Source organism: Helianthus annuus, chromosome 12 (genome assembly GCF_002127325.2).
Source record: "Helianthus annuus cultivar XRQ/B chromosome 12, HanXRQr2.0-SUNRISE, whole genome shotgun sequence".
NCBI classification, from domain to species: Eukaryota; Viridiplantae; Streptophyta; class Magnoliopsida; order Asterales; family Asteraceae; genus Helianthus; species Helianthus annuus.
Window position 1 is genome coordinate 162362434 of NC_035444.2, and position 72089 is coordinate 162434522.

General features: G+C 39.3%; 1 protein-coding gene across 1 annotated transcript; it reads right to left on the bottom strand.

Annotated features, from left to right (window-relative positions):
- Positions 1–32548: 32548 nt before the first annotated feature.
- LOC110893633 lies at positions 32549–32953 on the bottom strand. Its single transcript, XM_022140718.1, has 2 exons — positions 32870–32953; positions 32549–32824 (listed from the first exon to the last, which is right to left on the bottom strand). Exons 1-2 carry the CDS (start codon positions 32951–32953, stop codon positions 32549–32551), a joined length of 360 nt encoding a protein of 119 aa, XP_021996410.1.
- Between the last annotated feature and the right edge of the window lie 39136 nt (positions 32954–72089).

Genomic DNA, 72089 nt, shown 5'->3' on the forward strand with positions numbered 1-72089 from the left:
GATTGGGGAGTCAAACAAGAGGAAGCGTTTCTGACTTTGAAACAAAAGCTTTGGGACGCGCCTGTCCTAACATTGCCTAAGGGCAATGATGATTTCGTCGTTTATTGCGATGCATCTAAATTGGGTCTTGGCTGCGTCCTGATGCAAAGAAACAAAGTCATAGCATACGCATCAAGGCAGTTGAAGATACATGAGAAAAACTACACCACTCATGATCTTGAGTTAGGTGCAGTTGTCTTCGCTCTTAAGATCTGGAGACACTATTTGTACGGTACAAAATGTGTGGTTTTCACTGACCACAAAAGTCTTCAACATATCTTCAATCAAAAGGAACTCAACATGAGGCAAAGACGTTGGGTTGAACTTCTAAACGACTATGACTGCGAAATTCGCTACCATCCTGGTAAGGCGAATGTCGTAGCCGATGCATTGAGTCGCAAGGAACGTACTAAGCTTCATTGTGTACGTGACCAATCTGTTATTCAAACCGATATCCAAGCCCGTATATCTCAGGCTCAACAAGCTTGTGTTTCAAAAGGTTTGATGGATAAGGAATTTCCTTATCACATAACACCTGCTCTTGAACTGAAGGACAATGGATCATATTACTTCATGGACCGTTTGTGGGTCCCGAGCCAAGATAATCTTCGTACCTTGCTTATGGATGAAGCCCATAAGTCTCATTATTCTATTCATCCTGGCTCAGATAAGATGTATAAGGATCTTCGTATTCAGTATTGGTGGCCTGGTATGAAGAAAGACATTGCCTTATACGTATCCAAATGCCTTACTTGTCTTAAGGTTAAGGCTGAACATCAGCGTCCTTCTGGTTTATTGGAGCAACCAGAGATCCCAGTTTGGAAATGGGAAAACATTACTATGGATCTCATTACCAAACTCCCGCGCACAAAGAAAGGTCACGATGCCATCTGGGTAGTCGTTGATCGTCTTACAAAGTCAGCGCATTTCTTGCCAATCCGTGAGGATTTTTCTGCTGACAAACTTGCTCAAATTTACGTAGATGAAATTGTAGCTCGACATGTTGTTCCTTTAAACATCATTTCTGACAGAGATGCTCGTTTCACTTCTCATTTTTGGAGAACCATGCAATCTGCTATGGGGTCCCAACTTAATCTGAGCACAGCTTATCATCCGCAAACGGATGGTCAATCTGAAAGAACAATCCAGACACTGGAGGATATGCTTAGAGCTTGTGTGATCGATTTTGGTGGTAGTTGGGATTCACATCTTCCGTTGATTGAATTCTCCTACAACAACAGTTATCACTCCAGCATCAACATGGCTCCTTTCGAGGCTCTCTATGGTCGAAAATGTCGTTCACCAGTCTGCTGGAATAAGATTGGCGAGGCTCAACTTACTGGACCTGCCCTCATTTTAGAGACAACAGATAAGGTAAAGAAAGTTCGTGATAACCTTCAGGCAGCTAGAAGCCGTCAGAAGAATTATGCAGACTTAAAACGCAAGCCCTTGGATTTTCAAGTCGGTGATCGTGTATTACTTAAGGTCTCACCTTGGAAAGGTGTGATCAGATTCGGAAAGAAAGGAAAACTTGCACCTAGATACGTTGGACCATTCAAGATCGTCGAAAGAATCGGTAAGGTAGCCTACAGACTTGAGTTACCTCCTGAACTTGGAAATGTTCATCCAACTTTTCACGTGTCCAATCTCAAGAGGTGTTTAGCTGATGAGAACCTCCACATACCGCTTGACGAAATTCGTGTTGATAAAACTCTGAAATTTGTCGAGAAACCAGTGGAAATCATGGAACGTGAAGTCAAGTGGCTCAAACGCAAGCGCATTCCTTTGGTCAAGGTTCGCTGGGAATCTAAATGTGGACCCGAGTTTACTTGGGAACGTGAAGATCAAATGAAGGCAAAATATACGCATCTTTTTCCACGAGTTTCCTCTAAATAAATTTCGGGACGAAATTTCCACAAGTAGGGGAGACTATAACATTTGTGCTTGTAATCGTCATGAACAGTTCTATTATCAATAAAACAATGTTATTTGATCCCAACTGCTATAACTCAGAAGAACAAGCCATTTGATTGGGGAGTCAAACAAGAGGAAGCGTTTCTGACTTTGAAACAAAAGCTTTGGGACGCGCCTGTCCTAACATTGCCTAAGGGCAATGATGATTTCGTCGTTTATTGCGATGCATCTAAATTGGGTCTTGGCTGCGTCCTGATGCAAAGAAACAAAGTCATAGCATACGCATCAAGGCAGTTGAAGATACATGAGAAAAACTACACCACTCATGATCTTGAGTTAGGTGCAGTTGTCTTCGCTCTTAAGATCTGGAGACACTATTTGTACGGTACAAAATGTGTGGTTTTCACTGACCACAAAAGTCTTCAACATATCTTCAATCAAAAGGAACTCAACATGAGGCAAAGACGTTGGGTTGAACTTCTAAACGACTATGACTGCGAAATTCGCTACCATCCTGGTAAGGCGAATGTCGTAGCCGATGCATTGAGTCGCAAGGAACGTACTAAGCTTCATTGTGTACGTGACCAATCTGTTATTCAAACCGATATCCAAGCCCGTATATCTCAGGCTCAACAAGCTTGTGTTTCAAAAGGTTTGATGGATAAGGAATTTCCTTATCACATAACACCTGCTCTTGAACTGAAGGACAATGGATCATATTACTTCATGGACCGTTTGTGGGTCCCGAGCCAAGATAATCTTCGTACCTTGCTTATGGATGAAGCCCATAAGTCTCATTATTCTATTCATCCTGGCTCAGATAAGATGTATAAGGATCTTCGTATTCAGTATTGGTGGCCTGGTATGAAGAAAGACATTGCCTTATACGTATCCAAATGCCTTACTTGTCTTAAGGTTAAGGCTGAACATCAGCGTCCTTCTGGTTTATTGGAGCAACCAGAGATCCCAGTTTGGAAATGGGAAAACATTACTATGGATCTCATTACCAAACTCCCGCGCACAAAGAAAGGTCACGATGCCATCTGGGTAGTCGTTGATCGTCTTACAAAGTCAGCGCATTTCTTGCCAATCCGTGAGGATTTTTCTGCTGACAAACTTGCTCAAATTTACGTAGATGAAATTGTAGCTCGACATGTTGTTCCTTTAAACATCATTTCTGACAGAGATGCTCGTTTCACTTCTCATTTTTGGAGAACCATGCAATCTGCTATGGGGTCCCAACTTAATCTGAGCACAGCTTATCATCCGCAAACGGATGGTCAATCTGAAAGAACAATCCAGACACTGGAGGATATGCTTAGAGCTTGTGTGATCGATTTTGGTGGTAGTTGGGATTCACATCTTCCGTTGATTGAATTCTCCTACAACAACAGTTATCACTCCAGCATCAACATGGCTCCTTTCGAGGCTCTCTATGGTCGAAAATGTCGTTCACCAGTCTGCTGGAATGAGATTGGCGAGGCTCAACTTACTGGACCTGCCCTCATTTTAGAGACAACAGATAAGGTAAAGAAAGTTTGTGATAACCTTCAGGCAGCTAGAAGCCGTCAGAAGAATTATGCAGACTTAAAACGCAAGCCCTTGGATTTTCAAGTCGGTGATCGTGTATTACTTAAGGTCTCACCTTGGAAAGGTGTGATCAGATTCGGAAAGAAAGGAAAACTTGCACCTAGATACGTTGGACCATTCAAGATCGTCGAAAGAATCGGTAAGGTAGCCTACAGACTTGAGTTACCTCCTGAACTTGGAAATGTTCATCCAACTTTTCACGTGTCCAATCTCAAGAGGTGTTTAGCTGATGAGAACCTCCACATACCGCTTGACGAAATTCGTGTTGATAAAACTCTGAAATTTGTCGAGAAACCAGTGGAAATCATGGAACGTGAAGTCAAGTGGCTCAAACGCAAGCGCATTCCTTTGGTCAAGGTTCGCTGGGAATCTAAATGTGGACCCGAGTTTACTTGGGAACGTGAAGATCAAATGAAGGCAAAATATACGCATCTTTTTCCACGAGTTTCCTCTAAATAAATTTCGGGACGAAATTTCCACAAGTAGGGGAGACTATAACATTTGTGCTTGTGTTTTACAATTTTCATGTTTTAACTTTTGTTCAATTTCAAACTCTACATCGCTTTCTGGAGCATTATACGCAAACTGGTGCGTAAACGTACTCAGTTTAATGCGACAAATACTCCGGAACATCAACATATACTCAACATACCTTAAATAACCTTTACATAACTTAGAAATAAGTTTTGAAGGCTTTGGTATGGCAAAAACAAGTTAATTCGCTTACAGGGACTAAACTTGACAAACTGCGAAAGTATGCCAATTTGAACTGTAACGAACATTCTGGAACATGTCCATAATTTAAACATACCATAAATATCCTTTACATAGCTTAGAAATAGGCTTTTAGGGGTTTGGTATGCTAAAACAAACTTTTGGATCATTCAGGGGCTAAAAGTGTCAAAAAGTGCACAAGTTTGCACTTTTGCGCATAACTTACGTTCTGAATACATTCGGACATCCAAAAATTTATGTAAACACCCTAATATTATGCCTTAGTGTTTGGCATAAGAAAAATCCATTCGTCGCGTCATTGGATCATCTTTCGCGCTTATGCGCATTCCGTCGTAATTAACCGAACATCACGATCGTACGGCCAAACGAACCAACATCCGGAACATTTTTGAGCATGTTTCATGTCCACAATGTTTAGACATCATTTTAGGGCCTTAAAGATGGCTTTACGGGCCTTAGAAGTGTCGGAAATGGCTTAAATACGCAACAGGGACCAAAACTGCCAATTCTGAAAATATGTGCAGATCAGACGGGGCCAGGCGGCCCGCGTGAGTTTGGCCTGCATATTGAGGCGGGCCGCGTCAGACTAACAGATCAGCTAAGATCGTTAGTCAGCGAATCTCAGCAGATTAAACCACAACCACATATTTTAAACTTGCCCTTTCAGCTCTCTAAGGGGTATTTTCAGTAACCACAAGTTTTCGACAAGTGTACGCACGAGATTCGATCACGTTTTTCAAGAAACGATCCTAACGGTTCGGGAAATCCTATAAATACCCCCTCCCCCTTTTTGGTTAAAACCCACAAGAATCTGATCTAAGCTCTAAGTTGGAACCTTTGTTTCATACCTGAGCTATTTGATCTAGATTAGCACTCGGGGACCCTCCGTAAGTCTTCTTTCGCTCTTTTGTTCGCTTTTCGAGTCCGAAAGTCAACGTTTTGTTGACTTTCTGCATTTACCAGCTTATGGTCGATGCGAAGTTCATGGAACTTCATAACGTGAGCGTGATCACGATGGTTATAGTCCGTAGTGACTATACCTACTGATCACCACGTTATCTAGGCTCAGTGACGAGTCGTAGTTTCGGCCAAAATGTGCATTCTTGCATATTTTGGTAACCAAACTACTCGTGGGCATCAAAGCCGTTTGTTTTGATGTCAAACCTGTTTTCAAACTTAGTTAAGCATGTCCTAACATGCTTAGCTCGTCACTTTTAGTTTAGTGCTTGTATAGGGTCGTAAGGTAAGCGATCTAAACCATCGCCTATGCTTTCGAACCCGACCCATTTGGTCGATCATTAGGATCCGACCAAACACTTTAGGTGACCATAGTTGTAACCTTCCGGGGTTATACCTAGTGGTCACGATGTTAGGCGTTCCGAACGCGTTCTACGCGAACGACGCGTAAGGTAGCATAATGTCACGGGGTTAGTTTTCGACCCCCGTGTGGCGTCCCCAAGTCCCCGGGGACAAGCCAATCCATCCCGCTTCTTTGTGTGGGTCACTGGTTTCGTCCTGCCTTGGACTCATCAGGAGAGCGGCGCCAGCTCTCGACCAGTGGTGCGTTCGTCGTTTGCACGACTAGGCACGTACACCTCTTCATTGACACTGACTTCGTCCCCCGATAAAGTCCAGGACTAGCCAGTAACCCAAGCGTTCAAGCGCAGCCCACAGCATTGCGACCTTCAAATATTTGGCCCGTGACACTCTCCCACCACCATTTCATGCACGTCCTCGTGCATGCTCGCCGTCCCATACCAGCTCGCATACTTGACAATGCATGATCCCCTTATGTTGAGCATGATTCACTTTGGGAGGGTAGGACACCCGGAAGCACAGCAACAATGATCTTCTGTCGTGCATGTTCAATAAGTACGTCAGTTTTGGTTTTAAGTGGCGCTGACGTCCGCCGCATCGGATTAGGTGCCGATGTTTCACCTTGTTTCAGGAATATGGGAAACCTGAATAATTGTAGCAGCTTTCACAAAACTTCCCTTTTTACGGCGCTGCTTGGACCGTAGATTTTTGAACATAACACGGAGGGCTTCACTGCAACTATACTTGAGCGGCTCTCACGATCCCATACTCGCGGAGTACAAAGACCTTTGCCGAAGCAAACCCATATTTGGTCTTCTCCCACCACCATTGCGCAACCATACTCTAAATGTTAAGCTCATTTGGTCAAGAGTCACGTTCCAACGTATCCGAGAATCGTTCTGCTCTGATACCACGTTGTCACGGGGTTAGTTTCCGACCCCCGTGTGGCGTCCCCAAGTCCCCGGGGACAAGCCAATCCATCCCGCTTCTTTGTGTGGGTCACTGGTTTCGTCCTGCCTTGGACTCATCAGGAGAGCGGCGCCAGCTCTCGACCAGTGGTGCGTTCGTCGTTTGCACGACTAGGCACGTACACCTCTTCATTGAAACTGACTCCGTCCCCCGATAAAGTCCAGGACTAGCCAGTAACCCAAGCGTTCAAGCGCAGCCCACAGCATTGCGACCTTCAAATATTTGGCCCGTGACAATAAGCTACCTAAACGGGTCGTGATGGACCGTAAGCACTTAGGTTAAGTTTCATTTTAGTATGTAGGCTTTGTTAAACCATATTACACGAGTCTCCATACTCGTTTGGTTTACGAACCCGCGTACTATCCGATCCTTCCGATTTGGTCCGGTATATTAACATAGCTACCTATTAGGTGCCGTTTGATATCCCGTGATCTTTAGCATTATCTGGTTATTATACAAGAACTCCAAAGCAATCTCAGGTGAGTACATTGAACCCCTCTTTTACTGTTTTCCAAACTATTTTGGGGTGAAACACATGTGCCTATCTGTTACATTCATGCTTTCCATGTTTTCACATCATATGCCTGCTATGTTGTTAGTACATTATAGTACACGATTTTATTACATTTTATGCTATGTATGCCCATTGTGTGCGTACTTAGTGCATTGATTTACATGAACATTACTGCTGCATATGTTTACTCAGCATATGGGCACATTGATTTACATGAACATTTCTGCTGCATATGTTTACTCAGCATATGGGCACATTGATTTACATGAACATTTCTGCTGCATATGTTTACTCAGCATATGGGCACATTGATTTACATGAACATTTCTGCTTCGTATGTTTACTTAGCATACTTAGTACAATTGTTTACATCACATGCCTTCATTTTGTTATGACATTTGGTTTGTTTAACATGGGACAATACATTCATTAACATTAGCTACGCCGTTCGTTAGTAGGTAGTGGTACCATAGGAATTGACAACTCCCATTCCTGAAGTCCTGGGTTTGATAGGACTGGAAGGAGTGACCGAATTCGATATACATAACTTAGATGAACCTTTAATTTGTTTAAGGGTTTATCGCCGCAGTCTCAAGGCTTGGATGTATGCATAGTTTACAATACCGCATAAATGTTAATATCAATAGAGCATGCATTTTTCCACAGAACATAACGTTGATTTAAACCACGTGTTACTTCAACGACTTGTTTTGTGCAGTTTACATAAGGTTTAAGTTGATACATTTCGCTTACCATACATGATACATTTTGGGATACACATTACATGATTTACATTGAACATAAACACGTTGACATTGACATACACATTGGTGGTTTACATTTGAACATAAACATTTGACATGGTTTACACAATAACACTTGACATTTGGTTTATACATGAACAATTTACATGGTGGATTGGTTTGGGTAAATGGTTGGAGTAACGTGCCGTATGTAATATGATACAAACATGGTGGATACGCCGCTGGTACTTCCTATATATAAATGTTTGTATAATATTACATATCTTAGCGTTATCTAAATCATTTCAGTTTAGACATATAACATTTTATACAAATAACATACTTTTCATAAAACATTGTCTTACAAAACCACTTATTATATTCGACTCATTTTACTTGGTTACTCGTTTAACCTTGCACTTATCTATACATATCATTTGATGTTATCGTTTTTCAAATGGTTTACAAAGCAAGACAAATTACAAGGTTCATGACTGACTGTTATTAAACATTCTTTAAACTCAAGTCATGAATCCCATTTTCACAAAACCTATGTATCTCACAGGCATTTTTATGCTGACGTACCTACTTTCACATGTGTTTTCAGGAGCTGTTCCATAGGATGTTGATCACGATACTAGGGCGGACCTGTGCCTTAGAGACTAAAAAGCTGAAGATAGAACTAGAATAACTGTGTTTTGAATTTTGTACTTCCTTTTAAGACAATGTAACACCCTTGTTAATAAATAAAAATGTAACTTTAATTTCCATGGTTCTATAACAATTAATTCTGTCCACAACACTCCCCGGCGTTTCCGCCGTGGTTGCATGTTATACGCGGCCGGGGTGTGACAAAAAAAACCTAACCCCACCCACCCCCCCCCAAAAAAAAACCTAAACCCCCCTCCCCACCCCCCAAAAACCTAAACCCCCCCAACCCCCCCCCCCCCCAAGCTAAAATGCTAAAAACTAAACCCCCAAAAAACCTAAAAAAATCTAAAAATTTTTTTTTGAATTTTTTAATATTTTTTATGTTAAAATCGCTACTTTTAGAAGCCAAAAAAAATTTAAAAAAAAATAATTTTTTTTGGCTTCGAAAAGTAGCGATTTTTTTATAAAAAAATTAAAAAATTCAAAAAAAAAATTTTTGTGTGACTTTTAGCTATTTTTAGGCATTTTTGGTGTGTTCACATTGGTTCTCGCGGTTCTCACAATAAGAGGTGGTTCTCGCATGATCTTCTCCCTATATATATATATATATATATATAGGGGATAGATCATGAGAAAACTAGTTTTAATAAGAAAACTCAAAAACTAAAAAACAACCATCGATCAAACATGATCAATGGCTGATATAATTCAGTATATAAATCACGGACACTTAACTTTAATTTATACACGGGAGGGTAGTTTGGGAAATATGCAAGTAAAAAAATTAGATCGCCTATCCTCACTAACATTCGTTCAGACCTTAGAAAAAAAGGAACTCTCCATCTCTCTCGGCGACATCCTAGGGTTTCATACCAACGGATATCGCTGCACAATCAGTCCATCAAATTGGCAAAAATATTGAAGATCTACTAGGTACGAACTCGTATCACGTTAATTTTCTTAAAAATCATCACACATTTTGATGTATCACTCACACAACACATCGATTATAACTATGTTCGCACCGATCACTGTCAGTATATACAAAATTGATAAAATCGTCACACATTTCATGTTTAAGTCGTTAATTGTGGATGATAATTGACGTTTGTCATCTGTAATATACTGATATTGATTTAGACACATATAATCGCCCGAATATGTGATATATGTGTGAGATTCATGATTACAATGTTGAATGATAGTTAGGATGAGTGAAATGTGTTTCACATGTGTGATACTCGTGTATACGGTTCACATGTGTAGTACACTGTTGAATGATATTTAGGATGCGTGTAATGTGTGTATCACATACGTGATACTCGTGTATGCGGTTCACATGTGCAATATAATGTTGACTGATAGTTAGGATGCGCGTAACGTGTCACACATGTATGATACTCATGTATATGGTTCACATGTGTAAATATAATGTTAAACGATAGTTAGGATGCGTGTAACGTGTATCACATATGTGATACTTGTGTATACGGTTCACACGTGTAGTACACTGTTGAACGATATTTAGGATGCGTGTAATGTGTATCACACATGTGATACTCGTGTATATGGTTCACATGTGTAGTACACTGTTGAATGATATTTAGGATGCGTGTAATGTGTATCACATATGTGATACTCGTGTATACGGTTCACATATGTAGTACACTGTTGAATGATATTTAGGATACGTGTAATGTGTATCACATATGTGATACCCGCGTATACGGTTCACATGTGCAATATAATGTTGACTGATAGTTAGGATGCGCATAACGTGTCACGCATGTATGATACTCATGTATATGGTTCACATGTGCAAATATAACGTTAAATGATAGTTATGATGCATGTAATGTGTCTCACATGTGTAATACTCGTGTATACGGTTCACATGTGTAGTACACTGTTGAATGATATTTAGGATGCGTGTAATGTGTATCACATATGTGATACTCGTGTATACAGTTCACATGTGCAATATAATGTTGAATGATAGTTAGGATGCGTGTAATGTGTCACACATATATTATACTCGTTTATGTTGTAACACCTCGTAAAATCACGTCCAATGATGTATTGACACGTGTAATAAACCCTAATAAAGGCAAACATGGAATTTAAGGGACTAATTTTTTGAAAAATCGAAAACTTTGATTGTGAAAGGACTGGAAGTGTTAGCATACCTAAAATAAGTTTCTAAATAACCTCTCACGATGATTATGTTCACAAATGAGCCACTTGTCAATCGAGTATAGCTGTTTGTGTAATAAATTGAAAGTTTGCGCAATATAGGGTTAAAAGCGTCAACATGTTAATTCTTACCTCTGAGTGACCTTTTAACAAACCGGGAGCTTCATGATATTTTATTATACTCTCGGGAATGCCAAATAATGGCCGGCTAAGGTTTTTATGCCTATAAGTAAAGTTACGCGCAACTTTGCAACGTTAGAGGGACTAAAAGTGTCAATATGTTTAATTATACCTCTGAATGACCTTTTAGCGAACCCGAAGCATCGTGATGTTTAATAATACTTTCAAGAATGCCTATTATGGATTAGATGAGGCTTCAATGCTATTAAATGATGAGATGCACAAGTTTGCGTAATAGAGGGACCTAAAGCGTCAACTTTTGAATCTACGCCCTTTGGTGACCTGTTAGGTGAACGGGAGCGTAGTAATATTTAAACATATGCTTGGGAATTCCTATTATGGGCCATGGAAGGCTTGGATGTCATTAAACGACATTCCACGCTACTTTGCGCAATTAAAGGACTAATTGCGTTAAACTGCAAAAGTAGGTCGATTCGTATGGTAACGGACTTCCAGGATATGACCATGAGTTAATCATACCCTATTTATTCTTTATATAGCTTAGATATAGGCTTAGAGGTGTTTGGTGCGCAATCATGCAGGGACTAAAAGTGTCAAAAAGTGCACAAGTTTGCATTTTCGCGCATATCTTGCATTCTGAATATCCCCGGACACCGAAAAACTTACGTAAGCACTAAAATACTTTATTTTAGTGTTTCGCTTGATAAAATTCCATTCGTCGCGTAATTTGGATCGTTTTTAGCGTCCGTCCGTGTTTCGTCGTAATTAGCCGAACAACGGGACCGTACGACCAAACGAACCGACATCCGGCATATTTTTGAGCATGTTTCATGTTCCCTATGCTTAGGCATCATTGTAGAGCCTTAAAAATGGTTTAACGGGCCTTAGATGTATCGGAAATGGCAATTAACAAGTGCAAGGGCCTAATATGTAAATAAGTGAAACTTTGCTGTGCTGTGCAGGTCCCTTACGGACCGTATACTGGACCATATGGTCCGTATACTAATTCCCAACAGCAGAATGTTGAAAACCAGCTTTGGTTTTGCACTTGTCTCTCATTTCTTGAATCTAGGGGCTACCCATTGTTTTGTAAACCATGGGTAATAGGTGTATGGCTCAGATTTGATCACGGTTTACGAGAAACGATCCTAATGGTTCTCAAAATCCTATAAATACCCACCTTGATCTTGCCCCATTTCACACCTTGATCTTGAATTCTCTAAGTTGGGGACTTTGCTCCTCATACCTGAGAAATTAGGATCAACCCTCCTTGCTTGGACCCTTTGTAAGTCCCCTTTCATGCTTAGTTTAAATTTAGCGGTTATAACCGAAAGTTAAGCGTTTTCGATAAGCCCTTTGACTTTTAATCGGTTTAGTCATTGTTCACAACGAACATGGCTACGTGACCGTAACTAGGTAGGTAATTAACCCTCAAAAGGGCGCCTCCTAATTACCACGTTTACTTAGTTAAATTGTCGGGTCAAATGAAAGTCAAACGGGTTAGTTTTAAATAAAATGCATAACTGTTAAATTAAAAGTCATAAAATCAGTTTTGCTACAATAATAACTTGGCAAGTATTAGTTGAACATGCCTAAGGATGATTCAACCCGACAATTCTAAGTATAGGCTCGGTTCGGAACCGAAAGTCGCAAAAGTTGACTTTTGCTTTGACTTTCAGTTCTGACCCGATTTAGCTTAGTTTAGATATGCCTTAGGATTCCATTAGGACCATATTATAAGTTAGTATAACCCTCCAAGGTTATACAACTTGGTTCCATAGAAATCCTAGTTCATGCATGTTTCCGTTAAATGCCTAAATGTTGACCGCTATGCCTTTTGACCCTAAAACGCGAAATTTGAAAATGTGAGAGGACAATAATCTTTATTACTGATTTATAAACTTGTCCCTAAAATTTGACATCAGGTGGAGGTCTAGATTAGAAGTTATGCTCATTAGCGTAAATGAAAAGCTTTTATGAATTAAACGGCGTAATTAGCATATAGCCTATCTAAACCCAATTTTTGATATCAAACTTTATACCTACTGATATAAAATAATATTTTTGGATTTTTGAAGATTTTTATTTATTTTTAGGCTGAGCATAACATAGGGTTCTAAGCTTGATTCGGTAATTGCCGGTTTTGCCCTTTTGGCTTATAAATTGAGTTTTACAAAACATTTTGACCTCAAACCTTTTTTTTACTGATCTAATATGATAAATAAATTATTTTGAGCCTTCTGGAATAGTAAAAATATCAGCTTTCCTTTGAAAATCCGGAAATGGCTCCAAATCGCCTTTTTAAGCATTTTTAACGCATAGTATGTAATAAAACTATTTTAAACTCATAAGGTTTGATGCCTACTGATATATTCAGTAAATTTTTATATTTTAACAGTAAGGAAAAGTTTTAAACTCAGGTTTTCAGTTTTGACCTTTTAAGCTTATGTGAAATTACCAAAATGTCCCTTCGGTGCATAGTATGGTTATAATTAATAAATTTCACACACACACACACACACACACACACATATATATATATATATATATATATATATATATATATATATATATATATATATATATATATATATATATATATATATATATATATATATGATACCCTACTTTTATAACTTATTAAATTAAGTATATTTACTGATTAAATCAGACCTGTAACTCAGAATAGTATTTAATCTCTTTTATAACCTCTAAAAATGACCAAAATACCCCTACGGGGCATAAATTGGTCTTAAACTCGTTTTGGGCATAATGGAAGGTATCCTACTGATATCACAACATATTTAAGGCATATTAACTTAGGAAACTTGTTCATGACTCTTGTGGTCACCCGTTACGCACTTTTCGCGTTCGGATCGGCGTATGTTACTAGTTTTCATAAATTAGCCGAAACGGGTCAAACCTTATCATTTTTATCTAAATCCAGAATGTGTTTAGTTTACCCTTATTATAAAAGTATACAAGCTTGTCGGGTCTAAACCACATTCTAATCCGGTTCTCGCTTAATCATGCGTTTTGAACTATATCATCCTTTAAAACTAACCGGTCTAAGTATAGGCTTAATTAAAGACCCGTTAGGAATCTAATAGGTTATTAAAAACTTTCTTCCAGATTTAGGAGCCCAGTAAAAGCTATCTGTACTTGCTTGGTGGTATACGGCTGGGATAAATTGTATAAATTTGCTCAGGTAAATACTTTTAACTTATTTTCCCTTATACGGGCTTGGGGTACGGCATATAAAATACCGCTTGGTCGGGCAATTGACCTTAACTCATTAGTAGTTGAGTATTATCAATGTGACCCGTTTAAAAATTTGTTTTGTTTGTTTTACGCCTTTGGGAGTTTAATGACCATGTCCTGGATATCCTTGGCATCATTCATAAAATGGCCACGACCTTGACACGCGGGTGTAGGCGTACACCCGACAGTGTGTCCATAATTATTAAGGTATACCCGCTGGTTTCCTGCCGCAGGTTTATACTATGTGGTGTGTCTATTAATCTTAAACCCGGCACGAACCGGGCGACTAAACGCATAACAAACATGTAATTCTTTTACAAGTTTAAATTTGATTAATTATCCCAAGTTATAAAAAGTTTTGTGCCATGTGCATTCAAATCAATTTTTAAAACATTTTCAAAATGAGTCAGTTAAATTGTATTTACTAGTGAAAACTGACGTATTTTCCAAAAAGGCTAAGTGCAGGTACTAATCGGAATAGGCTGGCTACTCCTAGCATCAATAAAAAGTCTCGCAAGCTTAGATGCCTAAAGTCTGTTGAACAATGTTTCATTTATCTTTTGATTTGCCTGTGGATCCTTTACTTTCCGTTTGTAATACTTTGATATTACTTGATATCGGGTTGTAATATATTTATCTTTTGCTTCCGTTGTGCATTTAAATTGTGTTGTTTGACTATGACAATATCAACTACGTCACGATACTCCCCACCGGTAATACGTGGAAATATCAGGGTGTGACAGGTTGGTATCAGAGCCAACATTGAGTGAATTACACACTAGCCTTTCGTGTTTAATCTCAATGACACAGTAGCACATTCCTTAACCTTCTGAGTCTAGACTTAACATAGGAATACTCCCATCTCTATTTGGAGAATTATTGTTTTCAATTCTATATTTTTTGATATGTCGCCAAGCAAAGAAGCCGTAATGGAAATTCTCCCCATTAGAAGCCTAGGAAAGGCCGAGCTTCGTACTGCGACTAGGATTAACGTGCAACCAAGGAGGAGACATTCAGGAACAAAATGAAGAAGAAACTCCTTTTGTTGTAGATCGTTTCCTTAGTAGTCCTTTCAAGGACATATTTATCTTTCAGTCCTTTCGAGGACATCATTATTCCTTAGAAGTCCCGTTTAGGGAAACCATGTACCTGTTTAAATTTTAATGGAACGGTTAGATTTAAAATAACGTTCCTATTATAAGATCTACCATTATTACAAAATGGCAAAATCTAAAAAGGGACAGGACCTAGCCATGTGTCATCTGAAGACAAGGCCAAGATGGTATCTCCATAATTAGATTCAGATCCATAATTAACATCTCAATTTAGGATTGATCTGCATTTAATATTAAAGGAGAATCTTAGGGGTAAAACCTAGCCACGTGTCATTGTAGACATGGCCAAGACGGTAGAACCTGTCTAAAAGATTCCAAAAATTTTGTTAACATATGTAAGTATGTTAGCATGTTGGGCAAATTGTGATGCAGTAAAAATCACACAGGCCATCTATAAAAATTGGGTTAATGTAAATTCCCTGTAATTGTATAACCATCCCTTATGGATGAAGTGCCTACGGGCAATAATTAACGTCCTCTGGGACTAAAGACAGTGGTAGCCTACAACTCCCTATCAAGAAAAGGTAATGAACTTGGATTCAGACCCTAATACCTCGATTCTGTGAGAATCCTGGTTATAAATTAAACTTGTCTACGTGACTAGGCCTTTTGTGCCAATATTAAACTGTAATATAGGATTATAATAAAAATCCTGAATAAAATAAATATCATTCCTTTTCTGCCAGTATTATATTAAAAAGAGTCTCAAAGGGTATGACCTAGCTTGAATGTCATCAAGGACATGGCTACGATGGTAAGACCTGTTTTAAGAGATTCAGATCCTTGTTAAACACCTGAAAACGTGTTAACACTCCTGACAATGGGTGATGCGATGAAATCACACTTGTCATCCTTATATTAGAAATCTTCCAAACCCCTCATGTAGCCTAAATGATCAGTAGGAATCAAGGCTAATAATCATCGAACATGATGTATATGTCAAAACATCCTTTTAAGATGTATGCCTACAGGCAAGGATGTATTCATGATAAAGATAGTTATTCATAACTTCCTGTCAAAAGGTAATGAATTATGAAATCTTCCGATCCAAAGGAATCATTGATTATGTTTTAGATTGTCCTTGTGACAAGGCTTTGTGCCATCTAAAGAATCCTTTGAAACAAGCCTTTGTGCTGTATAAAGTGTCTATATGACATTGACAGTTGTGACTTATATCCCCTGTCTAATAAGAAGGATTAGATTCTGTGTAAACGCCAAAGATGGTTTATTTAAAAACCTAGGCAAAACAAAATCGAATAACTTATACTATCTATTGGCCTATATGGTTTGTTCGCATCATGGCTATTTAATTATCAAGTTCGTCCATTCCCTATATAATTAAATAAATTATTAATGCTTGGTTTGTAGCCTGCAAAGCTTCATCATGGCCGACTCCTCTGAAGCTCACAATCGTCCCGTTGATTAGAATAAGGATGCAAGACTGAATTTAACAAGCACTGAGTTACAGGCTATGATAGATACAGCCGTAAACAATGCCGTGGACCATGCGTTAAAGGATCATAAGCGAAAGTGTGATGACACCCCAAATAAGGGTTATGAAAAGGGTAAGACTGGTTCAAACTATAGCCAGTTCAAGCCAAAGGAGGCAAAACCCGAATGTAAAACCTTCGGGAAGAAGCACTTCAGAAGATGTTTCTATGAGCAGACCAGGGGATGTGTCATTTGTAAAGAGGTGGATCACGAGACCCACGAATGCAAGGACTCGAAAGACAACCAGCGGTTAGGTAAAAAAGACCAGATGCAAAACCTGTAGGAAGTACCACCTCGGGAAATGCAGATTTGAATCCTAGCCTTTACATTGTGGAATCTGCAAGTCCAAGGGGCATAAGACCTTGGATTGCAAGAAGTTGGGAGGCGCAACCTGCTATGGTTGCAATGATATAGGGCACATCAAAACTAATTGCCCAAATAAAACCAAGAAGCCTGGAGAGACTAAGAAGACCAACGCTGGAAACTCTCAAATGGATGCTCAAGAAGCTATTCAGGATGACAATGTCACAACAGGTACTTTCTTTATCGATAACGCTCATGCTAGAGTATTACTTAATTCAGGTTCAAATAAGTCTTTCGTAGACAATGGATTTTGTAAATCTTTAAATCTGCCTGTTAAAAACTCTAAGCGTTAAGTATAAAGTAGGATTGGCCAATGGTACCTCAGAGACTGATTCAGCAATATTAGATGGATGTTATATATCCATTAGGGCCCATTCTTTTCCACTGTCCTTGTTTCCATTAAAATAGGGGGACTCGATATAATAATAGTAATGAATTGGTCGTCCTGTATCCAAGCCCATATTGTGGGTAATAAGAAGCAAGTAGTTAACAAGACTCCTTATGGTGAGCCTTTGACAATTCAAGGAGACACTTGGTATGGATTGCCATGTATCTGCTAAATTTGGTAATTAATACCAAAGCTTCGAGTATGGAAACTCAGAAAAGGCAAACAGCAGACGCAATGCTAGAAAGGCGGCAAATGTTAATGGTACATCAAATGTGAACCTCAATGTTAATGGAGTTAATCTCCAAATCGGTAATTAACGCAGCTGTCGGAAAGGCTATGAGAAAAGTCATAAAAAGGTTCAAGAAGTTGAATGCTGTTTGCTCTAAAACACATGTCGCTGCTCATGAGAAGAACTTTATTCGTACTTCAAATACGAAGAATAAACCCAACAAAAGCATATATGGTAAGGAGCCCCATTCCTTTTAGGATGTAATTAAAAGTACTTCGTCTCTTGTAAGTCAAGAGACTTCAATAGTAAAAAGGGGCCATCAATTGCAGGAAATTGTTGGGCGAAGTAGAAACCATTAGGTGTGTCAGCGGCTACGCTGAAAAGAACGCGGTGAGATATGCATCACAGCCATTCGATGGCAACACCCTTAATTAGTGAGGACATTAATGAAGTCCACAAGAAAGATCCTCTTATACATTGAGGGATGGACCTTATTAGAAAGACCTATTATTCGCATCGAAATGAAAAAAGATGGAATAAAATTTTTCTGACCCTCACTATAGAAGTTCTAAACTGTCGACTGTATGTCACAAATTTTAATTCATTGGCTGAGATAATACCCTATTCCAATTACCCAAAACCTAAGCTTAAAGCAATAATTATTGGTGGTTAGTAACGACATTAAGCGGGCACATTAAGGTTTCAAAGCCTGCTCATTATAAATCCATTATGGATCTACCTCAGCTGCTCGCGTTTTATAGATTAAGAAATAACTAGTCAACGCTGTGACCGCCCAAAAATTTGTCAAAGATTTTATAGCTAAGTTTAAAAGGATTAAGAATGGAGGCGTTTAACCCTCCTGATGAATGATTAGAGGTAGTTCACCTTAATAATGACACCAGATAAATCCCTTATGGTGATTTTATGACTAGGAGTTACGTTTGGTTTCAGGTGCTACTAAGTCTCTCATAAGACCATAAGTTTAGCAAACTTTTAAGAAATTCTCCCGTAAGAACCCTAGATATTAAGTGTAAGGTAAAACTTATGGGCGAAATCATAAGAACCATTTATTCTGTTCCTGTCAGAAACCTTTAGTCGTAAAATTTTAGAAGTATCCTCTCTCTAAGAGGAAGTGCGTCAGCATGCATAGTTGATATCTCTTTGATCTCTATCGATTACGAATACCAGACAGTATGATAAAAGCGCCATATGAGGATTGATGTATCTTAATAAGTTCCATAGATTACTTCCATGCCTGATCAGTATGGAGGTTTAATGCATGGAACCAAAAAGATATCCCGATGGTCATATGGTACTAAAGTCAACTAATGGTATTCAAAGAAGATATCCAGAATGGAAATTGTCCAAGTAAATGTTCCCGATTAAGAAATTTGTGGACTAGTATCATAAACATGTCACTTATTTGACACAAGCAATAATAGATGAACTGGAGCCTGAGATTCGGAAAATCTCTGCAACCTCCTTGTATCTTGATTATCTTCTCCTAAGATTACCCTATTCACCTCCTAAGAGGCAAGTAGAGTTAGGATTTATATCCTATTTAGGGCTGTTCTATTATGAAATCTCCAAGGCGGCTAGTACCATCATTGGAAGAATCGAAACCCTGATTAAGTAAGTTTTAAAATAGAGGATTCATATAGCCTAACTCGATATTCTGAGAATTCAATATAGTTAATTAAGAAAGACGGTTCATTTTGCTTATGCATCGATTGCCGCAACCCTAATTAGGCTACAATTAAGAATCGCCATCAGCTGCCCAGGATCGTCGTTTTGTTCGACTAGCTGTAAGGATTAGCTATTCCTTAAGATTAGCTTTAAGCAGTGGTTGGAATAACCATCTCACCTTATGATAAGCTTTTCTATAATAGTTGATATAAGTATTAAGGCTACTCCTTGGGAGACCTTGTATGGATGGATTGTTAAGCATCTATTGTTAGACAGAAGATTGGTAAGTCCAATCATCAGGATCTGAAAGTTGCCTTGGAAACAACGAATAAGATTAAAATCTATAATCACCTGTAAGTTGCCACTATTTGGTAGAAAAATCAAGATTAATGGATATAGCAAACCTCCTAAGTTCTTATTAAGGAATAAGGTTCAACAAAAGATATCACCCTGAAAAGGTTTGCCAGTTTGTTAATTATCAGGCTAGTTAAGCTCGGAATATATAGAATCATTCGAAGGAATCGAATATAGTAAGATCAAATAGCTTAAAAGCTAAAACCTATATAAGGAGCTTAGTGGAGCTCGCAATGCGACCCATACTGATGATTTAAGGATAGGTTTCGTCAATAAGTCGAAACACATCATCACGTAATGATAAGCAGAATAATGAAACTTTATGATATGATAAGAAACCCGTATCCATCAAGGATCGGTAGGTTAAGAATGCTCGAAAAAGATACATGTACCTATTATAGAGGTCAACTTGGGAGCTTGGAAAGACTCCAGATATGCTATACAAGTTAAGTCCATTATACGACAAAAAGTACTTCTAGCGTTTTAGCAAATCTCGAGGTCGAGATTTCTTTTAAGGGGGTGAGGATGTAACACCTCGTAAAATCACGTCCAATGATGTATTGACACGTGTAATAAACCCTAATAAAGTCAAACATGGAATTTAAGGGACTAATTTTTCGAAAAATCGAAAACTTTGATTGTGAAAGGACTGGAAGTGTTAGCATACCTAAAATAAGTTTCTAAATAACTTCTCACGATGATTATGTTCACAAATGAGCCACTTGTCAATCGAGTATAGCTGTTTGTGTAATAAATTGAAAGTTTGCGCAATAAAGGGTTAAAAGCGTCAACATGTTAATTCTTACCTCTGAGTGACCTTTTAACAAACCGGGAGCTTCATGATATTTGATTATACTCTCGGGAATGCCAAATAATGGTCGGCTAAGGTTTTTATGCCTATAAGTAAAGTTACGCGCAACTTTGCAACGTTAGAGGGACTAAAAGTGTCAATATGTTTAATTATACCTCTGAGTGACCTTTTAGCGAACCCGAAGCATCGTGATGTTTAATAATACTTTCAAGAATGCCTAATATGGATTAGATGTGGCTTCAATGCTATTAAATGATGAGATGCGCAAGTTTGCGCAATAGAGGGACCTAAAGCGTCAACTTTTGAATCTACGCCCTTCTGTTGGACCGTTCTGTGACCCTGAAAAGTCAGCTAAGGTAGTTCATCTTTGCGTATAAAGGCGGAATCAATGTACACAAAGTAACAACAGCTTTTCCTCTTTAATTCCTTCTATATTGATGCTTTCTGAATTAATTTTGACAGAGTTTCGTCACAAGGCACATGACCAGATTTCGCTCCAAGGTTACAAATGAGATCACACATGGAGCTATATATAGAGCAACTGATTTCACTCATATGGCAGTCCATATAAGTGAAACCCCATGTGACACATGAGCTAAACCCCCATGTAACCTAATGAGCGAAACCCTAATGTCCTAATAAGCTAAATCATCACCAACATGTACATGTGAGCGAAACCCTATCCTATCCTATGTACACATAAGCTAAATCTCATCATTAAACCCTAATTTGACTTTCAAGCTCCAATCTAACCTATTTTGACCTAAGACTCAATGCAAACGTAGTCAACAGACATCTCATGCACCAACAGACTCCCCCTTGGATGTTGACGAAGTCTTCAGCTCCGAGTCTTCAGTCTTGGTCTTTTCTCCAACTCTGTCTATTCTTCGTAAATAAATCTATATTCACAGGTTCAGAATCTTGTCCTGGCTTCATATTCAGACTTCCCTTTGATCGTTGATCCAGACTCCCCCTTTCACAGACTCTCCCTCTCAGTATGCTAGAATCTGAGGTCTTGATCTGGTTCAAGCTTTGACAATTAGCTCCCGTGGGAATGATGAAGTCCAAAACCTGTGTCTCAAACATCAATCATTACAAACTATCTTTACAATAATAATCTCAAAATCTATCAGTACTAGAAATCCACTCAAGTATTCAGGTCGAAGTTAATGATCCTGATTACTCAATTAATCTACCAAGTCCAATTTAATAACCTTGGTTGATCTTTTGACAAAACAGACTGATTTTGTAAAACATTTTCAAACATTTTCTGAAAATATAACAAGCATCAAATTAATGAACTTGTTTTAACTTTTACAGCAATCCAATCTCTATCAAAGTAAGCTCTCCTCATTCTTCAGCTCAGAACTTTCCTGCATCTGCTTCAATCTTCGAGAATCCAACGATTAACTCTCCACTTTGGTTTGTTAAAAATAAAGCAGAAATAAAATCTTTTTGGATTTTAATAAAGTGTTCTAAACTAAGAAATGAAATACAGAAAACTTAAATTGCAAAAATTTAAAGAAATTAAACTATTTACAAACTTATTTTTGGTGAGCGTGTCAGGGAATCATATCAGCTTTTCAGACAAATTACAAGTACCGTTAAGCTTCATTTCATACTCAGACTTAAAGAATTCACCTCGATTGTTGATATACTGATCCATCTTAAATTCTCACACAGATTTCAATCTATTCAGGATACGATTTAGATGTCTTATGAACTTAGCTCATTCATGTGTCCCACCTCTTGAATATACTCTCGTATCCAGAATCCCAGATATTCAGTCTTACAGGTGAGTATACCACAATTGATATCTGTCAGGGGTTAAATGCGAGGGTCGTGAGAGCTCAGGTCGATACTTCTGTATACGCAGAGAGATGACGGCTTCGACTTTTCGGTGTGTCCCCTTTAGAGGATCTTTTAGTTACAACAGTAGCGACTATCAATTTTATTGTTTCATCAGCTTGCTGAGGGCGATGCTATGTTTCAAGCATTTGCAGAAAGTATTATTCGGGGACTAGGTCAGAACTTCCATGTAGCAGAAGTCCCGGAATAATACCCCAGATATCACTGAGTATAAAGACCTAGTATCTCAGAATATGGGACCTTTCAAACGAGATTTCAGGGGTTACCTATATATCCAAGTAGTGTTCCCCACGAATTTCACAAGTTTGAAATTTTAGGTTTATATCCCGAATAAATCTATTAAATGTCCGAAAACCTATCGACACATCATTAGTGAGACTGTTTAACTCATTTAAACTTTACAATTCTTTAGCATACTGTAATTGTCTAGCCGATGTACTATCATTTTCCCTTTTTACACAAGCTCTTTTTCATTTTATATTGTTTTTAGACTTTCAAATTTTATCATGTTTTTGTATTTTTGCATTTTTTACTGTTTTTGTATTTTCTAAAAATATATCTATATACATCTACTCTCCCTAAATACCAAAACAAGTAAAAAAGCGACAAACCATTGCAGATTGTTTCTCGTCTTCATCTACAACAGTACCTTCATCAACGCCTATAATTACATCCGACACCGAAAGAAGCTTCATACCGTTCAGTTTTAACAAATACTTAAACCGATTTTTATCAAAAGCTTTGGTATGTAAATCAGCTTTCTGTTCGTCAGTGTGGATTTTCTCAATTTTTATCAACTTTTTCTCGAAACAGTCGCGAATAAAGTGATGACGAATTTCTATGTGTTTAGTTTTAGCGTGATGTACTGGATTCTTTGTTATATTTATAGCAGCCTCATTATCAACAAAAAGAGGTGTGTTAAGAAACTGCAAACCGTAGTCGCGCATCTGTTGCTGTATCCACAGGATCTGAGAGCAGCAACTGCTAGTAGACACGTACTCTGCTTCACATGTAGATAGCGCCACAGACGTTTGTTTCTTACACTGCCAGGTAACCAATCTAGGTCCAAAGAACTGGCATCCTGCAGTTGTTGATTTTGTATTGACTTTACAGCATCCGAAATCAGAATCGGAATACCCTTCGAGCGTAAAGTTGCCTTTCCTGGGATACCACAACCCCAATGAAGGAGTTCCTTTCAGGTAGCATAATATCCTCTTCACAATAATCATGTGCGAAGCTCTCGGGTTAGACTGATATCTTGCTGCGAGGCACGTTGGGTACACAATATCAGGACGTGAAGCTGTTAGATACATCAAAGAACCTATCATGGAACGGTAAAACGTTTCATCAGCCCTGTCTCCGGTAAGATCTGGGTGAATCCCATGATTTTTTGCAAGTGGGGTAGCAGCTGGAGTAGAACTTGACATCCCAAATTTCTCTAGAATATCATGAACGTACTTCGTCTGGTGAATGAAAATTCCCTCAGGAAGTTGTTCAACTTGTAGACCCAAAAAGAATTTCATCTCCCCCATTGATGACATTTCGAATTTTTGCTTCATCACTGATTCGAAATCTTTGCATAGATTCTCATTCGTCGACCCAAAGATTATATCATCTACATAAATCTGTACTATCAGAAGATGACCATCGACCTCTTTAGTGAAGAGAGTGGCATCCACTTTTCCACGTATGAAACTGTTGGCTAGTAGGTGTTGATACAAAGTCTCGTACCAAGCTCTCGGGCCCTGGTGTAAACCATACAGCGCTTTGTCCAATAAGTAGACCTTGTTTTTGTGGATTGGGTCAGTAAAGCCCAGCGGCTGACCGACATAAACGTCCTCTTTGACCTTCCCATAAAGAAACGCTGATTTAACATCTAACTGATAAACTTTGAAGTTCTTCCAAGACGCAAATGCAAGGAAAATTCTGATTGCCTCTAGTCGTGCCACATGAGCATAAACTTCAGTAAAATCAATCCCCTCCTGTTGACTAAAGCCCTGAACAACGAGTCGAGCTTTGTTCCTTACAACAACTCCTCTGTCGTCTCTCTTACACTTGAATACCCATTTTGTATTGATTTTTCTATGACCATCTGGCAAATCCACTAACTTCCACACTCCCAACTTTTCAAATTGACTTAACTCTTCTTGCATCGCAATGACCCAAGAGTCTTCAGTAAGCGCCTCTTTGTAAGTTCTTGGTTCGATCTGCGAAATAAAACAACTTAATGAAAATTCAGTTTGTAAAGGTGCTACTGTAGAATAAAAACATGTAAGGCCTTGGTCAATTTGACGTCTCGTGCGAACGCCTGTCTGTAAATCTCCAATGATCAACTCCTCTGGATGGTATGAAAGAGTTCTCGGCATTACTTTGCTTGGAACATCTACATTGCCCTCCATATTAGTAACATTCTAGTCTGCATCATGTACACCGACTGGGTTTGTTTGACTTGAAATCTGAATCTGCTCCCCCTCAGAATCTGAATCTCCATGATCAAAGATCGGCATGTTTTCAGCTTCTTGATTATCATTCTGATCCGACTGATTATCCTGAGCAACTTCATTCTGTTGGACATCATCATGTTCACCAGCATTGCTTGGACCTGCTTCATCATCATTTGAAGTTTCACGTGGTCGTCTCGAATACTCAGCTGGGAACCTTTGTTGTGACTCATATTCACGCAAAATATCCAACTCATCAAAGAAATATTCTTCCTCCTCTGATTCTTCTTTCATGTCAAACGACTCCCATAACTTGTCATAATGATAACGCCATGAATCACCAGGATTCTGTGGCGGCATAGTATAACCTTGACATTCAACATTCGGAGCTTCAATAATCCGCTTCTCACTTGGAACGAAGACACGTCGTGTAGGACTTGAACATCCAACAAATATACCCTCAATGCACTTCGGACCAAACTTCCCATAAGGCTCTAGAACAGTACAAGGTGACCCGAACGGTTCAAGATACTTCAGATTAGGTTTGCGGTTATTGATCAACTCAAAACACGTTTTGTTGAACTTCTTAACAGTGAGAACTCTGTTGAGCGTATAGCATGCAGCAGAAACAGCTTCAGCCCAAAAATTTATCGGTAACTTTGAATCTGCAAGCATAGTTCTGGTCGTTTCGATTAGTGTCCAGTTTTTGCGTTCTGCTACTCCATTCTGCTGCGGAGTGTACGGAGCACTAAACTCATGCAAAATACCTCTTTCATCACAAAAGTCTTCCATCTTGCTGTTCTTGAATTCAGTACCATTGTCACTACGAATTCTTTTGATACGCCTTTGGTACAGATTCTCAATCTTCTTGAACAACGCCATCAAGCTCTCAAACGTTTCATCTTTCGTCTTCAAGAAAGAAACCCACGAAAATCTGGAATAATCATCAGTAACCACAAGACAATATTTGTCTCCCGTAATACTCTTGGCATTCACTGGACCAAACAAATCCATGTGAAGTCTCTCCAGGGGTCTTGAGACCATGGTTGTAAAACAAGGTTTCCAAGGCCGAGTACTCCCCGAGTAGTCGCTACAAGGCAGGCTGCCGAGGCGACTTTCTTTGACTCCGCCTAATTACTCGGAGTCGGTCAAACGCGGTCAACCTCGGCCAGAATTGGATCTAGTAGGTCAACTCGGGCACAGTTTGACTTAAATAATAATATAACATAATCTCTATTCCTATCATATTACAGAATGAATATCATTTTCACGTATTTTGTTATAAATATTAGTAAATTTGTGTTATTTGACATATATTTAATCTCCAAAAAGTAATTTCTTTATAATTTAACATGTCCGAGTACTCCCCAAGTACTCTCCGCGTAGACCGAGTACTCTCAACTCCCCGGTCGACCGACTAGGGAGCGCCTAGCGACTTTTGCAACCATGCTTGAGACTGAATTGACTTGCTTTGTAGGGTGTGACTTTTTCTTCTGTTTGCCTTTAACACAACTTATGCACTCCCCTTTCAGATGAAAACCTTTAACATGAACTCCAAGAACTAAATCATTGTGCACCAAGTGATTCATTTGTCTAAGATGTATATGTCCCATCTTTCGGTGCCACAATCTCGATTCTTTTTCAGTTGCTCTAGACACGAAACAATGAGCTTGACCAGTTGTTGTTTCTACACTCATGTCCAAAACATATAGGTCATTGACTCTTGGTGCCCTCATGATAATCCATTCCTCAGGAATAACAAATCCTAGTTTCAAGATCAAACATTCTTTGTCGGTGAAATGTGTAGTGTACATTCTGTCACAGATCTGCGAGATGCTTAGTAGATTGTTCTCTAGCTCTGCAATGTAGTTCACTCTCTCAAACGTCACAATACCGTTGGAAAGCGTTCCTTCACCGATAATTCTACCTTCTTGATTACCCGCAAAACCAACATATCCTCCATTTATATTCTTCACCTCATACAACAATGCAGTTTTCCCTATCATATGTCTGGAAGCTCCACTATCCATGATCCATCTCGAAACAAGTTTTGGAAGATCCTGCACACACCACAAATTGATTTAAAAACTTCAATAAGGATGCCGATTCCTGCTTCGCGATCAAGGAAGCTCCGGCAATTCAAATTGTTTAGTCGAACATTGTGTCCACCCAAGCCTCATCAGACTTGGGTGAAACCTTGACAGTCTTAACTCTCACAATTTGAATTTTAAAATTTTCAGCTTTTAGAGGTGGAAAATTTGCATCATAATCGATTGGAATTGAATCCTCAGAAGATAAAATCTTTTTCTCAGTTTTGGGTTTCCAAACTTGTTGAGATAATGCAACCCGTTTGTAAAATTTGTCATTTTTAGTTACCACTTTCTTTACGGGTTCATTTTTCAGTTTGGTGTTGTCATTTTTCACACTCTGTTTCTCAACAACGATTGGTGCTTTACCCTTCAACTCAACTTTCTTCTGTTGAATCTTCACAGTTTCAGTCTTAGGCTTCACGATTGTACACTTTCGTGCAATGTGACCAACTTGATTACATCTGAAGCATGTTCGAGTATCAACAACTCGATTTGTGCCTTCAGACTGAAACTGGGAGCTCTTTTCTCAAAGAACTCTTCATTCGATTTTGAAAAAATCTCTTTCTCTTCATCAGCAAGTGAACTCGAACTATTCATAAACCTTTTCTTCTCAGCAAACTTCTTGTTATGAACATTTCTTTTCTGATAGGACTTACTCCCCTGATAACCACCCAACCAATTGTTTCGGTTGTTATTATAAAAACGCGGTGGAACAACAGGTTTCTTGTAGTATGATTTATCTTTTTCAAACTTCATTTGACTCTTTGTTTGACTCAGATTGTTCACTTCTGACAACTCAACTTCAATCAGTTTGAAAACATTTGTCAATTTGTTCAGATTTACATTCTCAATTGGAAACTCTGAATCCGAAAACAACTTAGCTGAACCCAACATCTTGTACATAACAAGATTTGATTCTTCATTTAAGTTGTTCTTGGACTTTTGTTTCGGAATGTATTTGTCCAAGAAACATCCATCTTCATCAGTAATGTCACTATCCGTTTTTAGCACATTTTCAACAATACCTTTTACAATATCATTTTGGACACTATCGTCATTGGAAGATGTGAATGTGACATCAATTGATTCAGGAAGTTTCACTTCACTTTCTTCTCCAATTTCAACCAACCCCGATTGCTTTTTTGAATAGTTATGAAGAATAGGTGGTGGAACATGATGAAAACCCACCCCTGTTCCATCAGAATAAACATCTTCGCTAGCTTTGTTTTTACCGATGGGTTTTGGAACAATGTGTTGCAAACAAAGCTTGCGGAGTTGTAACTATTAAGCTTCAACTGGATTCGCTCGTTTTCGATTTCAGACTCTTCAAATTTAAGTTTCAGTTTAGCAATTTCATCCAGTTGTTGGTTGATTGTATCTTCTTTTACTCTAAGCACAGCTTTTAGTTGAATGTTTTCTTTATAGGTTTTACCATTTCGATCATCATTATCTTTCATTGTGCTTTTGAGTTTTTCAAACTTCTCAGAAATCTGACGGTTTTCAAGAATTAACTTTTCATTTTCTTGTTTAATTCTTTCATGATCAATTTTATCATTTTCAATTTGGATAGTTAATTCTTTTATCCGTTCAGTTGAAGCCTTAACCCTTTTGTCACGATCAAGAATTTGATTCTCAACGTTTCTGACTTTTGCTATCAGATCATCAACTTTCTTTCCGTTGAGATACGTGAGTGTATTACAAAATTTGCACTCTTTGATGCAATTTTTGCAATCAACATTTCCATTAATTTGCTTACCTGACACATTTGTTGACAAGTTTGAACTGACCTGGCTTTTTGACTCAGACACGGAGTTATAGTCTACCTCAAGTGCCTTAGCAGCCAGCACTTTGTCAGCCATTTTTCCGAGGTTTTCAGCAGTTAACTCCTGCGTTGTGTCAATAACCCCAGTATCAATTTTCTTTGACTTCTCTTTCTCTTCTTTCTCCTTCTTCTCTTTCTCTCCTTTTTCTTTCTCGTCTCCAGTTCCCCACCATTTATTCTGCCAATAATCATCCTCATCTTTGAACTCCTTGATTATGGCTTCCAGATCCAGAGTTTTGTCATCGACCGCAATATTTCCATCTTGATCAAGATAACACTCCCTGTCCGGATCCCATCTTCTTGCTCTCTTCGCTTCCAAATAGATACCAGATATTCTAATTATTCTGTTTTCAGCCAACATTTTTCTGTATTTATACTTCTGCTCTTCAGTTCTGTTGTCTTTCCACGGAACAGGTTCATTCCAAATAGATACCAGATATTCTAGTTATTCTGTTTTCATACCCTTCGTCATTGTAGATTACTACAAGAGCTCTAGATTTCTCTCTGTTGTCTTCAACCTGCTTCAATCTAGGTGGCTCAGATTTATTCTGGTGATAAATTTCCTTCTTTTAGTAATCCTCTCTGAATGGGTTCTCCGACTCATCAGCATATGCGTTTCTGCATTCTCGCTTGAAGTAACCTTTCTGCTTACACTTGAAGCACGTCACCTTGGACTTATCAAACCCCAGCTTGGTAGATGGACCACCAATTGTCTTCCTGCCGGTTATTTCCATGAAACGCTGTGCTCGACGAACAGCACTGGCCATACACCACCGTATGTCTATAAGTTCCATTTCTTCAGGATCTATTTGATTATAGTCCTCTTTCGTTAGGTTGGTGTTGCCTATCTTCCCTGCTACTAACCCTTCATACGACTCCAACACAGATGCTAGGAAAATCATCTGTTGTTTAGCAGACTCCTCGTCAAAATTCTGAGCATTCTTTAAGTCTATTGCGATGTTACATTGAAAACGATTCTTTCCATCAGAATGACTTGCAGATGATGAAGATCCACTGTGATAACCACTGTGATTTCCACTGCTTTGACCACTTTGACTTTCTTTGCTAGTTGTGGACACATTCTCAACAAAAAACGCCGTCTTGGGAGAAGTTGCTTTTGGCATCATGCTTTTTGGATAGTACAAATCCAAATTCTGCTGGTAGGATGAGTGATTGAGTTTGAATGTCTTCTTTAGTTCCAACTCGTGACTATCGAGTTTCTCAATCAACAAATCTAAAGTCAACTTCTCTGGATCCTTGATGGTATTTTTCAGCATCAACGCATAATATCTCCAATCCATCTTGTCTGGCAATGAATCGAACAATTTGTCGATAAGCTCATCTTCAGGATATCTGATATCATGTCTTGCTAATTCCAGCTTCAGATGACCAAACTTCTCTATCATTTTACAAACTGACTCATTCTTTAAACATCCAAATAGATCAAACTCTTTTCTAAGAAGTTTTCTTTTGTTTTTCACAATTTCTGAACTTCCTAAACATTTTGTTTCTAGCTTTTTCCAGAGATCTTTTGAATTTGAATAATCAATCAATGAGATTATGTATTCCCGGACGGACCGAAATAACAATGCCACACATTTCTGCTCAGCCACAAATGATTCAATCTCCTCAGCTGATGTTAAAGTTTCACCATTTTTATTTCCATTATGATAACCATTTTTCAGACTCTTCCAGCTGGGAAATGCAAATGCCATCAACCAATCTTCAAACTTTCTTGACCACTTACTATAATCCTCGATAGCCATTAGCTTTGGAGGTTTATTGAAGGTTCCAAAGGCACTTTTAGATTCCCAAGCTTCCGTTAACTTTTTCTTCGCATTTGGCGAGTTATCATTGTTGTCGCTTGTAGATGTATCGTCTCCCGAATTTCCAGCAAATGCGTACATGTCGCTAAACGGGTTCAAGAATATGTCATCCATCTTGAATGTACATGCAAAATCAACAAACACTTAGAAAAATTTTCAAAAATTTTGAAAAATAGTGACACAAAAGCGAAATCACCAATTTGTCACAATAAGCAAAATCAGTCAATGACTGATAAGCTAAATTAGTTATCATGACAGATAATCTAAATCAGACTTTGACAAATAAGCGAAATCAGACTTTGACAAATAAGCGAAATCAGACTTTGACAAATAAGCGAAATCAGACTTTGACAAATAAGCGAAATCAGACTTTGACAAATAAGCGAAATCAGTCTGAACGTGTCCCTATGAGCGAAATCAGGGATGATCTAAGAGCGAAATCTGATGATTATGTCCTTATCAGCGAAATCAAGCAATATCTTTCGATGTCCGTAAAAGCGAAATTAGGTTTTTTAGCTGATTTTTACCATTTTTAAGCCGTATTTTAACCTGATTCTTTCTAGGATTTGTTATTACTATGTTTTACATGTTATACTCGAAAATCAATCCATTTCAACCGTAGGAACCACTTCAAATCAGAAAAGTATGAGAGAAAGTGAGTAGAAGTAAGAGAATTCGGTAGAATCAAGCTGTAGTAGTATGAACTCCTCGTCCTGAGCTCTGATACCACTTGTTGGACCGTTCTGTGACCCTGAAAAGTCAGTTAAGGTAGTTCATCTTTGCGTATAAAGGCGGAATCAATGTACACAAAGTAACAACAGCTTTTCCTCTTTAATTCCTTCTATATTGATGCTTTCTGAATTGATTTTGACAGAGTTTCGTCACAAAGCACATGACCAAATTTCGCTCCATGGTTACAAATGAGATCACACATGGAGGTATATATAGAGCAACTGATTTCGCTCATATGGCAGTCCATATAAGCGAAACCCCATGTGACACATGAGCTAAACCCCCATGTAACCTAATGAGCGAAACCCTAATGTCCTAACAAGCTAAATCATCACCAACATGTACATATGAGCGAAACCCTATCCTATCCTATGTACACATAAGCTAAATCTCATCATTAAACCCTAATTTGACTTTCAAGCTCCAGTTTAACCTATTTTGACCTAAGACTCAATGCAAACGTAGTCAACAGACATCTCATGCACCAACACCTTCGGTGACCTGTTAGGTGAATGGGAGCGTAGTAATATTTAAACATATGCTTGGGAATGCCTATTATGGGCCATGGAAGGCTTGGATGTCATTAAACGACATTCCACGCTACTTTGCGCAATTAAAGGACTAATTGCGTTAAACTGCAAAAGTAGGTTGATTCGTATGGTAACGGACCTTCCGGGATATGACCATGAGTTAATCATACCCTATTTATTCTTTATATAGCTTAGATATAGGCTTAGAGGTGTTTGGTGCGCAAAAATGAACTTTTAAGTCATGCAGGGACTAAAAGTGTCAAAAAGTGCACAAGTTTGCATTTTCGCGCATATCTTGCATTCTGAATATCCCCGGACACCCAAAAACTTACGTAAGCACTAAAATATTTTATTTTAGTGTTCGGCTTGATAAAATTCCACTCGTCGCGTAATTTGGATTGTTTTTAGCGTTCGTCCGTGTTTCGTTGTAATTAGCCGAACAACGGGACCGTACGACCAAACGAATCGACATCCCACATATTTTTGAGCATGTTTCATGTTCCCTATGCTTAGGCATCATTGTAGATCCTTAAAAATGGTTTAACGGGCCTTAGATGTATCGTAAATGGCAACTAACATGTGCAGGGACCTAATATGTAAATAAGTGAAACTTTGCTGTGCTGTGCATGTCCCTTACGGACAGTATACTGGACCATACGGTCCGTATACTAATGCCCAGCAACAGAATGTTGAAAACCAGCTTTGGTTTTGCACTTATCTCTCATTTCTTGAATCTAGGGAAGCTCGACCATGGGAACAATAGGATCAACATCTGGGATATCAACAGGTGGAACACCATCCTCCACCGGGGCCCCACCATCCTGGTCTCCCTCCGGGGGACCCTCGATGAGCAGGTCGATGTCACCATCGGGTAACGCGTCGATAGGTTGTTCCTCAAAGGGGACCGCAGCGAAGGGGAGAGGGGCAGGGATGGGAACAAGCGGTAGGTCCTCTCCAGGTGGGCCGTCAGCTAGGGGTGCGTCGTCTCCGAAGATCGGTAGGGCAAAAGGCTAAAAGTCATCTTCATCAGTGCTCGTGTAGTCTGAGGTGTAAACTCCCGAATCGGTAGCCACCTCGTCGTCAGAGGTAAAAGTCCTCGGGTCACTCGCATCGGATACTCCGCTACCGCATGATGCCATGGTGTCTGTAACACATCCACAACATATGCACTCAAATAAGATAAGCATGTAAACAAATAATAATGAAGTCATGTATGCATCCTAGTCTTCCCAGACTATCCCACCCAATCTCTAAGACTGAATTCCCTAGTCTCTCAGACTAACTCCCTGGCCTCTAAGACCAACCTCCCAGTCTCTAAGACTCGAATTTTTCCCCAGCCTCTAAGGCTAGACATCCCCAATCTCTAAGATTGAATGCCTCAGTCTCTAAGACTGAACTCCCTCAGTCTCTAAGACTGATACAAAAATTTTGAAAAGTGTATTTGTGCCCTTTTTGTTTGTAAAAATGTTTGTGCCCTGGATCTGGACTTTTAGTGTATGCAAATGTAAAAACATTTGAAAACATTTTCGTGAGAGCCCTAGTGATCATAGTCTAGACTCGAGAAGGAATCCTAGTTCGCTATGATCGAGGCTCTGATACCAAGCTGTCACACCCTGGCTTTTGCGGAAGCGTGGGTTTGTTTGGTGTGACTTCTTAATACCATAGCAACAATCACAACATGCTATATGATAAAAATACTTGATGTTCATCCATTAAAATAGTTAAAAATGCATAACAACAATTGTTTTAAAACATCAACCACAAGAATGCGTTACAAAACATGACTTGTTTAAAAAAAGGAGTTCATAAGACTCGACGAAATGCTACCAACGACACAAGGTTTTGAGACATGCAACTTGTCCAGGAAAGAGTTACACTTCCCAAACCTACGACTCCGGATGACATCCTTATTTAGTACGCAACTAATCATGCATCACTTGCCAGATCCAAATTAATTCCCTGAAATATATGTAGTTTAAAAAGTCAACAAAAAGTTGAGCGAGTTCATGTGTAAGTCTGTGTGTATAAACCGTTTAATATGTCTGTAAGTAAAATTAGTCCCTGGTATGTAGCAATAAGGAAAAATGATCACCATTGGGTTGCGAATCCAATAGTATATGTGAATGATGCAGGAAGAATCAAACCTAGCAAATTTGTCTCCGGTATGAAGACATAGTCACCACTATGGGCCCCCGGCCTCATGGGTGTGGGCTCGCTACACCCAAATAGATCTATCACTCATGTCCCGTGGTCCTACAATGAGGATTAATGGCCTTAAGTGTCATGCCCACCACTCACTTGATCGCGTAATAAAAACCCCTCCTTAAGCTAATCATACCAATTATAAAATGTCTGAAATAATTTGTAAACATGTATTCCACCCCGAAGTATAAAACCAAAAACAGTAAGGGAATAGGGGGTCATGAACTCACCGTAGTGCGTCTTGACTCGAACTTAAACTCTTTCCGCTACACGACAACCTACAACGTACTAATGTCTATTAGACGAACGGGCCGTGCCTTGGCTTAGAGTTTAGTGTTTTGATTTATGTTACTTTGGTATTATTTTGTTAAAACAATAATAATTATTTTAACTTAAATAGCGTTCTTAGAAAAATAGTTAGACAACTATTTCGTATCTATTTTCTCGAGTATTTTACTAAGTGTTCGGATTTTCGGAAAATTTCGGCAGAGTCTCCTCTGTAAATAGAGGTGTTCATGCTTAAATAGCATATCATTTTCTTTTATATATATCCAATAGTTCATTTTCAATAACCAACCCAACAAATAGACATACAAAACATTACATACTTCATTTCAGCTTTATTACTCGAAACCAGACTGTTTTCGAGGATTTTTCTAAAATAGTTAACCTTTTCTAAAAATCACCAAATTTTTACAGAATGTCACATATGTTCCAAAGTTTATTGTGTAAAAATATCAAAGTCCAATTCGCTACCCATTTTTTTTTATAGAAAATCATTTTCTCAACTGCAATCAAATTTGTTACCTTCTGATCACAGTTTACGGAAATATTCACTAAAAATCAACCGTAAGTCCGTTTGATGAAAATCCAGTTGGAGGGTCGTCCTGACAATGGTGTCTATCTACTGTAAAAATTCCATGAGTTGATTTTACTCAGGTTTTAAGTTATGACTCCAAAAACAACACACTTTTTCTGCAGTAAAAATGCAGCTTGAGCTGCTGTCCAAAAATAGCCTTTTAAAAATAGTAAACGGTCTCGAAAAATTACGATTCTAGTGCCATTTGTTTCGTTATTCCAAAATACTCATTTTAGGCTTTAGAAAATCCGTTTTTCGACTTAAAATGATCCCGTTACAGCCTGTTGAAGTTGGCTGGAAATCCAACTCAGCAAGCTGTTTGCATTGTAGAAGTGACTAAAAGTGCATAACCGAAGATCCTAACCATGGTTTATTGATGAACAAATGTTAAAAATTCAATCATGTTTTAACTAACCCTAAACCATTCAGATTTCAACCTCACACAACCTTTTTATATGTGGTTTTTAGGCAGAATTTTAAGTTCACATTTTAGTGTTTAAGCTTTGTGTGTGTCATAAACATTCAACAAATCGTAACAAGAATCAATGTGGAACAAGAGCATGAAGGGACTTACTACTAGCACAAGGCTAGGGTTGTAATCTTAGTGTAAGGATGATGAAGAATGATGGTGAGAAAAACTTGAACAAGGCTTCTTGAGAGCACTTCAACTTCACACTTCTATGGAGGATCTTCACAACTTGAAAGAGAGCTTGATGGAGAAGAAAATGGAGATGTGAAGATGGATGGTGGTGAATTCGGTTATGAGAGAGGGGGGGGTATATGAGCCGAAAATTAAGAGAGAGGAAGGAGGAGATTGGTTGTTGCTTTTGAAATGATGAAATTCTCTTGGAAATATGCATAACTAGGAGTTAGGGTAATCATACCCATCCTCTTGGCCAATGGAAACAAGATTTGCCTTACACAAGATTTTAACAAAATATTCTTTAATTATTTGGGCAAATTTTCGGTTATGGGGGGGGGGGGGTAAAGTGTAAATTTTTGTTAATTAGTAGGTAATTATTAAAAGGTTAAGGGTATTTACAAGTATAGTGGGTGTATGTCATGTTTACATGGTGCATGGGGATTTTTGTGACCATAATTAATTTAAAATAATAAAATAATATTTCTAACAATATTTTCATGTCTCGGGTAATGTCTGGTTGTTCGGTTTCGCATCGTTTCGTTAAAGCGTTTAATTGTCCCGTAAAGCATCTTTTGTGCATCTTTTTGTAACGAAATTAATTCCAACACTTAGGAAAGTGTCCAGGACCATTTAGTCAATACTCTGTATAATATGAGTGTGTTAAAAGCTGAATTGTTACTAAAAATGCGGAATTCTGGAATTAAATTGCGTTTTAGGCACTTTCCGGCACTCAAACTATCACCCAGTGACATAGTCTTATGGTCCTCACCTCCCTACACTCCATATTGGTGTAGTGTTTTATTCCTGGCCCATACTGGCCTAAAAGTAGTATCTGTCTAAGTGCTGGCATTGTCAGCATGTGTCTGAGTTATCCGCTTACTGTGCTAACTGTGCTTTGTGCATCAGGTTTGTCACTAAGAGTCTGTATGAAATAATTGAAGTGACTGTTATGTAAAGAATGCACATGTATGTATATAACATAAATCAGTAAGCAGTTTAAAGTGTCAGATGTAGTCAAGCACAGTCATTAAGCACATAATTAGGGTTAATTAATTTGTACAGTACCTATAATTGTACGGGTTGTCACATGGTCCGCTTATGTGTCACATGGACATATGAGCGAACCTCATATGAACACATAAGCGGATCTCCTTTGTTCCTATGAGCGAACCTATTTCACTAAACACACACAATCTCGTATTTTCTCGTAATTCGTGCCCTAATCTATACAATGCAATGAATGACTCGATCTAAGACGAAATCAACAGATGTAGTGCACCAACAGACTCCCCCTCAGATGTTGATGGAGTCGACTATCGAGTCACACCAATGCTATGTCTTCACATCTTCAGTCTTGATCAGTCTCTGGGCTTTTCTTTCTTTCTATCTTCAGACTCCCCTTCTCGATTTACTGGCATTCCTTTGTTCTTCAGTAACATCTTCAGGATCATTGTCTGGCTATTTATGAATTCAAAATCGATTTCCAGGATCGAAACTTGGCTATCTTCAATCAGAGATCTTCAGGAATCGAAACCTGGCACTCTATCTTCAGATTCAAGATCGAAACCTGGCTATTCCTGCACATTCTTAACCCAGAAATAAATTTTCCAATTTTAACAATTTTCATGCACCAATTCAGACTCTCCTTCAAAACAAACATAGATTTTGATGAACCACTTTAAAGGTTAGATTATGAAAAACCTTTTAATTCACACAAACACTCCCCCTCAAATATTGCTCATCATGTTTAGCACTTGGAATTTTGAAAATCAGCTTTCCAACATCAGTTGTCGAAAATATTTTTGAACTTTTCAAAAGTTTATGCTAAAACACACTGAAAATCTTTTGGATTTTGAAATAAAGAAACCTGAAATGCAGAAAAGAAAATTTACAAACAATATTTTTGTGAGTTCGTGTAAGAGGATCATATCAGTTTATGAGACATATCACCAACACCGTTAAGCTTGATTACATTTTCAGTTCTAAACAATTCACCTAGATTGTCAGTATATCGGTCCACTGAAATTCTCACACAAAGTTCAATTGATCCGAGATACGATATTAATGTCTTAAGAACTTAAACTTATCCGTGTGTCCCACTACTTGAATATACTCCCGTATCCAGATCCCAGTATTCAGTCTTACAGGTGAGTATACCACAGATGATATCTGTATAGGGGTTAATTGCGAGGGCCGTGAGAGCTCAGGTCGATACTTCCGTATACGCAGAGAGATGACGGCTTCGACTTTTCGGTGTATCCCCTTTAGAGGATCTTTTTATTTCAACAACAGCGACTATCAATTTTATTGTTTCTTCAGCTTGCTGAGGGCGGCGCTTATGTTTCAAAGCGTTTGCGGAAAGCATTATCCGGGGACTAGGTCAGTACTTCCATACAGCAGAAGTCCCGGGATAATACCCCAGATATCACTGAGCATAAAGACCTAGTATCTCAGAATAAGGGACCTTTCAAACAAGATTTCAGGGGTTACCTATATATCCAAGTTTGTGTTAACCCACAGAACAAGCAAGTTTGAAATTTAGTTTATATCTCGTCACAATCTACTAAATGTGTAAAAACCTACTGACATATCCTCAGTGAGATTGTTTATCACATTTTATCTTTACATTTCTTTAGCATGTTGTGACAATCTACTGATGTACTATCATTTCCTCTATTCACAACGAAACTCATTTTTGAATTTTATCATGTTTTTGGCTTTTTCAAATGTTTTTGGATTTTCTGAAATTTCCCTACTTCCCCTATATGCAAACACATTTTAAAGGAAATTTGAAAACTACTAAACTCTTGACCCACTTGAAGAAAAAAAAATCAAAACAAACTGTACAGAAACTTGACAACTGACATCAAATCGCCTCAATTCGCCATTCACTAGGCGTAAACAATCTGAACTCCCCCTTTCAACAAACCATTTTCTCATTTAGATCTCAAAACACTTAAGTTTGTTTTAATCGAAATGATTTATCCGGAAAATGAGTTTGTGTGTACCACTTTTAAGTTTACCACTTATGAATCATGGGGATATGGTTCATCATCTTGTTTATCAATCTCATATGAATAGTAAATCAAGTACAACTCAATGTCCCTGATTTACCACTTGGAGTACTAAATCACTGTACCACTTGTAAATATAAACTCTTCAAAATATAACCACAAATACCACTTGTAGATCAAAAATACCACTTGTAGATAACCAAAGAATACCACTTGTAGGTTATGCTGTAGGAATGAAACATCTATAGAAATCTCTTTACCACCTGTCGAAATATTCAGAAAGATGCCGATTCCTGCTTCTCAATTACCAACCTGGAAGCTTCGGCGTAGTCCTTTCACCTGCAAACATTCAAACACTATTCAAAATCTTTCAAACAAACTTTTCAAACATTAGAATGACGCCGATTCCTGATCCACGATATAAACTTGGGATCTCCGGCATAGTCCTTAGACTATCATGGAAAACAGACTTCCATCCAAGTCTTTTCAGACTTGATGGATTTCAACTCTTGCGCAGTGGGGTTGTATGTAGCCTTTTTAGTCGCATAAAAATCTTTAACCCCCTTTGCTTTCCCACTTAACATTTTCCCAAAAATCTTTTTAACACTCCCATTGAATGTTTTCTCGACATCAAAATCATTTTTCTCATTGTAAAACTGATTTGAAATCTCAGTTTTTCCAACTTTCTTTTTAACTTACTCAAATTTCAGTGATGGAAACTCCTCATCATTCACTGAAATTTTTCTTTCAACCTGTGGCTCTTCTGGCTTTGTGGAACCAGATTCATCGCTGACATTCACATCAACCTTTTTTGCAACCCACACTTGGTTGTCATTCTCTTTCTTTTTATAAAAAATTTTCTTCGAACACTCACCAACCTCATATTTTGAATTTTCAAAAATTTTAGACCTATTGGTTGGTGGTTCCACATCAACAATTTTTTCTTTCAATTTCTGAGAAACTCCCTGTTTTGTTCTGACGTTATTTTGACAATTCCACGCAATATGACCAACTTCATTGCATCTGTAACAGGTACGAGTCTCTCTTTGATAACACACTTCAGATCCATTTCTCTTCTTTTCAGCAAGAAACTCTTGGTTTGACTGTCTCCAGAATGGTTTCTTCTGTTCCTCATCAGCACTTCCACCTGACACAAATTCTGTTTTTGTTTTAGAATTTTTATCATATTTATAATTTTCTGGTGGAACAAATCCTAATCCTTTCTTTTTGTAGCTACGATTTTGGTTAGGTTTCTTCTGAAAACCAGGACCAGAATTGTAACCCTTTTTCTTGTTTAAACGTTGTTGAACTCTAGAAGTATATTTTTTAGGTTTTTCAAAACTTTTCAAAACTTTTAATTCAGGAATATTAATTTCTATTAGTTTGAAAGTTTAGTTAACCAATTCCGTTTTAATACTCATATTAGGAACTCTTTGTTGTAATATAATTTGTTAGAACCATTCAAAGTATAAACAACTTCGAATGTTTCATCATTCAAATCTGCTTTAGATAACAAAAATTCTTTACTGTAAGACCGTTTAACCGACGAATTTTCCCTGTTGACTGACGAATTTGACTTCCCAGACTTAGGTTTTGACTCATACTCCTCATCAGTATCCAACACCTGATCGACCACCTTTTTGATTAACTCAGACTCATGATCAGTATCGGACGAGGTAAACGTGACATCAATGTTATCTGGTAAAATGTCAGTTGTGTCGGTTTTTAGCTTTATATTGACTGCTTTCTCAAGTTGCTCCTCGTTTGGTTTCCTAGGAGAATACCCATCCCAAATTGGAGGCGGACACTTGTTATAGCTAACAGTCGGTTTCTTACCACAATCTTTCTTTTCCTTTGGCTTCTCATCTTGAAAAGCTTCCATACCTGCAACAGTTGGGTAAATGCGATCAATGAGATAATCAGAACTAGAATAACTTTGCAGTAAACGTCTAATTCTCTCATTCTCAATCTTTTCTGTCTCCAACTCTTGCTTCCACTTAGCACTCTCTTCGATGTAGAAGTTTATCGCTTTCTGCTTTGACATGATGACCACATTCATCATCGTCAGTGCTTGTTCTCTTTCTGAGTTTGTCTTTTGAAGACCAGTTACCGTTTTGTTCAAGACATCGTATGATTCTTTCACATAGTTGAGGTTGAACAGTAACTGCTCCTTCTTCTTCTCGTACTCAGCTATAATGTCGTCTTTTGCTGCACAATCCTTGCAAGCTTCCAAACACTTCTTGCAAGGCTTGACGACTTCAACAATCTTCTCGACTTCGATTGTTTTAACCATATCAATCACCTTTTCAGCTTCAGTCATCTTCTTTTCTTCTTTCTCAACTTTGGTAATCTTCTCAGCAACACATTCAACATTTTGAGCATCACCTTCAGATTTCTTTTGTTGTTCTTTAGCAACTCTTTTCTCCTTCAGTTTCTCCATTCGATCTGCAAAATAGAAATGAAAACTTTCAGGAGAAAGATGAGATTTAGCAACATTTATATGTTTCTCCTCCTTATCATCACTGCTACTATCAATCGGTGATTGATCAAATTGTACAGATTTTTCAGAATCAACATCTAATACACCAGAATCAGAAGGTGTTTTATCAAACACAACTGCTTTTTTTGAAATAATCTCATTTTGTACACTCGCATCTGTACTCTGTAAACTTTCATCTGAACCCTCTGAAATTTCTCCAGATCTTTCTGAAAGTTCATCAGTACTTTCTGAATTTTCATCAGATGTATCAGACTTTTCATTCTCAGTAGCTACATTCACCCCAATAGATTTCATCCAAGTAGCAAACAAATCTGGCTCTCTGACAGTCTTAGCAATGAATGCTTTGAACTCTCCCTTCTCATCAACAAACATATCCCAGCTGAAGCCTTCAGGTAGTCTCTCATCATCTTGATCAACAAAATAGGCTTTGCTATCAGGAGATAAGTATTTATCCCAGCTGAAGTCAACTAAACATGCTCTCTTGGGATCTTCAATCTTCCTACCATGAGCCGTCTGTGGTTCTTGAGATTGACCAACTTGCTGATAGATAGCTTTTCGGTAGTAGTCGTCTTTTCCGAATGGATTCTGTGCACCGCTAGCTTCTCTTCCCTTGCATTCCCGTTTGAAATGGCCTTTCTCCCTGCATCGAAAACAAGTAACTTTAGATTTATCAAAACCTAAAGTAGATACATGAGCATCAAGAAAGTCATTTCTCCCGGTGATAGTTTTGAACTTTTCAGCACGTCGAAGAACACTTGCAAGACACCATTTGATATCCATGAGTTCCATTTCTTCGGCGTCTATCTGATCGTAATCCTCCTTGGTAAGCATAGGATTTCCAATCCGACCAGCAACAAGACCTTCATAGGATAACAATACAGAACCCAGAAGTGCCATGTGGTCTTTCGCAGTATCTTCTGAAAAGCTTTGACCTTCTGGAAGGTTGAGAGCTATGTTGCATTGAATCACGTATCCATTTCCTGTCTTTGTACCCTGAGACTGAAAGCTTGTGTTTGTCTCTTTAGGATTGACATTCGGAAATGATGAAAACCTGCTGCTACTCTTATTTGAACCCTGATCAACCTTTTCTGGTGAATCCCCAGCACTGAATGTAGTTTGTATTTTCGGACTTCTCTCAGACTCAGTGACTGGAATACTACCCCTGTAATACATCTTCACATCCTGTTGACCACTTGGACTATTCATCCTCGCGATCTTTTGCTGTTCCAGATCCTGACTCTCGATTTTCTCGATGAACTGTGAAATTGTCAGCCCGTCATAAACACCTGTGTTTTTTAATATCATCAAATACGTTCCCCACTCCTTCTGAGGTAACGCATCAGCCAATTTATCCACCCACTCTTCACGACCTTTTTCAACACCCAACATCGACAATGAACGCACTAAGTGACAATATCTCTCGATCAGCTTCTTAGTATCCTCTCCCGGTAAACTGCTGAACAAATCAAACTCTTTCTTTAGCAAAGCTTTCTTGCTCTTTATCATGTTCTCGCTTCCCTCAAACTTGACTTTAAGAGCATCCCATATCGACTTTGCAGTTTTGTCGTGCTGTAACAAAATGAATATATCTTCTTTGATTGCTTGCTGCAACAAACTGATCATCATTTTCTCGGCTTTGTACATCACTCGTTCCTGATCAGTGAATTCGGATATCTGCTTGATAACTTGTAATTCTGTTCTAGGCAACACATACTTCTTCAATATACACTCCCACGATCTAAGGTGATTTGCCTGAACCCAGTTCCCAAATCGATCTTTCCACCCATAATATACCTTGATACTCATCAATCTCGGGGGCTTTTGGGTTGTTCCCGTCTCGTTTTCTAAGTTCATGGCCTGTGCAATCGCAGCTGGAGTAGACGGTGTTGCAAATGCGTTGTAGAACTCAGTATCCATAATGATTTTACACGTTTTTCAAGACAAGTGACTAATAAGCGAACCAGAATGATCACACAAGCGAATTTGTATGCTGTTCACAGGAGCGAATCTCAAATGCACCTTGGAGCGAACCTCTTGAGCGGATCTGTCAGAAGTTCACTGGAGCGGATCTCACAAACTAGCTTGGAGTGGATCTGTGAAGAACACTTGAAGCGGACCTTTTAAACTTTGGAGCGAATCTACCAAACTGAATGACACTGGAGCGGACCTATTGCGATTTCGAGCGAACCTACTACTAATTTGGAGCGAACCAGTTGTAATTTGGAGCGGATCTGATGACAATATGTTCAAAAAGGCGAACCTGAAATAGTCAAATAAGAGAATCTTATTTCGAACATGTTTTCACCCATTTTTAGTCCGTATTTCAGTCTGAAAACTTCAAGGGTTTGTCTTTGATCTATTTCACACAATCTGTGCAAATTTGACCCAATTCTGACTGTGAAATCTCCCTGAACTAAGAAAAGAAGGTGTAGAAGTAAGAAATAATGACGAATTCCAGCTATTCTCTGTAGAAAACCTCCTCCCAAGCTCTGATACCACTTGTAGGATCGTTGACTGACCCGAATGAGTCGTTCAGAGGTAATCTCCTATGTTTCAGGTGCGGAATTACAAGAAACATAGGTAGAAATAGCTTGTCCTTCACTTTAATCTCTTGTTTTATTGATTTGACAATGATTACAGCTTAAACGTCACACCGGCAGAGCTTCGGCGTGGAAATCAACAACAACTCTTCTTCTTGGATCGCTCGAATGTCAGGCTATATATAGGACAGGTGGTCCGCTTATGTGTCACATGGACATATGAGCGAACCTCATATGAACACATAAGCGGATCTCCTATGTTCCTATGAGCGAACCTATTTCACTAAACACACACAATCTCGTATTTTCTCGTAATTCGTGCCCTAATCTATACAATGCAATGAATGACTCGATCTAAGACGAAATCAACAGATGTAGTGCACCAACAGGTCTAAACCACATTCTAATCCGGTTCTCACTTAATCATGCATTTTTAACCATATCCTCCTTTAAAACTAACCGGTCTAAGCATAGGCTTAATTAAAGACCCGTTAGGAATCTAATAGGTTATTAAAAATCTTCGTTCCAGATTTAGGAGCCCAATAAAAGTTATCTGTACTTGCTTGGTAGTATACGACTGGGATAAATTGTATAAATTTGCCCAGGTAAATACTTTTAACTTATTTTCCCTTATACGGGCTTGGGGTACGGTATATAAAATACCGCTTGGTCGGGCAATTGACCTTAACTCATTAGTAGTTGAGTATTATCAATGTGACCCGTTTAAAAATTTGTTTTGTTTGTTTTACGCCTTTGGGAGTTTAATGACCATGTCCCGTATATCCTTGGCATCATTCAAAAAATGGCCACGACCTTGACACGCGGGTGTAGGCGTACACCCGACAGTGTGTCCATAATTATTAAGGTATACCCGCTGGTTTCCTGCCGCGGGTTTATACTATGTGGTGTGTCTATTAATCTTGAACCCGGCACGAACCGGGCGACTAAACGCATAACAAACATGTAATTCTTTTACAAGTTTAAATTTGATTAATTATCCCAAGTTATAAAAAGTTTTGTGCCATGTGCATTCAAATCAACTTTTAAAACATTTTCAAAATGAGTCAGTTAAATTGTATTTACCAGTGAAAACTGACGTATTTTCCAAAAAGGCTAAGTGCAGGTACTAATCGGAATAGGATGGCTACTCCTAGCATCAATAAAAAGTCTCGCAAGCTTAGATGCCTAAAGTCTGTTGAAAAATGTTTCATTTATCTTTTGATCTGCCTGTGGATCCTTTACTTTTCGTTTGTAATACTTTGATATTACTTGATATCGGTTTGTAATATATTCATCTTTTGCTTCCGCTGTGCATTTAAATTGTGTTGTTTGACTATGACGATATCAACTACGTCACGATACTCCCCACCGGGCCCACTGGTAATACGTGGAAATATCAGGGTGTGACATTTGTGGTTCACACGTGTAATATAATGTTAAATGATATTTATGATGCATGTAATGTGTCACACATGTAAGGTACGAATGTATACGGTTCACATGTGTAATACAATATTGAATGATAGTTAGGATGCGTGTAATGTGTCTCACATGTGTGATACTCGTGTATACAGTTCACATGTGCGGTATAATGTTAAATTAAATTTCGGACGTGTGAAATATGTATCACATGTGTGATACTCGTTTATTCGGTTCACATGTGTAATACAATGTTAAATGATATTTCAGATATGTGTAATGTGTCTTACATGTGTTATACTTGTGTATATGGTTCATATGTGCAATACAAATGAAATATATATACATATATATTCGTATGATACGATGGCCATGTGTAATATAAATGATAAATATATTATTGATATACGATGATTATATGAGTTGTAATTATGAATCGTATCCACCACTTGTGTATTATGGTCACACATATAATTGTATTATATTACACATATGCTATATTCATGATATGTTCCATTTAGCAGCTAAGGTGATAAAAGAAAAACGAACCTCAACAAGGATGAAAGTACCGACAATATCGAAACCAACCAAGCAAAACCAGGTATTACTAAAAAAAACATTAATATTATATTCTTAACATTACTGCCATTAATATTCATTTATTTATTTGTTCATCCGTTTACTCAATAACTATGGTTACTCATTATGTTTTTTTTTAAATATGACAAACAACATCGCAGTTCGCAAGAAAGTCAGATTCATGATTAAATCGAACAACAAGAAAAAAGAGGATGTTCAAAACAGCGAAATTAAGGACATGCACAACAATATCAATGATGAAGGCCATAACAAAGAAAACGAAGCTGTAAACAACACAAATCAGTCATTGGCAAATAAAAGGAAAAGGCCGAAAGCATCTGACACTGCCGATACTGTTACAGGTATGTAATTAATACGCAAATACATGTGATTAAGTGTATATGTATTGCACACGTGCAACACGGGTATGATATATGATAATGATATATGTACCAAACTGTTATGTAACTGTATTGTACTATATTTACGTGTGAGTTAAATGCATTTTTTTAGTGAACACATGCACCAAAATTATGGCTGTTAAGCGTTAACATGTTATTACGTGTTCTACGTATTGTATTACACGTATACTACTTAATATGAATGTAATGCACATGTGCATTGTGACAACTGTGTTCGATAGTCGTGGTTCAATGTAAAACAATGTTGGTTACTAATAAAACAATGTGCTTTGGTGTTATTATATGTTTTTTATGTTATTATGTGTGTATTTGTGTTTGGTGATGTTTCAATTTAATTCAAATCCGATTTCAAGCTCTAAATCGCTTTCTGGAGGGTTATACGCGCACCGATGCGTAAATATAACCAGTTCAATGCAACGAACACTCCGGAATAGTGAAATAGGCTTAACATACCTTAAATAACATCCACATAACTTAGAAATAAGTTTTGGATGGTTTGGTGTGTTGAAATCAAGTTTGTTCGATTGCAGGGACTTTTTGTGTCAAACTGTGAAACTATACTGATTTGTATAATAACGAACATTCCGGAACTTGATCATAAGTTAAAAATACCCTAAATAACCTTTACATAGCTTAGAAATAGGCTTTGAGGGGTTCGGTATGCTAAAATAAACTTTATTGATCAATAGGGACTAAAAGCGTCAAAAAGTGCACAAGTTTGCACTTTCGCGCATATCTTACGTTCTGAATATATCCGGACATCTAAAAAATTATGTAAGCATTAAAATATTTTATTTTAATTTTTGGCATGATAAAATTCCATTCGTCGCTTAATTTGGATCGTTTTTGCGTTCGTTACGACTTCCGTCGTAATTAAGCGAATAACGCAACCGTACGACCAAACGAACCGAAATCCGAGATATTTTTGAGCATGTTTTGAGTTCCCTATACTTTAACTTTGTTTTAGAGCCTTTAAATGGGGTTAACGGGGCTTAAAAGTGCAAAAAAATCAAGTTTTACAAGTGCAGGGACCATTTTTGAAATTTCGGACCAGATTAAATGAACCTAGTCCATTTTGAATTGTTGATGGTTTTAACCCATGGTTTGCAAAACCATGGGCTGGTATTCAATGAACCTAGTCCATTATGACTCATATTAGGGGCTCCCATGGTTTTAGAAAACCATGGGCACACATGTAAGGTCCAGATCAAAGCTCAGTTTTCGATGAACGATCTTAACGGTTCTTGAATTCCTATAAATACCCACCCTCACTTCCTCCCAAAGCACACTTGAATCTGATTTTGGCTCTCTAAGTTGAAGTTTATGCTTCATACCTGAGAGTAAATTGGATCAAGAGCTTGCGGGGACCTTCCGTAAGTATTCTTTCGTTTCTTTTCATTCGTTTTTGTCGTTAAAGTCAAACTGCGTTTGACTTTCTGCTTTGACCAGTTTATGGTCAACGCGAAGTTCGTTTGAACTTCATAACGTGAGCATAATCACGATGGTTATAGTCCCTAGTGACAATCTGTCACACCCCAACCGATGGCGGAATCATCGGGGTGCGGCACTGAGCGAAACAGATTGTCTAGAAGTTTCCACAACAACTATTAATACAAATTCAGTTTAAATGATACGTCCCATACCGTATCCCGAATAAATAACAAGTCATTACAGATAACATCCAAACAATAAATCCTGTTCTGACAACTCAGATTCAAAAATTATTACAGCAATTGTTTATCTGCTTCTAGACCCCTATTCTGTTGACTCCCTGGCTGTAATGCCAGTGAACAAGATCTACAGACAACTATGCCCCAGGAGCTTGTTCAGGGCCGACAACTATTTGTAGGGGGCTTCTAGAAACTTATTCTAGCCTCGCTTTCCTAGTAAATAAGCATCTTAAATACCTGTCACATAAGTTAAAATAAAGTCAATACATAAAATGTAAAGGTGTGCATACAAGTTTGATAATAGCATATAGAGTTTGAATAGTTTACGCATAACCAGCACGTACACAGAGGAAAACGAAGCATGTTAATTATCGACATGGACCTATCGATACCAATGACTGCGGGTTGACCGTCCGAGACGGTTCGCAATACATGATTACCACAGTAATCCATGCAAGTAATTGTCCTTAACAACCCCCATGTGAACGGGTGCTGAGTCCAAACTATAGTACTACGTCGTTAAGGCAGGTAGACAGCATTCCACGTGTAAACACAACCAACAAGCATTCATTAAGTCACATAATACATGCACATTAGTTAGCGTTCAAATAGTTTGAGTAGTGTGATCGATTGTGGTTTGATATAAGCAACGTATGTAACACCCAAAAGTGCTAAAAGCAAAAAAGGATCGAGTATACTCACAGTGATTGGTTATGGATTGAAGGGAGCGCTGAGAGTAAGATTAGGCTGAATAGTTCGATAGCATAACGATAAGTACGCGGAAAAGTAAACATGTGTATGATGGATCGAATAGGCTGGTCGATCGAACAGCGGGTTCGATCGAACGGGCTGTTCGATCGGCTGGTACATCCGTTAACAGTCCTGTTCGATCGGCCGGTAGGCTCGATCGGCTGGGCCATTCGAGTGGATTGTTTCTTCCTCTGGTGCGTTTGTGTTTGAGGATTTGAACTTTCGAAGTTTTCGTTGTAGTATATGAGAACACTGAAGTGTTCTTACCTTTCAAGTCGATCGATCGAACGGTTCGTTCGATCGGCCAGCTCACTCGATCGGCTAGGAACTTCAGAAATAGTCCTCAACTGAATGTCACTCGATCGGACAGCATGTTCGATCGGGTGGCATTCCAAACTACGAACGAGTTGTAAAATCGATCAAGTGTTGAAGAGTAGTATCTCATGATCCGAAGAGTAATGTTCACCAAACGCAGTTCGATCGAACATCCCTTTCCTCGATACTATGCTTCATGAAATTTTAAAAGTGTGGGACCATGTGCTAGCCGATCAGCTGGCCAGGTCGATCGGCTGGTGTGTCCGATCGGCTGGGCTGTTCGAACAGCCTAGCCGTTCGGCCAGCAAGTCTGACCTGGTCGGCCTTTCGTCTAACACTTGGCTGTTTGGTTACTTGTCATTATATCGAGGTAGTTTGATAACGAGTTGAACTATGATACCTTCGTTCTTACTCGTCTCTTCGGCTCGGACAGGAATCACCCAAGTCCGTCCGTTGAGCGGTTCGGAACTTCGGCTTAGAGTTTAACCCATTGTCGGTGAACCTCGTAGATAGAACCCGAATCTTGAACCGTCCAACCATTGGAATGATTGGTGGGTTGGCTCAAGCTCCGTTTCTACCGGTTTAAAGGCATTGAGTGTAAAAGAGTTGAAAGAAAGTTGGGATTCCTTCTTTTAATCCTTCACAACATGTGGATGTTTAGATCTTTGATAGATCTTAACTTGTTTATGTGGAAATCGGTTAGATCTAAGCTATTCACGGTTAAATGAGGCCAAAGTTTGGTGTTCTTCAAGAACACCATGATGACATCACCTAAGAACACTTAGATCTTGGTGATTTCACGGTTAGAAATCGAGTTTTGAAAGATAGAAAGGTGTAGAATCAAGTAATGATAAAAAACGTACAAGAATTAGAGTGAAAACTTACCGGAGTTGAGAGAAATCTGAGAAAAGGTGAAGAAGAAGGCTGGTTCGGTCAGAGCTTTCCAAAAATAGAAAGTGTGACAATGACAGCCCTATTTATAGGCTCCAAAAGAGGAAAGTGGCAGCCGATCGGCCAGGGGCTCCGATCGAATGGGCTGCTCGATCGGCTTGGAAGATGCTAGCCGATCGGCTGGCCTGTTCAATCAGGATGCCTCCTGTTCGATCCGCGACCCCACTTTGAGTATTTCGCGATGATTTTCGATGTTCCGATTTCGATGGACGATGATACGAATACGATAGAGTTCCTAGTCAAATTACTTTCAGTCCTAACCACTATATCTAACATACAATCTTCTATAAGTCACGTTTCGATGTCGGTTTTGATTGAGTTCGATTGCTTTTCGAGTTTCGATTTGATTTTCGATTGATTTGCTTGAATACCACACCAAACATAAAGTAAACAAGCACAAGTAACACATAAGCCACACACACACGTATAACAGTACCAAAATTCGCATAATTCGAGTCTCGAGTTCGATGATTGTTAGATCGGTTTGATTACTGATTAGTTAACTTTGTCACATTGTTACTTCCTATCATTCACAGTTGTAGATCGGTTTGCGTTAAAACATTTGATTAATTCGATTCCTTCTGATTACAGCACTTATTCCACAGAATACAACTAAAACAAAAATAGACTATCTACAGTCAAAGAAAGTCAAAGTTGACTTGGACTTTGACTTTGACTTTGACGTTCGAAAACACGGGGTGTTACACTATACCTACTGATTACCACGTTATCTAGGCTCAGTGACGAGTCGTAGTTTCGGCCAAAATGCGTTTTCTCGCGTATTTTGTAACCAAACTACTCTAGGATATCAAAACCTGTTTTCTAACTTAACTAAACATGTTCTAGCATGTTTAGCTCATCACTTTTTTAAGATTAGTGCTTGTGTGGAGCCGAAAGTCAAGCGGACTAAACACCCGCTTAGACTTTCGAACACGACCCGTTTGGTCGATCATTAGGATCCGACCAAACATGTTAAGAGACCATAGTAGCGTAGGGAATAACCTTCCGAGGTTATACCTTATGGTGACTTAGGATTGATTAGTCGCATGATAGGTAGTTTATATGCCTTTGGTAAATTACCAAAATACCCTTTTCATACATAATTGGTAATTAAGCGTATGTAACCTAAACTTTTGACACGTAACTGATTATGTAACATAATTAAACATGTATGGGCATATAATACTTGTCATAGGACTAGTTAGACGTCGTGAACGCGCTTTTGCGCACACGACGCGTTAAAGTAGCGTAAGCTACCTTAATGGGTCGCAATGGGTCGAAAGCACTTAGGTTAGGTTTCAATTTAGGATGTAGGCTTTGTTAAACCATATCACATGTGTTCCAACACTCATTTGGTTTACAAGACCTCATTCTGTCCGATCGTCCGATTTAGGCGTCTATTGTTTGACTAGTGGTTCGATTACTAGGTGCTACTTGATTTCTCTGGTTTGCTTGAGTTTGCTTGAGTTCTATTGATCGAGGATACTTTGCACTTCATGTGAGTATATAGTTCCCCTATTTTACTGTTTTAAATGTTTTGGGGTGATTCATATGTACGAAAATGTTTTCAAGGTTTAAACGATGATTTCAAAAACGATTAAAACGATTTTTACTAAACTAATAACGATTTCAATAATGTGAACAAAACTTGATGGTTGTAGTTACATAACGAATGACATTCATTAATTTTGGCCCAACCGACCAATATTAGGTTATGGTACCATAGGATCTGACAAATCCCGTTACTTTACTACACCCATGGTTATGCGTGGGGGTTGTGGGTAGCGACTGAATCTGATGTTTGTTAACTTACCGATTGGTGGTTTGTTAATTCGAGAAGCGAGAAGCGAGGTGATCGAGTCACGAAGGTTTGAATGTTATTAACGAGACGACCATATATAAGTTATCAAAATTAAAACGATGACGATTTAAACGAGTAAACGATTTGGGAACGATGTTAAACAATTTGGGTAAACGATTGGTTTTATGCTAGTGTTTAGATAACGGGACGGGTGTAATGTGGTGAAAACATGGTAGATACGCCGCCGGTACTTCTTATATATAAGTTTTTTCAACATATTACATACCGTGGCGTTATTTAGTTCACTTGGGTAAACGATCTTGGAACGATATCACACAAACGAGGTTTTCAAAATGATATAAACCATACAAGTTTTATTAACGAGATTTTATTAACGATTTAATACCAGATGTTTTACAAATTGCTTTATTAAAACAGATGTTTTTGGGTTAAGAATCATGGCTACGAGGTTTTATAAACTACAACCCACTTGATTTGAGTTGGTTAATTAAGTTGCAATATTATACTCTTTTCAAAACAAAGTTTTAATAAAGTATTGCAACATTTAAACTAGCCATGAATCCGACACTCCTATAAAATCTATGTACTCGCCAGCATTTCTTTGCTGACTAAGTTTTTACATATGTTTCAGGTATTGATGCTTGATTACTAGGATGCATGCGTCACATAGGATCTGGACAAGGCCTTAGTGACATAATAACTATGATAGACGATATAAAACTTGTTTGTTCTATGTGTTAAGACAATGTAATGTTTAATTTTATTAATAAAATGAAACTATTTTGTATCCATGGTTGTGAAACAATAGCTTCTGTTACAACACTCCCTGACGTTTCCGCCACGGTTTGTTGTCCTACGTGGTCGGGGTGTGACAGAAGAAGTTGGTATCTGAGCCAATGGTTATAGGGAATTAGGTTATTAGTAATGCTTTGACCTAGACTATAACTTTTAGGACCCCAACACAAGTTTACTTGTGTTTAGATTTTTTAAAACAATACCATCACCTATCCTTAGGTGATAACCACAATGTGAACACAAAATTCGAGTCCGCTTTGAAAACTAATCATCTGTTCTAGGATGATTGATTACTAGGTTTTGAACCCTTCGTTTTAAGGTTTCGAACCCTTTAATTTTCAAAATCTCGTCAAAGTTTGGGTCTAAATAGTGTGAACACGTGTAAACTGGAAGAGTGGGTGCCTGTACCCTGGGTCTTCTGTCTAAGGCTAGAGTGTTCGTATAAATCCGCAGTATCGGACCAGTCACTCTTACCTGGGAACCCTTGGGGTGAGTGTTCACTTATAGGCGAGCATGTCTTCAGCGATACATTAGTTTGACTCATTTACTTTGATTAGTCACTGCATGTCGTTTGTTTGTCCGAGGTAACGAACAAATGATCGCCTTCCTTGTGTTTTGTCGATGTTTTCAATGCCTCTTTTGTTTTTCCAATTGTCGGTCCCGCTCGTGGAGGAGCATTCAATCTGAATGCAAACGAGGCTCGAGCTGACTACCTCGTTGTCAAATGGTACCTTTCTGGTTAACGGTACGTTTCTTGTTAACAATCGACCTGCATCTATTCTTTTTGATTCTGGAGCCGATAGAAGTTTTGTTTCTTTAACTTTTGAGCCTCTTCTTAAGATACCTAGAACTAAACTGAGGAAACCCTTATCTGTTGAAGTTGCTACTGGTAAACCTCTTGTTCTCGATTCGGTTATTCGTGGTTGTCAGTTGAACCTTGATAACCATCTTTTTCCTATTGACCTTACACCGATGCAACTTGGGAGCTTCGACATTATCGTTGGAATGGATTGGTTAACCAAATATCATGCTGAGGTGGTTTGTTTTGATAAGATTGTTCGTATTCCTTTGTCTTCTGGCAATGTTTTGGAAGTTCGTGGCGAGAAACCTTCAGGTGAAGCTTATGTCGTGTATGGAAGCCCAAAGGTATTTGCGAAAAGAATATGTTGCCTTTTTAGCACATGTCACCGAGGAGAAAGACAAGAGTAAGAGTATTCAGGATATTCCGATTGTTCGGGATTATCCAGAGGTGTTTCCTGATGAACTGCCTGGTTTGCCTCCAGTTCGTCAAGTCGAGTTTCATATTAACCTTGTACTCAATGCCAACCCGATTGCAAAAGCGCCTTATCGTCTTGCACCGTCGGAGATACAAGAGTTATCAAAGCAGCTTCAAGAGTTATTTGATAAGGGATTCATCCGTCCGAGCTTTTCACCCTGGGGAGCTCCTGTCCTCTTCGTGAAAAAGAAAGATGGGTCTGTTCGAATGTGTATCGATTATTGTAAGCTTGACAAGCTTACCATCAAGAATTGATATCCCCTACCTCGAATTGATGATCTCTTCGACCAGCTGCAAGGTGCTTCATGCTTTTCCAAGATCGATCTGCGTTTTGGGTATCATCAACTTCGTGTTCTCGAAGAAGATATTCCCAAAACTGCTTTCCGCACAAGATATGGGCATTATGAGTTCATTGTCATGCCTTTTGGTTTGACGAATGCTCCAGCTATCTTTATGGACTTAATGAGTAGGATCTGTAAACCTTATTTAGACAAGTTCATTATTGTGTTCATCGACGATATTCTGGTCTATTCAAAGTCTCAAGCCGAGCACGAGCAACACCTTCGCTTAACATTGGGACTCCTGAAGAAGGAACAACTTTTTGCTAAATTCTCCAAGTGTGAATTCTGGTTTAAAGAGGTTCAATTCTTGGGTCATATAGTCAATGAGCAGGGTATTCATGTGGATCCATCCAAGATTGTTGCTATTAAAGACTGGAATACACCAGCAACGCCTACAGAGATTCGATCTTTTCTTGGTCTTGCTGGTTATTATCGTCGATTCATTTCAAATTTCTTAAAGATTGCGGTTCCACTCACTGTTTTGACTCAGAAGAATAAGCCTTTTGAGTGGGGACCCAATCAAGAAGAAGCATTTCAAACGCTGAAACAGAAGCTTTGTAATGTTCCTGTTCTATCTCTGCCCAATGGAAATGATGATTTTGTTGTCTATTGTGACGCGTCAAATCTAGGACTTGGTTGCGTTCTTATGCAACGAGGTAAAGTCATAGCTTATGCGTCAAGACAACTGAAAATTTATGAGAAGAACTACACGACTCATGATCTTGAGTTAGGTGCTGTAGTTTTCGCGCTTAAAATCTAGAGACACTACCTCTATGGAACGAAATGTGTGGTTTTCACAGACCACAAAAGTCTCCAGCATATTCTCAATTAGAAAGAGCTGAACATGAGGCAATGACGTTGGGTTGAACTCTTGAGCGATTACGATTGCGAGATTCGTTACCATCCTGGTAAGGCGAATGTCGTAGCCGATGCGCTTAGTCGAAAAGAGCGAGTCAAGCTTCATTCTGTTCAAACGCTATCTGATCTTCGAACTCGTGTTCTTCAAGCTTAGCGATTTTGTGTTTCACAAAATTTGATGGGTACGGAATTACCACATCAGCTTGAGCTTAAGCTCGAAGCGAAATACGATGGTTTGCTCTACTTCAAGGATCGTTTATGGATTCCGAAACAAGACAATCTTCGCACCTTGGTAATGGACGAATCTCACAAGTCTCGATATTCTATCCATCCTGGTGCTGATAAAATGTACAAGGATCTTCGTACTAAGTTCTGGTGGCCTGGTATGAAGAAGGATGTTGCCTTGTATGTATCAAAATGCCTAACTTGTCTCAAAGTCAAGGCTGAACATCAACGACCTTCTGGTTTGCTTGTACAAAAAGAGATACCGGTTTGGAAGTGGGAGAACATCGCGATGGATCTCATCACTAAGTTACAACGTATATCTAAAGGTCATGATGCTATTTGGGTTGTTATCGATCGATTAACGAAATCAGCTCATTTTATTCCAATTCGCGAGGACCTATCTGCTGATAAACTTGCAAAGATTTATGTTAATGAAATTGTATCACGACATGGTGTTCCCTTGGATATCATCTCTGATCGTGATGCTCGATTTTCATCTCATTTCTGGAAGACCATGCAATCTGCTATGGGAACCCAACTGAATCTAAGAACTGCTTATCATCCCAAAACAGATGGTCAATCTGAGTGAACGATTCAAACTTTGGAGGATATGCTTAGAGCATGCGTGATAGACTTTGGTGGTAATTGGGATTCTCATCTTCCATTGATCGAGTTCTCTTACAACAATAGCTATCATGCTAGTATTAAAATGGCACCATTCGAAGCTCTCTACGGTCGAAAATGTCGTTCACCTGTCTGTTGGAATGAGATCGGGGAAGCTTCGCTTACTGGACCTGAGCTCGTTCTGGAAACAACAGACAAAATCAAGAAGATCTGCGATAATCTTGTGACAGCTCAAAGCCGTCAAAAGAGTTATGCAGATATGCGACGCAAGCCCTTAGAATTTCAAGTCGGAGACCGTGTCCTACTCAAGGTTTCACCTTGGAAAGGAGTCGTGAGATTTGGAAAGAAAGGAAAACTTGCACCTCAATATGTGGGACCATTTAAGATTGTGGAAAGAATTGGGAAGGTTGCCTATCGACTAGAGCTACCTCCAGAGCTTGGAAATATTCACCCGACTTTTCACGTGTCCAATTTGCGAAAGTGTTTAGCTGACGTTGATCTTCACATTCCTCTCGACGAGATCCAAATCGATGAAACGATGCACTTTGTCGAGAAACCCGTTGAGATCATGGAGCGTACTTTCAAACAGTTGAAGAACAAACAGATTAAATTGGTCAAAGTTCCCTGGGAATCCAAACGTGGCCCAGAGTTTACTTGGGAACGTGAGGACCAGATGAAGGCAAAATATCCGCATTTGTTTTCACAAGCTTCCTCTAGTTAAAATTTCGGGACGAAATTTCCTGAAGTAGGGGAGACTGTGACAACTGTGTTCTATAGTCGTGGTTCAATGTAAAACAATATTGGTTATTAATAAAACAATGTGCTTTGGTGTTATAATATGTTTTTTATGTTATTATGTGTGTATTTGTGTTTGGTGATGTTTCAATTTAATTTAAATCCGATTTCAAGCTCTAAATCGCTTTCTGGTGGGTTATACGCGCACCGATGCGTAAATATAACCAGTTCAATGCAACGAACACTCCAGAATAGTGAAATAGGCTTAACATACCTTAAATAACCTCCACGTAACTTAGAAATAAGTTTTGGATGGTTTGGTGTGTTGAAATCAAGTTTGTTCGATTGCAGGGACTTTTTGTGTCAAACTGCGAAACTATACTGATTTGTATAATAACGAACATTCTGGAACTTGATCATAAGTTAAAAATACCCTAAATAACCTTTACATAGCTTAGAAATAGGCTTTGAGGGGTTCGGTATGCTAAAATAAACTTTATTGATCAATAGGGACTAAAAGCGTCAAAAAGTGCACAAGTTTGCACTTTCGCGCATATCTTACGTTCTGAATATATTCGGACATCCAAAAATTTATTTAAGCATTAAAATATTTTATTTTAGTGTTTGGCGTGACAAAATTCCATTCGTCGCTTAATTTGGATCGTTTTTGCGTTCGTTACGACTTCCGTCGTAATTAAGCGAATAACGCAACCGTACGACCAAACGAACCGAAATCCGAGATATTTTTGAGCATGTTTTGAGTTCCCTATACTTTAACTTTGTTTTAGAGCCTTTAAATGGGGTTAACGGGGCTTAAAAGTGCAAAAAAATCAAGTTTTACAAGTGCAGGGACCATTTTTGAAATTTCTGACCATATTAAATGAACCTAGTCCATTTTGAATTGTTGATGGTTTTAACCCATGGTTTGCAAAACCATGGGCTGGTATTCAATGAACCTAGTCCATTATGACTCATATTAGGGGCTCCCATGGTTTTAGAAAACCATGGGCACACATGTAAGGTCCAGATCAAAGCTCAGTTTTCGATGAACGATCTTAACGACTCTTGAATTCCTAGAAATACCCACCCTCACTTCCTCCCAAAGCACACTTGAATCTGATTTTGGCTCTCTAAGTTGAAGTTTATGCTTCATACCTGAGAGTAAATCGGATCAAGAGCTTGCGGGGACCTTCCGTAAGTATTCTTTCGTTCTTTTCATTCGGTTTTGTTGTTAATGTCAAACTGCGTTTGACTTTCTGCTTTGACCAGTTTATGGTCAACGCGAAGTTCGTTTGAACTTCATAACGTGAGCATTATCATGATGGTTATAGTCCCTAGTGACTATACCTACTGATTACCACGTTATCTAGGCTCAGTGACGAGTCGTAGTTTCGGCCAAAATGCGTTTTCTCGCGTATTTTGTAACCAAACTACTCTAGGATATCAAAACCGTTTTTTTATATCAAAACCTGTTTTCTAACTTAACTAAACATGTTCTAGCATGTTTAGCTCGTCACTTTTTTTAGATTAGTGCTTGTGTGGAGCCGAAAGTCAAGCGGACTAAACACCCGCTTAGACTTTCGAACACGACCCGTTTGGTCGATCATTAGGATGCGACCAAACATGTTAAGTGACCATAGTAGCGTAGGGAATAACCTTCCGAGGTTATACCTGATGGTCACTTAGGTTTGATTAGTCGCATGATAGGTAGTTTATATGCCTTTGGTAAATTACCAAAATACCCTTTTCATACATAATTGGTAATTAAGCGTATGTAACCTAAACTTTTGACACGTAACTGATTATGTAACATAATTAAACATGTATGGGCATATAATACTTGTCATAGGACTAGTTAGACGTCGTGAACGCGCTTTTACGCACACGACGCATTAAAGTAGCGTAAGCTACCTTAATGGGTCGCAATGGGTCGAAAGCACTTAGGTTAGGTTTCAATTTAGGATATAGGCTTTGTTAAACCATATCACATGTGTTCCAACACTCATTTGGTTTACAAGACCTCATTCTATCCGATCGTCCGATTTAGGCGTCTATTGTTTGACTAGTGGTTCGATTACTAGGTGCTACTTGATTTCTCTGGTTTGCTTGAGTTCTACTGATCGAGGATACTTTGCACTTCATGTGAGTATATAGTTCCCCTATTTTACTGTTTTTAAATGTTTTGGGGTGATTCATATGTACGAAATGTTTTCAAGGTTTAAACGATGATTTCAAAAACGATTAAAACGATTTTTACTAAACTAATAACGATTTCAATAATTTGAACAAAACTTGATGGTTGTAGTTACATAACGAATGACATTCATTAATTTTGGCCCAACCGACCAGTATTAGGTTATGGTACCATAGGATCTGACAAATCCCGTTACTTTACTACACCCATGGTTATGCGTGGGGGTTGTGGGTAGCGACTGAATCTGATGTTTGTTAACTTACCGATTGGTGGTTTGTTAATTCGAGAAGCGAGAAGCGAGGTGATCGAGTCATGAAGGTTTGAATGTTACTAACGAGACGACCATATATAAGTTATCACAATTAAAACGAGGACGATTTAAACGAGTAAACGATTTGGAAACGATGTTAAACAATTTGGGTAAACGATTGGTTTTTGGCTAGTGTTTAGATAACGGGACGGGTGTAATGTGGTGAAAATGTCACACCCCAATTTCCACGTGTATCACCGGTGGGCCTAGTGGGGGATTACCGTGACGTAGTTGGCAACAATATAGTCAAACCACACAATATATAAATGCACAGCGGAAGCATAAAGATAGATTATATTTCAACCATTGAATGTAATATCCAAGTATCACAAGTAGTTGAAATGAATCCACAGGGGATCAAAAATTTAATAGAAAATAATTGTTCAACAGATAATGGCATCCCAAGCTTGCGAGACTCTAACGATGCTAAGGAGTGGCCAGCCTATTTCGTGTAGAACCTGCATTTAATCTTTTTGGGGAAAATACGTCAGTTTACACTGGTAAATATATTCAACCGAAACCTTTGTAAAATGTTTAATAAAATTGATTTGAATACACAAAGCACAAACTCTTTATAACTTGGGATAATTAATAAATCAAATCTTGTAAAAGAATTACATGTTCACTATGCGTTCGGTCGCCCGGGTCGTGCCGGGTTTAAGGTTAATTGACACACCACATAGCGTAAAACCGTGGCAGGAAAACCAATGGTTATACCTTTATAATTATAGACACATTGTCAGGTGTACGCCCACACCCTCGTGTCAAGGTCGTGGCCATTTCGTAAAATGCTGGCAAGGATATCCGGGACATGGTCATTAAGCTCCCAAAGGCGTAAAGCCAACAAAACAAATTTTTAAACGGGTCACATTGATAATACCCAACTACTAATGAGTTGGGGTCAACTGCTCGACCAAGCGGTATTTTAAATACCGTAACCCAAGCCCGTATAACGGAAAATAAGTCAAAAGTATTTAGCTGAGCAAGTATTAACATCAACAACAAATGCAAGTTTCTTTTACCGGTCTCCTATTTTGGAACGAAGGTTTATAACAACCTATTAGAATCCTAACGGGTCTTTAATGTAGCCTTAGCTTAGACCGGTTGGTTTCAAAGGATCAATACGGTTTAATCGCGTGAAAGGCAAAAACCGGGAATGGAATGTGATTTGGACCCAACAAGTTTGAAGACTTGTTTTATGTGGGTAAGATAACCACATTCTGGATTTTGAAGTAAAAACGATAAGGTTCGACCCGTTTCGGCTAGCGTATGTAAACTAGTTACATAAACCGAACCTTACGCGTAAAAGGCGTAACGGGTAACCGTAAGAGTCCTACACAAGTTTCCAAAGTTAATATGCTCTAAAGAGGTTGTGGTATCAGTAGGATATGTAACACCCCCAAAATACCACCTGCGGAAACTCCGCGAGGCGTGTTACACATCAGAGTCTGAGCCACCAATCACATTGAACCAATGATAAATATTTAAATAAAACATGTCATTAATTGCCAAGATTAAATGTCAAACATAATATCAATTCCCAAAAAGTTATATATATAGCGGAAGCATGTGATAAGTAGTTTAGCAATTGTTTCATAACAAAACTCAAAACCAATGTATCAATTATAAGTAATCCAATAGCTTCGATCCATGACCACTCCAGCACTCCCAGATAGCAAGTCCATGTCTTGTATTCTAACGACCTGCAAGCATGCAGACAAGTGTGTCAGACGACGCTGGTGAGTTCAAAGTTTAGTTAACGTGTTTGTTACCAGATGTATGTTAATGCGATTCAACGTTGCGATACGATGTTGCTCATAACATGCTAGATACCCTAGGGAGTGTGCCCATATGTATCCGGGGAGTGTGCCCCTTAACAACCCCAATGCTCCTAACCAAGCATTGGTAATGATCGATCCCATGTACAATAACCAAGACCCAATTACATTGTTTTACCCAAGATCCCCTTTTCAAACGTTTACTAGTTGTCCCAAACCACCGGGACGCATGCTTGAGAAATGCAGTGAACTCACCTTGGTTTGCTCGGTAAGATTAACTACCCGCTCACACTTAATCAGTCAAGTCCTAAAGTGGGCACGTATACATAATCAGTTTATAGTCGCGAAGTCGACACGTAGGTATAATCATAGTGAACATCGCATCAATACGCACCAAGTATCACATTGCATGTATTCAAGATCATACAAGTATTGGTTTATACTTAACGACAGTTAATTATTCCCGTTAACTTCTAACAGAGTCTCACTAGATTACTGTGTAAGTTACCCAATTCGGCGAAACACAACATTGGCGAATCACAGGTTTGGCGAAACACATTCTGTTTCGTCAAACATCCTTTGGCGAAACACATTTTCTAATTCGTCGATGATCCTTGGCGAATCACAAATCCTGTTTCGCTGATTACTCTTGGCGAAACACAATCTTGTTTCGTCAAGGATTCCATTTCGTCAAACATTCCAATTCGTCAGGGCAGCAGTTACGTCAACATGTCAGTTACGTCAAACATTATCATCAGTTACAGAATTATCACAGAACCCTAATCTCAACAACAGCCGTTACACCCTAACAACAGCCGTTACACCCTAACAATGAATAACTAGTTATCATACGAAAACAGGAACCTATGATCATCACGTATACAACCTGAAGTCTATGCACAACAGTTTCAACACATCCCTAAAACGTACATCATCAAACCACATGCTCACTTGTTTTGCAAAGATCGGTTGGTTATTATCACAAGTATCATACGAAGATAATTAATCAGATCCTATTCTAGCAATCGCTAGCATGTACAATTGTTGCAAGATTCATGAAACCCTAGTCTTCATCATATGATCGCGACTACTAGAACTCAATCAAAAACAAATGACAAATCATATATATTCACAGCCGTTTCATAATTCAGACATACACAAACAAGTATCGATCAATCAAACAATCATGAAACCGATATGACAAACACGCACTAACCGAGATATTAGCAAAGATGAGTCGGATCGTTCGAGGGGCTAGGGAAACGCAGCTGCCGTCACACACAAGAGAATTCTAGGGTTTCGGTTTTGTCAAAGGTGTGAAACTGAAACCGTTTCACGTAGTTATACTCAAAACAGCGTATTGGGCCTTAACTGGGCTTTGGCGAATCTGGGCTCGGCGAAACAGGCTTTGTTTCGTCGAGATGATGTTGACGAATCTAATTCTATTTCGTCGAGATGGCCTTGGCGAATCTAGTTCTGTTTCGTCGAGCACTTATGTGGTTTAATCAGTCTAAGTTCAAGTGTTTCATAATAATTCTCACATTATGACAGTAATTACATATATGCACAATACGTTTCATTAACACATAAACATCACAATACATTCCATCATATCACCACGTGTACATTACAAGTCAATAAGTCAAACAACTAATCCGTCCAGGTCAACGTGCATTTAATGCGAAGGTGAAAGTCGAAAACTCGAGTTGTCACATCATCCCCAACTTGAAAGAAATTTCGTCCCGAAATTTGATAGGCCATCCGCAACACGATGCGATGCTAATCAAGATGACTGTGCATTTTCCGCGGGTGTCACATCATCCCCAACTTGAATGGGAATTTCGTCCCGAAATTCACTAGTTACATGAGATGTAGAATCGCTAGGCTTGGTCTTGTCTTTGGGAAATAAATGTGGATACTTGCGTTCCATATGGTCCTCGCGTTCCCACGTGAACTCCGGACCACGTCTTGAGTTCCAACGAACTCTCACAATGGGTATACGACTATGCTTACGCACTTTAACTTCCCGATCCATAATCTCAATTGGTTCTTCGACAAACTGCAACTTGTCGTCAATTTTCAGCTCTTGAAATGGTACAACTAGTGTTTCGTCGGCCAAACACTTCTTTAACTGTGATACGTGAAATACATCATGGACATTACCCAACTCAGCAGGTAATTCCAACCTGTAGGCCACCTTTCCAATTCGTTCCAGAATTTTGAATGGTCCTACATAACGAGGGTTTAGTTTGCCGCGTTTCCCAAAACGCATCACACCCTTCCAGGGTGAGACTTTTAACATAACGCGATCATTAACTTCAAATTCCAGAGGTTTACTACGCTTGTCAGCGTAGCTTTTCTGACGGTCGCGAGCTGCGGCCATACGGTCCCGTATCCGTACAATATTTTCCGATGTTTCAAGCACGAGCTCCGGGCCTGTGATCTGACTGTCACCCACCTCAAGCCAACAGAGAGGTGAGCGGCATTTTCGTCCGTATAGTGCTTCGAATGGAGCTGCCTTAATACTTGTATGGTAGCTGTTGTTGTAGGAGAATTCTATCAACGGTAAGTGCTTTTCCCATCCTTTCCCAAAGTCGATTACACATGCCCGCAGCATGTCTTCAAGCGTTTGGATGGTGCGCTCGCTTTGACCATCCGTCTGCGGGTGATAAGCGGTACTCATGTCGAGCCGTGAACCGAACGACTTATGCATTGCTTGCCAAAGATCAGAAGTGAAACGTGGATCTCGATCTGAGATGATAGAAGTTGGTACCCCATGTCTAGAGACGACTTCTTTAAGATAAACCGCTGCTAGTTGTGAAAACTTGTCTGTCTCCTTGATTGCTAGGAAATGTGCTGACTTCGTGAGGCGATCAACAATCACCCAAATGGTATCGTTTCCAGCCTGAGTTCTTGGTAGTCCTGTCACGAAATCCATGGCGATCTGTTCCCACTTCCATGTGGGTATCTCTGGTTGCTGCAGTAGACCCGAGGGCTTTTGATGTTCGGCTTTGACTTTAGCACAAGTCAAACATTTGCTGACGTAGGTTGCTATGTGAGATTTCATGCTAGGCCACCAGTATGTAGTTTTCAAGTCGTGGTACATCTTATCTGATCCAGGATGTACGGAGTAACGTGACTTATGTGCCTCATCCATTACAAGTTCTCGTAAGTCACCATAGTGTGGAACCCAGATGCGTCCGGTTACGTAGTAAGCACCGTCTCCCTTTTGCTCTAGTCGTTGCCTTGAGCCGCGTAAAGCTTCAGCTTGAACGTTCTCTGGTTTCAACGCTTCTAACTGAGCGTCTCGTATCTGGGAAGGAAGGTTGGACTGGATCGTGAGTTGCAACGCTCGCACGCGCCTAGGTGCATTATTCTTTCTGCTGAGGGCGTCAGCTACGACGTTCGCTTTGCCCGGATGGTACTTGATGTCACATTCATAATCGTTCAATAATTCAACCCATCGCCGTTGTCGCATATTTAACTCTCTCTGGTCGAAGATATGCTGAAGACTCCTATGGTCGGTGTAGATGGTGCATTTGGTACCGTACAGATAGTGCCTCCAGATCTTCAACGCAAATACCACCGCCCCTAACTCCAAGTCGTGTGTCGTGTAGTTTTTCTCGTGAATCTTCAACTGTCGCGAGGCATAGGCTATCAACTTCTCGCGTTGCATTAACACGCATCCGAGACCCTGAATGGATGCATCACAGTAGACCACAAAATCTTCGGTACCCTCTGGTAGAGACAAGATTGGTGCACTGCAAAGTTTCTGTTTTAACAACTGGAAGGCCTCTTCCTGCTTCGTTCCCCAAGAGTATACCGTGTTCTTCTGTGTCAGCGAGGTGAGGGGTTGTGCGATCTTTGAGAAATCTCTAATAAACCTTCGATAATATCCAGCGAGACCAAGAAATTGTCGCACCTCAGAGGGAGTCTTTGGTGCCGCCCAATTCTTAACTGCGTCCACTTTCGCAGGGTCCACATGTATCCCTTTCTCGTTAACAACGTGCCCAAGGAAATGCACTTCTCGAATCCAAAAATCGCACTTAGAAAACTTCGCATACAGCTGTTCCCTTCTCAAAAGTTCTAAGATGAGACATAGATGACGCTCGTGATCCTCCTTCTTCTTTGAATAAACCAAGATGTCGTCAATAAACACTATAACAAACTCGTCGAGATATGGCTTACATACGCGGTTCATGAGATCCATGAAGACCGCTGGTGCGTTTGTCAATCCAAACGGCATGACCAAAAACTCGTAGTGTCCGTAGCGCGTTCGAAAAGCAGTCTTGGGAACATCCTCTTCTCTAACCCTTACCTGGTGGTAACCCGACCTTAAGTCGATCTTTGAATAAAAACTTGACCCTTGCAGCTGGTCAAACAAGTCGTCGATACGTGGTAACGGATAGCGGTTCTTAATGGTTACCTTGTTGAGCTCTCGATAGTCGATACACATGCGGAATGACCCGTCTTTCTTCTTTACAAACAGAACTGGGGCTCCCCAAGGCGAAAAACTGGGTCGAATGAAACCTCTATCCAACAATTCCTGTAGCTGATTAGACAATTCCTGTAGCTCCCCAGGAGCCAACCGGTATGGAGCTCGAGCAATTGGGGCCGCTCCTGGCGCCAGATCAACCTGAAATTCTACTTGACGGTGAGGAGGTAACCCTGGTAACTCCTCTGGGAACACATCAGCGAACTCCCGCACCACTGGCAGATCCTCGATCCTTCTTTCCTCAGACTGAGCGTTTGTAACTAAAGCTAACATTGCAGGATACCCCTTCTGTAGATACTTCTGCGCATGCATAGCCGAGATAATACCAACCATCGTCCCACTACGATGCCCCTGAACCAATAATGACTCCCCATCAGGGAGAGGGATACGCACCACCTTCTCCTTACACAAAATTTCTGCTTGGTGCTTGGACAACCAATCCATGCCTACCACTATATCGAAACTACCGAGCGTAACGGGAAGGAGATCAATATCAAATACTTGACCCACGAGATCTAGCTTGCACCCGAAAAGGACATTCGAGGCTTCTATTGTTTTACCATCTGCTAGTTCTACTACTTGCTTAACTTCTAAAGGCGTTGGGGTTATCCCCAATCGTTGACTAAACTCTAGGGACACGTAACTCCAATCGGCACCAGAATCAAATAACACAGAAGCAATATGATTGTTTACAGGAAACGTACCGGTGACAACATTGCCGTCATTCCTAGCATCCCCTGCCCCAAGCTGGAACACCCTTCCTCGAGCACCATTACCGTTACCCCCATTGTTGCCATTGTTGTTGTTCCCAGCATTGTTGTTATTCGGGCGGTTGTTGTCGTTAGCGTTTTGATTCAACTGAGGGCAATCCCGCTTAAAGTGACCCTCGTCTCCACACTGATAGCACCCCTTCCTGAAGCCCTGATTCTGCTGAGGTGGTTGTCCCTGCTGTCTCTGATTCTACTGGTTCTGTTGCTGCTGGTGTTTGGGCTGTGGGGCCCTACAATCCCTGGCCTCATGGCCCGCCTTACCACACCTGTTACATATCCGACCACACGGCCCGAAATGATGATAGCCACACTTATTACACCGTGGCTTCCTCCCTGCATACGAACCCTGACTTTGGCCACTTCCCTGGCCTTGATTGACAGAAGACGACTGGCTGATGCTGCGATTGCTATTGTTGTCTGGCCTTTTCTGAGTCTGGCCTGCACTAGATGCTTTATCATAGTCACTCCACTTCCTTTTGTTATCGTTAGCGGACGCAGTGGCAGTGGGTGCAGCAGCAGTAGTGGTTGAAACACGCGGCGGTAACGAGTTACTCTCTACCTCTTGATCCACAATCTTGTGGGTCAATCGAACAATCTGTGTCAAATCATTGAGATGGGCTGCAGTGACCAAACTCTTCACACGCGGAGGCAACCCCTTGATGAATAACTCAATCCTCCGAGACATAGGCCGGGACAAATTCGGGCACATGTCCGCCAATTCATACGATCGCTTCACATACGCTTCGACTTCAGATCCAACCATCTTCAAGTCATAGTACTCGTTTTCCAGCTTCTGAACCTCATCCCGAGGACAATACTCCTCTCTGATCAGTTCTTTAAAATCATCCCAAGTTGTGGCATTCGCTGCCTCGATGCCCAACAACTGCACTTGGGCATTCCACCACGTTAGGGCACCATCTGCCAAGGTACCCGCAGCATATTTCACCCTGTCCCTAGCGGGACAGTTACAGATAGCAAACACGGACTCTGCTTTCTCGAACCATCTCAGAAGTCCCACAGCCCCTTCAGTCCCGGTAAAGGTCTGTGGCTTACAGTCCATAAACATTTTGAACGTACACGCAGACTGGTTGGGTTGAGGTTGCACTTGCTGACCTAAATGACGAAAGGAAACACGTTACAGGAGTGAAAAGACGTGTACGCGATATAAGAGTAAAGAGTACTTGGTACATTCCGTACCAGCTTGATAGGCTGCTAAAGCCTCAGCCACACGGGTATTGATTAGGTAAGTCAACTCAGCCTGAGTCATGTTGATGTTACCACGTCCGTGTCCTCGTCCACTCATGATTCTATAGATAGAGATGAACCGATTCAGAAAATCGAAACGAGATGGATATCAAGTATCATGTTGATATCTACGTACTACCAAGTTCACACATAATAAGGCAGAACCCTTCTCACGCTCGATAAGCCTCACTGGGACTTGCATGCACCCCACGTTATTATTAAGTGTGCACCCATAATAATAAGGCAATTTGTATGCTTATCTCAGTGCCTCTTAGCTTGCGCTCGAAGTTTCACCCGTTCACACAACACAACGAATGGTATCACAGGTTTACTATTCACATAAATCGAGAGTAGTGTCTCACTATCAAGTCACCGTAGTATCGAGTGTATCGTGTCATGCAAGTTATGAGTGTGTGACTACTAACGAAGTAATGCATAAACTAAACAGGAGACGAACCTTGCGATCAGGAGCTGAGTGTCATGATCGATTCTTCGAAGGTATTTGGTTATAGTCTGGTTTTAAAAAACGTTTTAAAACCTAGTTCACTATAACCAGTGGCTCTGATACCAAACTGTAACACCCCCAAAATACCACCTGCGGAAACTCCGCGAGGCGTGTTACACATCAGAGAGTCTGAGCCACCAATCACATTGAACCAATGATAAATATTTAAATAAAACATGTCATTAATTGCCAAGATTAAATGTCAAACATAATATCAATTCCCAAAAAGTTATATATATAGCGGAAGCATGTGATAAGTAGTTTAGCAATTGTTTCATAACAAAACTCAAAACCAATGTATCAATTATAAGTAATCCAATAGCTTCGATCCATGACCACTCCAGCACTCCCAGATAGCAAGTCCATGTCGTGTATTCTAACGACCTGCAAGCATGCAGACAAGTGTGTCAGACGACGCTGGTGAGTTCAAAGTTTAGTTAACGTGTTTTGTTACCAGATGTATGTTAATGCGATTCAACGTTGCGATACGATGTTGCTCATAACATGCTAGATACCCTAGGGAGTGTGCCCATATGTATCCGGGGAGTGTGCCCCTTAACAACCCCAATGCTCCTAACCAAGCATTGGTAATGATCGATCCCATGTACAATAACCAAGACCCAATTACATTGTTTTACCCAAGATCCCCTTTTCAAACGTTTACTAGTTGTCCCAAACCACCGGGACGCATGCTTGAGAAATGCAGTGAACTCACCTTGGTTTGCTCGGTAAGATTAACTACCCGCTCACACTTAATCAGTCAAGTCCTAAAGTGGGCACGTATACATAATCAGTTTATAGTCACGAAGTCGACACGTAGGTATAATCATAGTGAACATCGCATCAATACGCACCAAGTATCACATTGCATGTATTCAAGATCATACAAGTATTGGTTTATACTTAACGACAGTTAATTATTCCCGTTAACTTCTAACAGAGTCTCACTAGATTACTGTGTAAGTTACCTAATTCGGCGAAACACAACATTGGCGAATCACAGGTTTGGCGAAACACATTCTGTTTCGTCAAACATCCTTTGGCGAAACACATTTTCTAATTCGTCGATGATCCTTGGCGAATCACAAATCCTGTTTCGCCGATTACTCTTGGCGAAACACGATCTTGTTTCGTCAAGGATTCCATTTCGTCAAACATTCCAATTCGTCAGGGCAGCAGTTACGTCAACATGTCAGTTACGTCAAACATTATCATCAGTTACAAAATTATCACAGAACCCTAATCTCAACAACAGCCGTTACACCCTAACAACAGCCGTTACACCCTAACAATGAATAACCAGTTATCATACGAACACAGGAACCAATGATCATCACGTATACAACCTGAAGTCTATGCACAACAGTTTCAACACATCCCTAAAACGTACATCATCAAACCACATGCTCACTTGTTTTGCAAAGAGCTGTTGGTTATTATCACAAGTATCATACGAAGATAATTAATCAGATCCTATTCTAGCAATCGCTAGCATGTACAATTGTTGCAAGATTCATGAAACCCTAGTCTTCATCATATGATCGCGACTACTAGAACTCAATAAAAAACAAATGACAAATCATATATATTCACAGCCGTTTCATAATTCAGACATACACAAACAAGTATCGATCAATCAAACAATCATGAAACCGATATGACAAACACGCACTAACCGAGATATTAGCAAAGATGAGTCGGATCGTTCGAGGGGCTAGGGAAACGCAACTGTCGTCACACACAAGAGAATTCTAGGGTTTTGGTTTTGTCAAAGGTGTGAAACTGAAACCGTTTCACGTAGTTATACTCAAAACAGCGTATTGGGCCTTAACTGGGCTTTGGCGAATCCGGGCTCGGCGAAACAGGCTTTGTTTCGTCGAGATGATGTTGACGAATCTAATTCTATTTCGTCGAGATGGCCTTGGCGAATCTAGTTCTGTTTCGTCGAGCACTTATGTGGTTTAATCAGTCTAAGTTCAAGTGTTTCATGATAATTCTCACATTATGACAGTAATTACATATATGCACAATACGTTTCATTAACACATAAACATCACAATACATTCCATCATATCACCACGTGTACATTACAAGTCAATAAGTCAAACAACTAATCCGTCCAGGTCAACGTGCATTTAATGCGAAGGTGAAAGTCGAAAACTCGAGTTGTCACAGGATACCCTCCGTAATGCCCGTAATGAGTTTAATTCCAATATATGCCCCGTAGGGGTTTTTCGGTCATTTTAAAGATTATAAAAGAGGTTTCCGAGTTATACAGGAAATCCGAGTTTTCCGAAGAGTTTATAAGTTCAAAATACTTTATTTATTATTTGAAATCAGTAGCAACTGGAATCGGTTCAAAATACTATGTAGAACTCAAGTTATGTCCGAAAAGGGTATATTCGGTAATTACCGAACCGATGCCATAACCGCAGTTTATGAGCAGGTTAAAAATCATTAAAAATCTTTAAAAATCCCAAAATATTATTTTACATCAGTGTGTAAAAGATTTGGTGTCGAAATTTGGGTTTAGATAGGCTTTATGCTAATTGTGCCATTTAATTACTAATGTTTTCCGTAATTGCGCTATTTAGCGTAACTACTATTCTAGACCTCGGATTGATGTGAAATTTTAGGGACATGTTTAGAAATTAGTAACTAAGGTTATTGTCCTTTCACATGTCCAAAATTCTCGTTTTAAAGTGTAAAGGGCGTTACGGTCAAGTTTTAAGCATTTAACGGAAATGTGCTAAAGACTCGGACAAACAACGAACCGGTCACAGAGGGTTATACCATCATGTAACCAGGTCCTAAGAGAGTCCTAAGGCATATCTAAATCATACCATAACGGGTCAGAACTGAAGTCAAAGCAAAAGTCAAAGTTTTGCGACTTTCGGTTCCGAACCGGGTCAAAACAGTAAATAGTCGGATCAAACAAGCTTAGACTAGTTAATATACTTATTATCATGTTATATGAGTGTTAAAACAGGTTACACACCATCTATATTACTGATTATGCATAAAATCGCAATTTAGTATTCTGTTGACTTTTTCTAAGCAAGTTTGACTCGACATTCGGACTAGTTAGAGTGGGAATCAGAGGGTGCCCTTTTAGGGGTTTAATTCCCACATGATTACCAACATATAACTACCTTTGATTCGACAAATCACTGGACCATTTGTGATTTATCGTTAAGTCAATCGTTAATTACGACGGATTGACTTTTAAGCTAAATCTAAGCAAAACTTAACCAAGAAAGGGTGGAGCATACTTACAAGAGTCCTATGCACGACCAGGGATGAGCAAAGAAGGCACTTGAGCTCCAGAAGTGATCAAGAAGGCAGATTTGAGGTGTGAAGAACTTGTTGCAACAATGTGGCCTTTTATAGCAATCATAAGCCCTTAGATCATTGACAACAAGTGCTACAAGTGCTCTTGGATGATCACCAAGTGTCCCTGAGTGCTAGGGGACGTTTAGGGGGCGCCCATGCTCTCATAATTGGCATATAAGTCGGTTAAAACAGCAAACAGTGCTCCTGTCCGACTTTTCTGCATCTGGGGGGCTGACGCGGCCCGCGTTAAGGATCATGCAACCTTTACGCGGGTCGCCTGAATCCTAATGTCAGAGCCCATATCTACACTGTCAGCGCGGACTTAAGATCCTGTCCGACTTAAGATCCCTTGTATCTTTAACGCGGCCCGCCTGAGACCTATTTTACAAGATTTTCAAATCTTTTGTAATTATTGCACTGGCCTTTCGGTTTCAAAGGGGTAACTTTGCGTTTTGGGCCTCGTTTATTTACGAATAAGGGCCTCGGAACTTTTACCCAACTTATTAACCCTTGGTTAATTTATTATTATCCGAAAAGTCACAACTTTCAAAGTTTGACGCTTTTAACCCCTCGCATACGAATTCGATCATAACTTGCTCGTTTTAAAACGGAACGTTGCGAAATTTATATCGTATATTCTAGTGAGCGTAATTTACTGTTACAAAGTCTCGGGTTTGTCAAAGGGTCACTCAGAGGTATAACTTAAACATGTTGACACATTTAACCCCTTTAGTTTGTAATCTCTCACTTTCTTCCACATTTCATTCCGTACGATCCATGATTCATTCATTTGAAGGTACGAGCATCATTCAGGGTTACTGTACAGTATATTTATCCCTCGTTGACATTTTTAACCCCTCTACTTTACATACTTTCAATGTTTGTCAACTTTAGTCCTTTATTTAGTATTTAGCACCACGTGTAAACTCATGACACGTGTCAATACATTATTGGACGCAAAAATTTCGAGGTGTTACATCCTCACCCCCTTAAAAGAAATCTCGACCTCAAGATTTATTGAAACAAATGAGGGTACTTTTCTTTCATCGTGGATTCTACTTCCCACGTGTACTCGGGACCTCTACGGGCATCCCATTTTACCTTC

Coding starts and splice junctions, on each gene's coding strand:
- LOC110893633 (XM_022140718.1), bottom strand. CDS start 32,953: ATGGCATCATGCGGTAGCGGAGTATCCGATGCGAGTGACCCGAGGACT. Junction 32,825..32,869: donor AGGTGGCTACCGATTCGGGA/GTTTACACCTCA, acceptor GATGACTTTTAG/CCTTTTGCCCTACCGATCTT.